This window comes from Lotus japonicus, chromosome 5 (genome assembly GCF_012489685.1).
Source record: "Lotus japonicus ecotype B-129 chromosome 5, LjGifu_v1.2".
Taxonomy (NCBI): domain Eukaryota; kingdom Viridiplantae; phylum Streptophyta; class Magnoliopsida; order Fabales; family Fabaceae; genus Lotus; species Lotus japonicus.
Window position 1 is genome coordinate 12,358,995 of NC_080045.1, and position 60,948 is coordinate 12,419,942.

Below are 60,948 nucleotides of genomic sequence, written 5' to 3' on the forward strand. Positions count from 1 at the left end.
ACTTCATTGCATATATCATCTTTAAATGATCTCTAATGCTAACTGTTTATAGGAGATTGAAAGATATACAAAGGTTAAAGCTTTTACAATAAGACAACCCTCTCTTACGTATCATATATCCCTTTACCAACATGTCTTGGTTTTATGATTTTCTTTTATAGATTCCTTAGGCAGAAAGAGTAATTGCCTAGTCAACTATTAATTTAGTGGAAGAGTAAAGAGTGTGAGATAATGGCTGGATAAGCCTACGAAATAAGGCATATTCCTATTAAATTTTCTCTGGTGAAGAGAAGGTTAAAGGCCGAACGTACTTCTTTATCTAGTAATAAATTAAAAGAAAGCACCGTAACAACTTACTACATTCGGCTATAAGAGAAGAACCATGCAATCAAATGGTTATTGTTGTTGGCACTCTTGATCGTTTGTAACTTGATGAGAGATTTTGATTTTAGAATTTATTTCTTGTACTTTTATCGATCTAAAAGCGGGTTGTCTAAATGACTCAAGCAAAGTTTGGGTTAAACAACTCATCATCCAATCACATTGAAGATAAGTGAGTTGGAATTTCTATATTTTATTTATTAGTTTATTTCCAACTCACTTATCTCCAATGTGATTGGATGATGGATTATTTAACCCAAACTTCATTATGGGTCATTTAGACAAACCCATGTCTGTAATATTGAAATCCATATACGGGCTTGATTACTGAATAAGCAATAATATACGGAAATTGATACCACAAAATCTTTCGGGCCATGCCAATTATAAACTCGCTATGTTCCTTTTGTATAGGAAGGAAGGCAAGATATTACACCTTTGGGGAAAGGAGCACTTTCTTTTAACATATGAAGACAAAGCTAAAGCATCCTGACAGAAAGAAGCAACCACACCGGACGGAGGAAATTTTTTAAATACGTCGTGGCAATCTCTCCTAAGACTCCTTGACGATCCAACCAATCCGTCGTGTTATTTTTATCTCTAGAAACATGCATAAGAGTAACACTCTAGTTCCTATTCCACATGGCTCGAATCCCAAGGACGGATAGTAGGAAAAGCAATAGTTTGAGTCGACTAAGACTAATGTTCAGTCCCAAAAAAACTTCAGTCGAATAATCATCCGAGCCATATTTGAGTTTCCATGTGGCCACATTTGTTTTTTTTAATGCTAATTAATGGTAATTAGTGGGCCTTTTGCATTTTCAAATGATGATTCACATCATTTAGTGGGAGGATATAGTAAGGCTCCTGCCTAAATTGAGAAAGGAAGAGAAAAGACAAAAATAATAAATGTAATACTAGATGTAATATGATAATAAATAAAAGATAGAGAGACAATGTTGTATCATTATTTGAATTGCTTCTACTGGTTCGTGTCTACGTTTAATAACATTTTTTAGTATCACACTAATAGAATACTCGTGCAGTACACGTGTGACTTTTGTTATATAAAATCTATAGTTTGTGTATTATTATATCTTTTCATCTTTTTAGCAAATAAATCTAAATGGATGTTTGAAATATATATTCAAAATTGATATTTTTATCAATTTTATATAGGCTTTTATATATTAGTTTTGGTTATTTTGGCGGTTGGCTTGTGATTGAGTACTCTTTTTCTTTCCTTAAAGTTTTTCCCACTGGATTTTTCGCGTAGGAAGGTTTTAATGAAGCTCACTCATAAATATGTTATGGGCGCCAAAATAATGCAAGGGATAATATGGGTGTTAGTTGTTTTCATGTGGTTGTTCTTGATTTGACTTATCCTCTATTTTCATGAGAGAGTTATTTTCGAGTTAATTAAAAATTATCAGTTCTTTAAAACGTCTTAAAACACTACTAATGGAGTGAAAATTGACAAAATAATCTCATGAGAATGAATCTTTTTTTTGAAAGGGAGAATGAATCTAATTGATCGTGAATGTAATATTTATAGAATATATTTGTGGAATATATCATTTCTTAAAAGAAAAATTTCCAGAATAAGCTCTAGCTTTTTGGAGGGAAATAGAATGATAATGGAGTGACACGTGGCATAATCAATATATATTAGAAAAGAACAACTTCTAGCATGACGTGTCGCTCTCATCTCCTCCATGCAATTTTCATCCCATCTCTCCACTGAACGGAACCACCCCCACAAAATCGTCTCATCTCTCCACGGAACCACTTTGCCATCGACTTGCAATCGCATCCCTCCGATTTGCTGCCTTGGACTGATTGGGAAGGTTGCAGACGGAGTGCAGATGGAGGTTTCAAATTATTTTCTTCCTTTGCTTGCATAATATGTTATGGTTTTTTTCAATTTTATTTTACTTTACCTTTAACTTTCATTCACTCATGTTTGACTTCAAGGTCAATTTCGTTCATCACTTGCCATGTTAATTTCAAATTCTTTTCTTCAGGTTTTTTTTATAGATATTCCACCAAAAGAGATTCTTTGGAAGCCATGGATGGTGAGTCCATTTTATATTCTATATGGAATTTTGCAATATTTTAATTTGTTTTTTATGTTTTCTGATTCTCCTTTGTATGTGATTCTATTTTATTCGTTTTTCTTAATTTGCATCTAAAATTTGTGTCCTATGTTATAGGAGGTGAAACATTGATCTGTGTATGTTTTGATTAACCTAATCATTGTCAGTGAAGTGGATTGAGGGAGTGAAAGAATTGAGGGGAGAGAAAGGAGAAGTTGTAGATTTTTTTTCTTGCAACTTTTTTATTTGGTAATTTTTTCTTTTTACCTGCTTCTTGCACCGAGGAAATTAATTATTATTGTTGGTGCTTGCCGTTACAACTACAGAACTACATATCATGGATGAGATTTTACTGCTTATCTTTGTTCGCTCAAGCTATACTATTGAGGTTATGCTTTTAAAACTGGTGCTATCCTTTCTAATATGCTAAACGCCTAAACCAATGATCTAACAATAAATTGATTTCCTACTGACTTAGTTCATCAATTCTACATCTATCTATCATCATTACATATATTAAAAGTCACTTTTCGAAGGCAATATTAGATTTTATAATTAATCATTGTTCTACTATGGTTCAATTAATCAAACTTTAGTGTTATTGGAAGTCTTGCTTGCATGAGTGTGTAATTATCACATTACGATTTAGTATCAGCATATGTTTTTGATTTGGTTATTGTACTTTCAACAGCAGTGCTAAATAAAACAAAGAGTTATTTTAGCCGTTCAACAAATATAATGAGTCTAAAATTTCTAGAGGAGTTTTCTTCCATTCATCTTCTTTAGTAGCATGTGATTAGTTTCCCCTTACAAATAGATCTGATTGGTTATGGAAACCACTGGAAGGCCATAGCCAAAAAGTGGCTTCAATTCATTCTTTGGCTTTCATATCTGTCTGCAAATTTGATTGCTATCTTTGCACTATCATAGCTAGATTGATGTTGCACATATTGCTATTATGTTTGGTGGTCTTTAGTCTATCCTACACTAACATGTCTATCAATCTTACTTCATGAGTTCTTGATTTTCTGTTACTTAGAATGCAGATACGGCTGGAAGCTGCTGATTTGGAAGCAAGTTTGATTTGAATTAGCATGAGTTCATATTAATTCATGTTAAAGTTGGACAACAATCAGGAATAGCACCTAGGATTGCTGCTGATTTGGAAGCAAATTTCATTTGATTTTTTAATTAGAAATAAATATTTTAATGATTTAAATTCAAAATGTGATACCTTCTTACTTTATGAAGTGCTTTTTTATGCCAAAGAACAGACTCTGGTTGCAGTGAAAACAAAATTTGCATATGATGTTAGGTACTGTGTGGAATTTGTGAGTGTGTTTGTGGATAATGTATAAGAAAAGCGGTGGTGATAATGAGGTAGAGAAATCTGAGAGAGATTTTGATGTAAATGGAGATTTTTCTTTCTTATGAGATTGGACTTTTAATCCTTATTCACACCATTCGAAATTTCCATTATTAATACTATTATTTTCGACACTTATGTCACTGACAAATAATAATTAGGTTCTGATGTAATGTATATTCTTTGTAATGGAGAATTAAGTAGTTGTTTTTAAGAGTCTTTTATATATAATTCAGATGCAAACAGTATGCACCTAGCTATCACTTGAGCACAAGAGCAAGTAAAGGGAGCATACTACGACTGCTTTACTATTCTTAATTTTTTTATCGCAGAAATGCTCCGGTAAGTACAACAAGCTCAAAAGCAGAATAGCATGATGAAACTACTAGATATTATTAATGAACCAAACCTTTCAGTTCCAAACTGTCAAGACCTTCGCTAGAAATTTGTTCTAAAGTACGCCCATTAGTACTACTATAAGAGCAAAGCAACATGCTTCTTATATTGGGAGATAGACAAAAGCAGAGGTTGCCTTAGTAAGCTTTCTCACCTGGATCAACAGAAAAAGCAACTGAAACTCGATCGATGAAAGTTGGAATGGCAAGGTTTACTCTTAAAGTCTTCGGCAAGAGGATGATACAAGAGATCGACCTTGAAGCAAGCAAGGTATGGTGGGTGTCATCATCTTCATCGATATTACCCACCAGATAGACTTGAGAAAAGACTTTCAGGCATCCTGAGAGTAAGGAGAAGCTAGATCTAAATGTATTAGAAAGAGCCTAAAAGCTTTTATATATAGGAAGAATATTTTACATGAAAATACTTCTACATTGAAATTCTGGTTCGTGCACAGGACAGATGTCGAACGCGATGTTGGGACAATCGGTTCGACAATTGCACAACAGTACATAAATTAAATCAATGAAAAAACACAGGGAATTGTTAACCCAGTTCGGTGCAACATCACCTACATCTGGAGGATACCAATCCAGGAGTCAATTCACTATCAAATAATAGCTCTCAGGTCACATGAAAGTCCCTCCTATACCTAAGTACTCCCCCTTAGTATAGAGCCTCTTCAATGTCTACCACTATTACATAAGTGAATCTAGCTTAGCCCTTCTCCTCTAAGCTATGAGGAAACTTCCCCTAACTCCTAATGATCACTGCCACAGTGACCGATCCCTTACAAGAGATTGAAAGATAGATCTCATGATCAAACAACAATTTGAAGAGATTACAACTCAACTAAACAAACCAACTCTAAGCCATATGATTATCAATGGAGGCAGTAGAGAGGTGTACAAAATAACAGAACAAGGACTCACAAAACAAAACCCTAAAAACCCAATCCTTGGGTGCCCAACGCACACTTTGCAACTAGGGTTAAGCCTCCTTAAATAGTCATTCTTCAGGTCTTGATCTTCAATGGGCTTGCACGAAAATAGAGTCCACAAAACAGATCTGGAACAAATCTTTTAAACCAGTAACAAATCTTATCAAATAAGATTTGAACAAAAGATAACAACTTTCACAATTTAAACCAAATCAAATCCTCTTCAAAAGATTTGATTCCACTATAATATATTCCAGATAGCATAGAGAAGCTTCTTCAATAACCCTAACTTGATTATCACGAAATCCATCCAAAGCTTCTAGAAAAATCAGCCAAACACACAGCAGATCCGCAGGGACAAATGTCACAGCACGATGTTACAACATCTGGTCCCACATCTTGGCACACACATACATTAGCTAAAATGCAGACAACATAAAAAAAGGAACAACATACATAAAAATAAATGTTAATAAGATTTCATCGGAATTTTTTTTTGTTACAAGAAAAACATAATATAATATAATTTGATGTTAATTTTTTACTACATAATAATATAGTCCACTTTAATTTTTTTGTACAAATTATTATAGGAGTTAAATTCTCCTACGGGAAGAAATATATTTTAACAAGAAAGTACCTTCTTTAAGTATTAATTAATGTATCAAATACAATAACAAATTTCGCGGTACATTCTTTTTTTTCTAAGATTAAAATGTGTTCTGAATGCTTTATTGGTGATTCTTCATATCTATAATTTGTGTTATTGTCTTTAGGCTCATGAAGAATGTGAAACGACTTCATATTGATATGGGTCAAACATAATTTATTTTATTGTGTAAAAAATGAACTCGCATAATCACGTACATAAAGAATATTTTCTCATTTTTTCATTGTAGATTAAATCAGCTATTGTTTATTAGCCATCATTAAACCACATCCCCTAATATGTTTTGCATAATTTGAGATTTTGTTAACCAATTTTTTTATTAGTTATTCAATTGTACGAAGTTCAATCTATGCAAAAAGGGTTTTAATTTAAGACTTTTTGTCCACTTTGCTCATCATTTCATACTCTTCTATTTCATCCGTTGTTTATTATATTTTTAATGATCAAGGTATTAATTGACCTATCAAATATAATAGATGTATTCCCCGTGCAACGCGCGGGTAAAAAACACTAGTCATTTCTTAAAAGAAAAATTTCCAGAATAAGCTCTAGCTTTTTGGAGGGAAATAGAATGATAATGGAGTGACACGTGGCATAGGTTTTCTAAAAGAAAACATTATTTTAATATAATAAATTATAGGCTACGGATTATTAAAATAAATTAATCAATCTATTAATAAAATAAAAAACCTTACGAATAGAAAAAGTCACAGCAAATATCATTCATATAGCAAAGTTTTTTTTTAACCAAAAACTATATCATCAGCAAGTTCATAATTGCTACAAAAAGAGAATCAAACTATCATAGTCAAGCTCATAATTTCTACACCAATCATCAGCCAAGAGCAGGTTAAGAAACAATGGTCAGTAATTAGAAAATACAATTCATAAAAGTTCTCACTGCAACTTGAGAAATTGTCAAGGAAACTACAGCATTTGAGAACATATAGAGACATTGAAGGAAGGGATCTTGTAATATATGTGAAACTGTTTCCCACAATCCCAAGCATGCTAGGTCAGCTATCATTTGGTTTGACATTATCATCCTAAGGTGAGCCAAGTTGTGCATGACCCGACACACCGAATATGTGTAAAGGGCCATAGACAACCATAGGAGTGAAGTGCATGAACGAAGGCTGATGTGCTCGAGCAGAGTTAAAAATAATCACCCCATTATCGCCAAGAATGGGTGTGTGCACAAAGTTCGGTATGATTTAAGAAGATATGACCCCCTAAGATCGTTGTCAAAACAATAGTAACATGACAGATTGCATCTTTATGGCATAAGGTCTCAATCAAACTGTACCACGCTCTTACGAAAGTACTTTTGTACAGTTTGATCCAACGACTAGAAGTTTTGTGAACAACATGATCCAACGGGTTGTAACGGCTATCTTGCACTCACAGAAGATTCAGAAGTATAAAGGGAAGAAGTGAAGACTTGAAGAAGTAGCGCTTATGCTCACATGAATTTGGCTTTATACTCAAATCACTTAAGCGTGAAAAGAAGCCTCAGAGCTCAATAATCAGATGTCGATTATGCACTTCAAATGATCATATCATTTATCATCATCTGTTTCAACAAGAAGAGTATATATTCTTTAGAGTAAAATTATTTCTACCTCTATCATGTAACTGAACATAAAGTATTCACTTAAGAGTCAAACCTTAATACTTTATGATTCATGAACTTAATTGATCTATTATCCTTCTTTCAAGAAGATATTTAAGAGTAGAAGAAAGCAATCTTGAGAAAAATTGTTTTTTTTTTGAGAAGTCATGTACAATACTTGTAATGGAGGAGACCTTTCTAATACTCAATTCCTGGAGAGGTCGTGGTAAAAGAATACTCAATTCCTGGAGATGCAGTGGAAAAATAATACTCGTTATGCCTGGATAGGCATGGACAAGAATACTCGTTATGTCTCGAGTGGCATGGACAAGAATACTCGTTATGCTTGGAGAGGCATGGACAATAAGACTCGGTATGCTTGGAGAGGCATGTACAATAATACTTGTTGGGTTGAATCATGTCTAATACTCAATGTTTGGAGAGGCAAGGCTGAAAGAATACTCGCTAATGCCTGGAGAGGTAGTGGAAAAATAATACTCGTTATGCCTGGAGAGACATGTATAAGAATACTCATTGGGAGAAGTCTTGTCGAATACTTGTAAGGGGAAGTCCTTGATACTTGAACTTAGTGAAATCTTGGTGCTGTCAAAGACTAGACATAGCCCTATCGTTTTGGGGGTGTACCAGGATAAAATTGTGTGTGTACATCGTCTACTTCCCTGCTCTTACACTTCCGCTGCACCAAACGATACCAACGAAGATGACAAATCTTTATATCATTTGGGAAATCAAGTTAAGTGGGGTACAATTCAAACCTCCCCTCTCTTGTGCTACTCTGATCAACTTCAAACATCCTCATTCTCGTGAATTATGGGGGGAAGATTGGAGGTTGGAGTTGGCAGAATTTTTGGAACCTTGATTTTACAGCTTGGGTTCAACTTCACGTGAACGGTGGGCATGTCGCCAAGGTCCTTCCAGGCAGTGTTATTAAACTCAGCTCGAACCGGCCGGTTTGATCGGTTGAACCGTGAACCGGACCTTAGGTCGGTTTGAGCCGAGCATCGGATCGGCCATGCAAGTGACTCGGCATGAACCTGTCAGATTCGACCGTTTCGGCCAAAAAACCTATGACTCGGCCCTTTAACGGTTGGACCGGTGAGTTAGTAAAAAAAACTCAAAATATTGCTTTTCATCTAGCAGCACTTTGAAGGTGTTCTATATTCGCCTCCATCCCCAAAATATTGCTTTTCATCCTCTTAAAAGAAGCACATATGAACTTGATGTAATTCTCATAAACGAGCGTTTACAAATCGGTATAGAATTCTTGATTTCGGTAACCATTTCAATGTGACTTTGGAGTAGTCCTTCTAGATCTGATTTATGTGCCTTTAAAATAAAAAACAGAGTAACATGAGTTATGATATACACACCTCTCCACTTCTTTTCCACCTTCATTTCCATTTATTTCTCTTTTCTCTATCAATCAAATCACCTATCACATCTTTACTTTCGCTCTCCTTTCTTCATATCTCTCTCTTCTTCCACCTCTCCACACCTTAAAGGTGTGAAGACATAATTATTCGAGTAACATTCTTCAGTGTGCATGCTTCAAGAAGCCACTCTATGTCTTCAACCTCTTCTTCTTGCACCTTGGCATCTTCATTCATATCCTCTGTTTTCTGTTCTCTGTGCGGCACTATGACTATTACCCCTCTCCAGATCTATTTTTTTTTGTTAATAATTTAGGGTTAAATTAGATGGACAAAATGTGGTCAGTGGTGTTGGGTTTAGTGGTGTTGGGCTTCAAATTAATATATTAATACAAAGTTTTTATTGAAGGAGTTAATTTATATATATTGTCACTAATTTATTTAAAAAAATATATGTCGACATTAATTTAGGTGCCCATTGTATCTATTAGCTGCTGTAGTGGTTCCTCTTATTAGTGGGTAAGCTTATTAGTGGGTAAAATTAACTCCTAAACAAATATATACTTCACATTTTTGTGGGTAAGCTCTTTTGATTACTTAATTATTATTTGTGAGTTGTGACATTATGTTGTGGTAAAACATTCCTTGTTGCTTTGTTTTGTGATGTATGCTATTTGTGACATTTTATTATGATATTATGAATTTTTAATTTTTTTGTGTAAACCGAGTCAAACGGTTCAATCAGTGACTGAGTGGTCCAACCAATGACCCATTGACCCAATGCCCCGACCGAGTCGATCACCGGGCCGAGTTTAATAAGTAATAACACTGCTTCCAGGTTTATGGGGTGTGTGGGAATGGTGGTGCAACATGGTTATGGATTCCCATCCATGGATAGTGGACAGTGCGTGGAGGAAATTTTGAGAAGAACATGATGATTTTATTAAATTTCTCCAGCTAGATTTATTGCATCATGGGCATAGCATGTTAAATGTTGGCTGACAGCTTGCCTCAGGTGGCTTCATGGAGCTTAACACTGATGGAAGTTATAAGGAAGAGGATGGAGTTATGGGCGATGGCGGTTTGCTTCGTTCTCACGATGGATCCAGGTCGTTTGGATTCAGGTTTCAGGCGCGAGGGATGGAAGCCTGTTCATGGCAGAGGCTACAACCTTACATGAAGGTCTGGGGTTTTGATTGTAACAGTTTATAGTTTCAGAGAGAGTTCACAATGTAATCCATGTTGTGCTCTTGAGGGAAATATGTGAAGTGTTGGACCATGGTTGGCGGGTGGATGTTGCATGGTGTGGTCACGAGTGTAATGTTGCAACTGACTGGTTAGCGGAGCATGGATCCTCTATGCGTGGTCCTAGTTTTAATTTGGTGGTTTCTTCCCCGGAGCAAGGTCATTTTGTTGAGGGATGCCCTCAGAGCAGTGTAGTGTGTTTTTGTTTATTTTCCGATGTTTAAAAAAAATGTCTATAAACTTTAAAAATCTGAGTTTTGGTCCCTTAAGTTTACTAAGGTTGCAGTTTTGAACTTTTGTCCATATTCCATCCAAATGCTTAAAAAATTAATTGAAAAAAATTAAAAACCACATCTTCATCTTCTTCCATCACTAAACCTAAAAAACCCCAAAAAACTAAAAAACTGGAAATGGAAATCATCTTCCTAGAAAATCTTTTTTTTTTTGAAACATCTTCCTAGAAAATCAAATTTTAAACCAATGATGAAATGACGTGAGAGGATAAAATTCAAAAGATGGATAAGATGAAGATGTTTACTGCTCTTCAACAACATCAGGCTGCTGCCCGCAAATGCACTCAACTGGGAGCCTCTTAGTTGAAGAGGCTCAAGTGTTCGATGAAATGCCGCACAGAAGTTTTCAAATCTGTTATGGTCCTGTTATTAATACATACACCCACATGAACCAGCCTACGAAAATTTAGCTTTGTTTATGAAAATGCTACCTTTTTCAGATTTGAGTTTTAATAAATTTCTGAATATTTTTTCTTTTTTTCAAATCTGGGTTTTGATAAGTATGTTCCACTACCAGTTTTTCATATCTGGGTTTTGATAAGTATGTTCCACTACCAGTTTTTCATATCTGGGTTTTGATAAATTTCATGAAGATAATGGAAGAAAAAGATGAAGATAATGAATGTTTCCAAGTTTTTATTTTATTTAAGCTTGATTATCATGGGGAACCGAAACTGGGAGGCCAAACCAGCCGCCACAGAACATAGGGTTTCTCCCAAACTTTAAACATCACCATACAATAAAGCTTAAATAAAATGAAAACTACACATTCACATTAATCTGGACAAAAATAACATTGAACTTTTTCTAAAACAAATAAACTTTGAAATTAATATGACATCCTTCAGGTTGGAAGAGCACTAGGGATCAGATTGATAAAAGGTGAGTGCCCAGCTGTCGTAACAGGCTTGGGGCGGACACCCATCTCGCATATTAAATTAAATTACGAGATTAGACCACTCATCATATCCCATTAACTGCCTGAAGGATCATGACTCTAACATTCACAAGCTTGTCAATTTATAGAGAACCTGTTTGCTCTCTCACTCACTATCACTCGATGTGGGACTCAAACCTGTACAATAATTCTGAACCAACCTCTGTTTACTCGATGTGGGACTTTTTAAGTTTCAATACACATCTTAAATGGGTTTCATGACTTTTTCAGGCTATGCCCAACCTGTTTGAATTGTTAGGCAATTATTCTAAGGACTAAGATTTTTCTCACACAACAAAATGGATCCATCATGACTACTCTCAGTTCTTGTTTACTGGTCTTGTGCCATGGTGGTAAACGCCCGTAGTAAACCATTCATTTTTGTTTCACATATATAAGAACTTATCATGGAGTCATGGAGATAAGTTAGCTGAACAACTTATCCTACATATTCTTTTTTGTGCATACTGTATGGACCTGACATTTTTGTACCTTAAGTACTTTTGAGCTCACATTTGAGTTTTATTCATAGGATTTTGTTATAAGACTGCCATAAAAAAAAAGGTTTTTTTGCTTGTAAAATGACCCTGACACTCAAGTTAGCTATAGCCATGCTAGGTGATCTTGAAATTCAAAACTATATGCTCATTTGACTCATTCAAAACTCTAAACACACCAACTGTCTGCTTATTTAATTTGCTTTTTAAGAATAGATCATGGCCGAAGTTAAGAATATTTTTGACAGAATCATACGTATTCAAGTGTGTTTGTTTCAGGCTTTTCAGAATTAGAATCATGCTCTGCAGCTCTCACACACTGATCACGTATTCGATTCGGTGTCATGTTGCTTAGTCATGAAACAAACACGTCAATGGAGAAATGGCAGTCAAGCCTCAACATTAGGGGTGTACAAGGGACGGGTTGTGACGGGTTTTTATTAACCCTAACCCGGCCCTAAATATTGACCGGGGCAATTCATAGACCCTAATCCTTCCCTAGACCCGAAGCAACCCGACAATATGCGGGTCTAATTTAGGACGGGTCTATGTAGGACGAGACCGGGTTGGCCCGAGAGACAATAAGTCTAAGACTATTTAATATCAATTGTAAAATTTAAAGATAATAACATACTAAAAGAGTTATAAGTTGGAACTATCTCTTAGAAGAAAAAAACTTGAAAGTATCCAATTCTTGCATAATCTATTGTACTTGAGAAGCTTACATTTTTTTATCTATATGCATGCGTCACTCACTTTGTTTGATCTCTCTTCACTTCTCTCACATGTGCATAATGCACATGCATGATTTTCTCTTCGTTAGAGCATGAAAGTGTCGATCTTGTGACCAATGTTTATTTAATTCATAAGGTAGATGTTAAGCATTTTCATCTCATCCACATGGTAAGATAAATTTGAGCACCATCTATCACATTTTGATCATTATAACAAATTAAAATTTTATAAAATATCTATGTGGGACGGGCCGGGTGACCCGAGTGTCAACCCGAACCCGACCCTACCCGAAGTCGGACAACTGAATGATCAACCCGAACCCGGTATCTTTTAATGATCGGGCCGGGTTGAACTCGACCTTAAAGACTTGGGCCGGGACGGGTTGGCGGGTAGGGCCGGATCTTGTACACCCCTACTCAACATGATGTGGTCATTATGTACCAAACATCGACCTGACTTTAGCAGGGAAAATAACTACACCTGGTGTGAAAATACCCACTCAACTTACCCGGAACCTGACCCGATACAATCATAAAAGACTTTAAATTAGAATAGTACTTAAATAATAAAATTGTTGAGAAGTCTTAATGATATAGCTAAACAAACCTTAAGATAATATTCAATAATGAGTTATTTTGGATAGAGTTAGATAATCCAAATTATAATATGCAATGTGACACCTATAAATAGGTCGTCTGTATATGTTCAGTCTTATAAATTTCACATTTTTTATGTTTAAATTTGGGCATGAAAACTTAGAAGTATGTTAAGAAATCTCACATTAATTAAAAATATGACTAAATAATATAAATCGGAATACAACTTTCACGTATGACCTACCTTTTCGATAGAGTTTCGAGCTAATCCAAATTATATTAATAGTTTAACCCATACATTTTACTGAAAAATTATTTAATTATTAAGTTTCTTATTTTATTTACATCAGAAAGATAAATTATACCCTCTAGTGACTGATCCATGGACTTCCCCACCCCAACGCATATGTCTCCTAACTCTTTTTTTTTTTTGGTCAAAGGAACATAATTCATTCAATTAAAATTGTCCAACGGCACTTACAACCGAGTCCATCATTCACTGAATGAATAAGGAAATAATTCGAGGACTAAGCCTTAAAAAAAAGAAAAGCAAAGCCCAAAAATCAAAAGAATCATCAACACCTAACTACCATTTTTGAAAATAGGTAACAAAAGTTGGCTTATGCCCTCAGGAGGAAATCTAGCAAGGATAAGGGCTTATTGCAAGGCCCCAAACTTGACAAGAAAGTTGCACATAAATTCTCCTTTGTATATGTGATGCACTTCAACTTGCCAATCTATACTCATTATCTCACTTATATGCTATAACATGATGACAACATAAAATATAGGTGTCCAATAGTCTATTCCTCAAAAGAGTTAGCCCATCTAAAGAGTTAGACTGACAAATCAGTTTTTGCAAATTCAAACCCCAAGTCAGACTTAGCTCATGAAAGATAGCAAGCAACTCCATATGCAAACTTAAAATGAATATTAACTTCCAAATTAATTTTCGATTTGAGACTCATTCTATTTCCTAGTAAGCTAGATGCAGTGGTATATACATCCGAATTGCTACCAGTCCAACTGTAACCACGCTCCACAAGAGGATGCAAAGAAACATTGACCTGCTATATCTATTGGCAAACATTAGTAGGTAGCTAGCGTTGTCCACGTATCCTCCATCTTCAAAGATCCTAACTCTCGAACATTACAAACTTTAGCTTTCGCATCATGAAAATGCACTTAATCCACACTCTTAAGAAGTGGTTCCTTGAGCAGCCATAGGTCGTACTAGAATGAAGAACGTACATTCCCCAACTTGAAACAAAATCCCTTCCTCAACCACAACTTTTCCTTTGGAAGTTGGAATAGAATTCTAGACGTGCGAGCATTTCATCTCCACCTCATCAGAAAATCATTTATGCCTACATTTGAAGCTCTAACCATTTGGACCCACAACTTTCTCGATTAGTTAAAATTTGCCCAATATTTTTGCCTAGCAACGCCACATTTACACTCTGTTTGGTAGAGAAGAGAGATAAAGAAGAGAGAAGTTGAGTAGAGAGAAATATGTGAGAAATATTGTGTTAGAAAGGCATTTTTTTAAAAACAAAAATATTTGTGGCACCTGGAAAGCAATTTGTCGCGGTTTTGCAACCCCACTATTTGGACAGAACGAAAAGCAAAAAAAAAAAGCCTGCAAGATCCACTTTCTCTTCGCAAATTGAGGAGATTGCCAAAAGTGCAATATTGGCTCCCTCAAACTCTTTCTTGTCTACAATAAATTATAACCAAACAAGATTCTTTCCTTTTCCCTTGCCTATCTCTCTCTTCAAACTCTCTCTATTCTATCTCATGCTTACCAAACACAATGTTAGATCCTTGCTCTTTCGAATCCCAAAACTACCCATATGCTTTGGTTTGGTTAGTGTCCGATCCCAGTTAACAGGATCGACTAACAAGATGGAGGTCTTTCCCCTTGTAGCATTTTCGAATAAATTTTATGATTAAAGCATCATGACATCATCACATACTCCTTGCCACTTCTAATTGTGGATGAAAATTTGTTATTTTTACAATTATCCCTTGAATCAAGTATTATTGAATGTATATTTGAAAAAAAATTGCAAACTAAATCAAAACGTTTTATCACTCATTACAAATCTGAATATTTGTTAACAGCACTATTTAGGTAACACCAAATTTGTCAACAGAATAGAGTAATCTAAGGATTTCAAATTGAAAAAAAATAAAAAAATCTAAGGATTTCTTTGTTCATATACACGATTAAGGTTCAAATTTAAGTTTTTTATCAATTAAAATGAAACAAAAACTTTCTTTCACCGACCATATATTTTGTTTAAAAAACAACTTACTTCATTGTTAAGCTTAGAAACCTAATCCAAAAGTAACAACACTTGTTATATATCTAATCAACCCTCAACCCTAAAAATCAGAAATTGACAACAACAGATTTAGGCCTTCTCAAAGCTTCAAACACCTCATAAACACCATAGATATTCCCAAAATTAATATAATAATAAGAATTAGACTAATTAATTAATTATCAATTAACTTAAATAATCCCCCAAATAAATATTTACACTATCACCACCCTGTGTGTGCCTTCCAAGTTGCAAGCTTTCGTGTGCAATCACCACATCCTCTGGTTTTCTTCATCAATCCTTGTTTTTTTTTTTTCTTCTTCTTTTTTTGATAAATTTTCAATCATCATCGTTTTCTCAATTCAATCTCTGTTTCTGTTTCAGAAGAATCAATTTGGTGAAGAAGAAAGAGGAAGAAGAAGAAAGAAAACAAAGAAGTAAAAGGGTTACCTTAAAATCACCAAAAGATCATATTTTTGTGTTTTTTTTGTTTATACGAAAACTGGGTCTTCGACTTTCTCGAAGACCGATTGTTAAGAACTACTACTAGGTACCGTGGTAACTGTTGCTGTTTTGTTTTTTTTTTTGTCTTCAACTTACCCTGATTGTGTTCTTCAGTGATCCTGTTCTTTTTGCTGCCATTGTGTGTTTGTTTCATGATCAATGATTGCTTTGTTTGTTCTTTTCTCTCCCTTTCTATTTTTGATGAATTTGTGGTGTTTGATTTGTTTAGTCTGAGAGGTAGTTGTTTACTATTAAATTGATTTGGTTTTCCATTTGTAATGCAATTTCCTTAGTGAAAACAAGGTGTTTTTTTTTGTATTTTGATGATGTTATGTGAATGCATCATCTGAATTCTGATGAATGATTAACTATGGTGATGTTGAAAATTAAGAAAAATTGCTACTTTTGCTGTTTCTATTTGAGGAAGTCTTTGAATAAGGGAGTTTGGTTTTTCTGGATTGGAGGTATGAACTTTCTATTTTACTCCCAGGAGAACAGAATCAACAAAGTGTCCTTTTTAAGCTTGGAATATAGTATAGACTCATTTGGCCTGTATGTGATTATGAATTTGTGATATAAATTGAAATTGGTAATCTTTTAAAATGCAGAAGGCTCTATTTCCACTGGGGGAATAGAAGCAATTAATGGAAAGTCGAGGCCAAAAGCGTCCAGAAATGGCTGATGAACTCCCTGCTGATAAGCGGGCCTGTAGTTCATTGGATTTTCGACCGAGTTCTTCAAACTCATCAGTTCAAACTCATATGAACTCTGCACAGTCAACAGGGGAGGCTCATCATGATAATGACATGGATACTTCCTCGTCTGCTTCGGCTTCAAGCCGATCAGAGGGAGAGCCAGAGAAGGATTCAGCTTATGGATCATGTGACTCAGATGAAATGGAGCAGCATTATAGCAGTCTTCATGAGTATCACAGGATGAGAGTATCCAGTGATCATGGAAAGTTTAAAAATATTATATCAAGCTTGAGTGGGCAGACAGAACCTTCTGGTCAGTTGGCTGTGCTTACTGAACTTTGTGAAGTTTTGTCATTTTGTACAGAAGGTTCACTATCCAGCATGACTTCAGACATGTTATCACCGCTACTTGTAAAACTGGCAAAGCACGAGAGTAACCCGGATATTATGTTGTTTTCTGTGAGGGCCATCACCTATATATGCGATCTGTACCCTCGATCAGCTGCTTTTCTTGTACGCCATGATGCTGTTCCTGTTTTATGTCAAAGATTATTGGCTATTGAGTATCTAGATGTAGCTGAACAGGTAATTGGTGCTTGTTCGTTTATTGTATGTTTGTTTTTCTATTGGTAGAAAGAAAGGTTTATGCGTTATTGATTTTGTATTTATGTAGTGTCTCCAAGCATTGGAGAAAATATCGCGAGAGCAACCACTTGCTTGCTTACAGGCAGGGGCAATCATGGCTGTTCTAAATTATATTGACTTCTTCTCAACAAGCATACAGGTAACCCTCTAACGCTATGACTCTATCTTCTTGAGTAATGAATGATCTTTTTCTGCCATCTATGAAAGTTAATATTTTATTTAAGTTATTGTAGAAGTGAAGAATTAATTTTTCATTTTATATTTTACCTCTTTTTCCCTTGCACCAGAGAGTGGCACTTTCGACTGTTGTGAACATATGCAAGAAGCTTCCTTCCGAAAGCCCTACACCTTTCATGGAGGCTGTGCCCATATTATGCAATCTGCTTCAGTATGAGGATCGCCAGGTATCAGTTGTTGGATCAGAAGACTACAGATTATACATACTGTAGGGGTTTCATCTTCCTTTTTGTTATATTTACTGACCTGACAACGTACTTTACCAGCTTGTCGAAAATGTTGCTTCGTGCTTAATCAAAATTGTGGAGCGAGTTTCTCAGTCCTCTGAAAGGATGGATGAGCTTTGTAAGCATGGACTGATTCAACAGGTCACACACCTTTTAAGTTTAAATGGCCGGACAACCCTATCTCAAGCAATCTATAATGTAATTAATTTTGTATCTGCCTTTCTCATATTGTTGATTTCTCCATTTTATGCATATCAAATTTAATGATAACATGAATCTGTTATATTGCTTAACAGGGATTGATAGGATTACTTGTCAAAATTTCATCAGGATCTGTTGTAGCCTTCACGACTTTATATGAGCTTAATATCAGCAGCATATTGAGAGAGATATTATCTACATTTGACCTCTCACATGGAGTATCAACATCACAGCTTGTTGGTGGTCATTGTAATCGGGTATGCAGCCTGGAATTGACTCTGTTTTGTCTTCTGCTGGTGTTGGGCAACACAGTTTAATTAGTTTCCTGTTTTCAAAGTGGAAAATATAGGTATAGTCATTTATGGACTAGGTAATTGGTTATATTTTAATTTTAATATTAATAACATACTGCCGCAATTAAATGTTCATATCTGAGAATCTAAAGTAGTACTATTTAGCTCCTAAAAGTATCATTTCTCTGCACATAATTAAGGGGAAAAAAATAGAACACAGATGCTAATGAGCTTGTTTTGTTATTGGCATTGGATATCTGAAGTTTCATCCTCCACTTGGCCTCCTATGCTCTCTTATGCAACTAGTTGCACCACCAATATTCCAAAAAATAAAAAAGCCTAGTAGAATGGTCTACAAAGTCATCTGAAACAAACTATGAAGCTGGGAAGTTTTTATGATCAACATGATGTGATTATTAAGGAAATTTAGTGAAAATGTATCTTGAAGGCTGCAACTAGAAACATTGAACTTTTTTTGTTGCCAAATACGCCGATTGATTTGTTTGCGCTGGTATAAAATTTAAATTAATAATTATTTTGAACATCTTCAATTCATGAACTACCAAGGCATATTTGAATACCGTCATTCCATCTCTCTGTGATCATCAGTGTTGTCACATGTCTGCCATTGCCCCGCCATGGCGGAATTCCAGCAAGCCGCGGCCGATATTCCACCATAATCTGCCATATTCTGCCATCCGCCATCAATATATGTCAAATATGGCCTATTCTTGGCTTTCAGCCATAACCTGCCATCCGCCATTAACAACACGTTCTGTGATACATTTTTGATATTAATATATTTGGTTGGTGAGATGATTCATCTTGTATGACTGTCCAGTTTCAATTGTGAACAGTTTTGGATGTATAACTCTCTGATGATGGGTGAAATAATTTCTGTAATATAGTAGAACGTTATGAATATCGTATTCATTATCATTTAAAAATGCTCATGATATGTGCTGTTTGTACTGATGCATTGAAGTTTTCTGAGGTATATTTTCAACTCTTGTCACATTTTATGTACTTTGCTCTTGGTATTTATTTAGTAGTGTCACTCATGAATACAATTAAAAGTTCTTCTTTTTCGATGAATTCTCATTAATGTGATTTGAGAGATTTATTATTAATGAGCTGTGTGAAGGGTTTATCTTATAATTTGCTGGCTTGCTAGGTATATGAAGTTCTCAAATTGCTAAATGAGCTTCTTCCTGGGTTGGATAAAGATCAAAATGATCAATTGGTGCTAGACAAAGAATCTTTTCTAGCTAATCACCCAGATCTGCTGCAAAAGCTTGGGATGGATGTGCTTCCCGTGTTAATCCAGGTTGGTTGATTTTCTTGTAACTAGATTAGCACACTTCCTTTTTTATGACATTTGTATATCTATTTCATCCTTTCGCAGGTGTTCAATTCTGGTGCAAGTTTATTTGTTTGTCATGGATGTCTATCTGTTATGTACAAGTTAGTTTGTTTGAGCAAAGCTGACATGCTTGTTGAATTGCTTAAGAGCGCCAGTATTTCAAGGTAAAGCAGGCCTCCTTATCCTTTGCATTATTAAATATATTTTATTAATTATTGATTTTGTTTTTGTTAATTTGACAGTTTCTTGGCTGGAGTGTTAACTCGAAAGGATCAACATATGCTAATGTTAGCATTGCAGATTGCTGAGATAATTCTTCAAAATTTTTCAGATGTTTTCTTGAAGTTATTTATAAAGGAAGGTGTCTATTTTGCCATTGATGCTATCTTATCACCAGAAAGTTCTTCACAATCAATTTACCCAGTATTTAGTGGCATTCAGTTGACATTGGACTCTGGTCATAGGTCTGCTTCTAGAGAGGCCCCCAAGTGCTTATGTTATGCATTTTCAACTGGCCAATCTCCTGCATCATCAGAAGCCAGAAATTGCAAACTAGACAAAGACTCTGTTCATAATCTTGCAGTGCAGATTAAAACCAAATACTTAGCACCGGAATTATATGATTCTGAAAAAGGATTGACTGATATTCTGCAGAATCTCAGAGAACTTTCTAATGATTTGTTGAGCATGTCTACTGACAACAGTGCTCTTACTGTGCATGAAGACAAGATCAATAGTATACTGTATCAAATTATGGACAAGCTTATTGGCAAGGAACAAGTTTCTACTTTTGAATTTGTTGAGAGCGGAGTTGTGAAATCGCTTGTCAATTATTTATCTCATGGTCAGTATATGAGTGAAAACAAGGGGGTAAATGGTATTTGTGGTTATAATGCTGTCATTGAAAAACGTTTTGAGGCTCTGGCTAGTGCATGCTTATGTACATCTCAGCCTCTCTCTGGCGATACACCCCTTTCTGTATTGATCAGGAACCTGCAGAGTGCACTGACTTCATTGGAAGCTTTCCCTATTATTCTGAGCAATGGAGCCAAACTGAGAAATTCATTTGCTTCTGTTCCTAATGGATGTACCATTCCTTATCCTTGCTTGAGAGTTCGTTTTGTCAGGGGGGAGAAAGAGACTGGTCTGAATGACTATACTGAGGATTTTCTTTCTGTTGATCCTTTTTCTTCTTTGCATTCCATTGAAAGATATCTGTGGCCAAAGGTCAGTGTGGAAAACACACAGCATACACGATCATCATCCAGTCAAGTATTGTTGCAACCAGAAAGTCCACCCCTCCAATCACCATCGAATGCAAGTTCCTTACCATATTGATTTACTGAAGTGATAGCCAATATTTGGTTTGTTGTGTGTGTGTGTGTGTGTGTGGGGATGAGTGTTTTTTCTTAATTTATGTTTTTCTGTTATTCATGTATACAAGTTTTGCAGGGAGAAGAGCCAAAGTTGTCACAGCCTACACCTGCCGACCAAGTAGTCAATGTGAATGCAGGGGAATCATCATCCTCTGGAACTCAGGTTGATATCTTTATTAATATTGTATAATGCAGAATATTCTTGGTTGTTATTTGAAACAAACTAAGTTCAAAATTATGCTATATAATGGTTCTTGGTACGTAAGCTTGATGTGTTTTCTAAATTATGTCATTTTATGATTTGTATCAACTGACATTATTTATTTTCTTTAAACTTGTGGGTAAGTTAATATTGAGATGAATTAAAATTGCTTTTAATACATGCTTTGTTGTATTCTCAAATTACCACTGGCTAGTTGTGCTGTTGTTTTACGTGTGTACTGTGTTTGTGTATCGTAACTGATTTGATCAATATCGATTTTATCATGATAACAAATACAGTATTTTGATTTTTGAGCACTTCTGCATATGTTTGAATTTTTGTTTTCATATCTAACAGGTGTATGCGAAACAAGAACTGCAAGTCAGTGCAGAACCAGACTCAAAACTAGAGAAACAGCATCCTGCCCCTTGTAGTAGCGAAGCTTCTCAAAAACTTGTCTTTTACCTTGAAGGACAACCTCTGGATCATAATTTGACTCTATATCAGGCAATTCTTTGCCAAATAATTAAACAAAATGATTGTGTTTCTGGTGCAAAATTGTGGAGTCAAGTGCATATATTAACCTATGGAAGGGCTGTGAAATCTGAGGACACAATGCCTCCAGAATGTTATCCTTCACCTCAAGATTTCTCTGATGACAAAGTTTTAGCTTATTATCAGCGTACTCCTTTTTTATCAGACATGTTCTCTTATGAACTTGTTTCTGATTTGGAGAAGTCAAGTCCAATTTATGCTATTTTGTTTCTTCTTAAAAGCTTGGAAGGCCTGAACCGATTTATATTTCACATTATGTCTCGTGAAAGAGTTTGTGCTTTTGCTGAAAGGAAAGTTGATAATCTGGATAACCTAAAAATAACAGTTCCTTCTGTTTCTCAAAATGAGTTTGTGAGTAGCAAGTTGACAGAGAAGCTGGAGCAGCAAATGAGGGACTGTTTGGCGGTCTCCATCGGTGGTATGCCTTTGTGGTGTAATCAATTAATGGCTTCATGTCCTTTCCTATTTAGTTTTGAGGCAAGATGCAAGTACTTCAAATTGGCAGCATTTGGTCAGCCACAAATTCAACCTCATATGTCTTACAACAACTCAGGAACAATTGGTGACAGGCGACAAAGCGCTGGTGGATTGCATCGAAAGAAATTCTTAGTTTATCGCAATAGGATTCTGGAATCTGCTACACAAATGATGGACCTACATGCTAGTCATAAAGTGGTTCTTGAAGTGGAATATGATGAAGAAGTGGGTACTGGTCTTGGACCAACTTTGGAATTTTATACCCTGGTTTGCCAAGAGTTCCAGAAATCTGGCCTGGGGATGTGGAGGGAGGATGCTTCTTCATTTACCCTAAAGACAAACTTGCAGGCTGAGCAAATAGAAATCCATTCTTTTTATGGACTCTTTCCTCGTCCATGTTCATCAATGCAAGATACATCTAGTGGCATACAGTACTCTGAAATAACAAAGAAATTTTTCCTTTTAGGCCAAGTTATTGCTAAAGCACTTCAAGATGGAAGGGTCTTAGATCTCCACTTCTCTAAAGCATTCTATAAGCTTATTCTTGGAAAGGTAAGCAATTCTGGTTGCAATTAGTTAACTTCACACGAGCCTGTGACCCAGCAACATATAATTAGATGTATAATGATGGTCGTTATAACTGACGGAGTCTCTCTATTTGCTTATTTCCATGTCTTTTTAGGAACTTTCTCTATATGATATTCCGTCACTTGATCCTGGGCTTGGTGGGGTGCTGCAAGAGTTCCAAGCACTTGTTAACCGGAAAAAATTCCTTGAATCCATCAGTGGAGGGAATTCCGAGTTGGAATGTGGACTAAGCTTTCGAGATACTAGAATTGAGGATCTTTGTCTTGATTTTACTCTTCCTGGATATCCTGATATTGTTCTTGCCTCAGGGTCTGATCACACAATGGTATGACATTGTTTGATATTTTGCAATTCAATTTTTATTTTAATCCTTTAGTTGGTGGAGGAATACAAACTTCATATATGTATCCTTTTTGGTAGGTAAATATGGGGAACCTTGAGGATTATGTTTCATTTATTATTGATGCAACTGTGCGCTCTGGAATTTCAAGACAAATGGAAGCTTTTAAATCTGGCTTTAACCAGGTCTGTCACTTTGTCTTGATAGCGGTTAATATACTTCTAGCTGTTTTGACTTTTTAAATGAGCCACTGCTTAAAACAAGAATATTTTTTGTTGTGTTATAGTTGCTAATGCTCCATTAGAGTTGAAGAGAATTGCACCTCAAGAGAAAAGAATAAACCTAAAAGAGGGGTTTACCTAACACATAATGAAACAAAATAATATTGGCTTGTAGCTAACCTCTGTAAACAAGAATGTGGGTTATTGTCTGTTGTATGGTTTGAAGAGCCACAGGACGGTGAGGTATGGATCCAATTTTTGAATTAGATGACTTCATACAAAATATTATTTTACGAGTCTCGATGAGTTTCAAAGCCAAAAGGATGGGAAAGAGAGAAAATGGAAGCTTTGTTGGGGGCACTAACTTTGTTTGTTTGAGAAGTTGTTAGTTTGATTTTTTTGTTCATCTTGAGATGTCACACAGTAGATTAATTAAGCTCTCGAAAGAGCTGAGTATTTCATTTTCGTCTTTTGGCCTAAATGCTACTCCCTAATATTTCTCTCTTCTACTTTAGTTTGACAAAAAGTATAGAGACCTTAGGGGAGAGGATGAGGGAGAAGGGGTCTTGGGTGGAGAATGAGCGAGAGAAGGATGATACCTATAAGATTCTTAAACCTAGTCCATTACCCTGCTTAAATGTGATGTTATACATAATCAGAACTAGTTTTTGTGTCTTGAAGCTCTTGATTATCTTCTAAATCATTTCTTTTATGTGTTCATTGCAACCTATCAAGATCAGTATACTGAATACTAAATTTTCTACACGATTTACTGTTTACAAGACTCCTCATGAATTTCTTATATATCTTCATCGTGATTCTCAATTTTTTAAAGGAAGAAACTTGTTTTCCTCTTTCAGGTTTTCCCTATCCATCATCTTCAGATTTTCAATGAAGAAGAACTTGAGCGTATACTTTGTGGAGAGCATGATTCTTGGGCTGTATGTATAAATTTCATGTTGTTAATCAATATGTATATGTGACTTTCTTTCCTTGTAGAGAGGGGAGGAAAAGCAATTAAATAAGTGCTTAATTGTTGCAATGCCTTGTTAGGAGATCAATGAGCTTGCAGATCACATCAAGTTCGATCATGGGTACACTGCTAGCAGTCCTCCCGTTGTTAATGTAAGCATTCATGTACTCGTAGATACCTTTTAATCTTATTTTCTGAATATTTTATTAACTGGATCTCATAATTTATGCACCACCGTGGACTCAGTTGTTGGAAATTATCCGAGAGTTTGACCATAAACAGCGACGAGCCTTTCTGCTGTTTGTGACTGGCACACCTCGACTTCCTCCAGGAGGATTGTCGTCTCTCAATCCGAAGTTGACTATTGTCCGAAAGGTCTACTTATTATATTAATAAACTCTCTATTTTTGCTTTTATACTTAATCACACAAATGTATACATATATATTTTGTTTGTAATATCTCCTTACATATGCTCTTGGTGATTTAACAGCACTGTAGCAACCGGGCAGACGCAGACTTACCAAGCGTGATGACGTGTGCAAATTACCTTAAACTACCTCCGTATTCAACAAAAGTACCTGCACTGTTTCACCCTTCTATCAGTTAAAATGCTTCAAACATATTTTAGAAAATGGTTTTCTTACTCTCGAATCTTAATATTCTTTGGCCATTCATTCAATTTCAGGAAAAGATGAAAGAGAAGCTCTTGTATGCTATTACGGAGGGTCAGGGATCTTTCCACCTTTCATAACTTCATTCTCTTGCCTGGATCTATATTTGGATTCTGAAGCTGTAATTATTAGGGTTAATTGATAGTAATGTAGATAAGGGTGTGAAGGAGTTGCTGGCAGAGTTCTCAATGAGTTACTGAAAGTGGTGGCCACAACAAGTTACTTGGGGATGAAGCTCCTGTCTTCACTGACTACAATTGTTGGGGGTGTGTACATAGCCTGCTGATAGTTAGTTGGTTAACTAGTTTCATCTGTACAGAACGGAGGGCAGTTTCTGGGGCCACACTTTGATTTTTGCTGTACAGATTTTATATACAGGAACCTTAATGATTAACAGTTGTTTACATGCAATGGTAATAGCTGCTATCTTTGCTCTTGTTGCTACATTTGCGGTATATTTTTATTATATTTGATTTTCTTGGACATTTCATGCCACCTTTTGAAGTTACATTTTTAGTTATGCACTGTGACTGACAGTAAAACACTTGAGATGACTTGAACTCAGATTAAGCCAGCAGTCTAATTTTGCCAAGTTTTTAATATTTTAGTTAAGTGGTGTCCCTCATCAGTAGGCCAGTGGTTCCCTGAAAATACAGAGCAACAATACAAGGGTGTCACCATTGTGACATCTAAAGTGGTGTCCCTCATCTTGTCATAGCCTTTCACATTTGCTTTTTGCTGATGATGTTGTTTGATTGATGATATTCTTGCAAAAATCTTGCGGAGTTTTAGGCCAAAAAGCTAGTTGACATAAATCCAGAGTTCTCTACTTTGGGGATCAGAAAAACTTATAATTTTGGCATGTATTTGGGAGTTCCTCTTCTACATTCTAGAGTTATCAAAGAAATTAAGTTTTCTTAAAAAGTTATAAGGCTTGAAAGTTAATACTCTTTCGGTCTTTCATTTTCTTATGAAAGACATCCTAGTTTATGAAATGGGTAAACCTTATTAGAAATTAAGCATTGCTGATAAGTTTTCATTAAAATCAGTTTTTCCCATGCTGTTCCACAACTTGAGTGTTGGTCCAAGTCTTCTTTATGAAGCGATTTGGAAATTTAAAGACTCTCTCTGGAAGCTAGCACATAACATGCTTGTTAAAAATGGGGGAAGAATAAAGAGAAACATGAGTTATGATGCCTATTGTCCCAAATGCCAAGTAGAGGAAGACATTGTTATGCATGCAATCAGGGACTACTCTAGTGTTCAAGAGGTGTGGAATGCTTTCATTGAGGAAGAGGATTGGAGCAAGTGTTTTTGTCTTGGAAACTTAGATTGGTTGGTTCACAATCTACAGTCCATAGAGGAGTGAGTATCATCTGAACATTAATATTTGGTATTACAGCTTGGCAAATTTGGAAGCATAAGTCTGAGTTAGTCTTCAATTGCAGATCATCCTTATCAAGTAACATTATTGTTATAATTATTAGTTTTGCATCTCAAGTTATCAACAACCTTGCCCTCCCAGACAGAAAACTCTTGTTTCAGAAACATGAGCATTTGATTTCTTAGAGGTTACCAAAACCATGAATTCTGAAAATGAACTGATACAGTTAGAGCATAACTTTGAGGTGCTTTGAAGGGGATGAGATTGGCTCATTGGATCAAACTACGTATGTTAATGATGGAAATGGACTCTAAGGTCTCCCACGACCTGATTGTAGTTAAATGCTTCGTAGTTCATCCTTGTAGTGATTTGATAAAAGAGATTAATTATCTTGTTTGCTTGGACTGAGAAACCTCTTTCCACCATATATATCGGGAAGCCAATAGAAGTGCTGACCACCTTGCTAATTTTGGTCACGATATTCCTTTTATGAACTTTGGTCTAAATCACATTCATGTCACCCTTTACAATTTTCTTAGGAATGATATTGTTGAAGTCTTCTTCCCCATGTTAAGGACTTAGCTTGTTTTATGCGCGTTTAACCCCATTTTTTATGAGGAAAAAAGAGTAACCTTGGATCTAGAGACATAAAAGATTAAAATGCTAAGTTTGGATGAAGTAAATAGGAAGAAGCCAAGTTACAATCTCATTTCAAACATACATGAAGGTTTATATATAAGATTACATAATATTGAACTTGTCATCAAAATATCTAAAAAAATTCAAATTTTTCTATATAATTGTAAACACATTGAATCCTTACCGTCGGTAAACCCTCAGTTGGTGGGCAACCCTCCTCGAGGAAATCCCCTGACGCTTCTACCCAGGAGTGAGTCTCAACTGACCTCCATAGTATGTCACTGACGTCCTGCGTGATAAACTAAACTGGAGGTGTTTTCTCAACGTTATACACAAATTATAGTAAGTTGTTTTGTTTGGACAAGAGAAAGAAAATGGACAATAAGGCATGAGAAACAAGTGGAAGGAACACCAAAAACGTAGCTAGTTGCAATTCCAACACCACCTCCTCTTATCCACACACAGAACAAACCTCTGTTTCTCAAATGGAGGAACAGCCATGAATGCTTCTCTGCTTCTTCCTCCATCATCACCAACCTCCACTTCTACCTCCTCACTCTCTTACCCATACCCACTTCACCATCCTCCACCTCCATCTCCGTTTAAGTTCTCCAAATCCAGCACCACCTTCATCCTCAACTACACAAACCCCACCTCACACACTGCACCCATCACTGCACCCGAGCCTCTGGACCACAAGCTGCTAACGCTCCTGCAGCAGAGGAAAACAGAGGAAGCTTGGATTGCTTACACCCAATGCACCCATCTTCCTAATCCCACGTGTTTAAGCCGTTTGGTCTCTCAACTTTCTTACCACAACACCCTGCCATCACTCACGCGCGCCCAGTCCATCCTCACGCGCCTCCGCAATGAGCGCCAGCTCCACCGTCTCGACGCCAACTCACTCGGCCTGCTTGCCGTCGCAGCTGCAAAAGCTGGTCACACTCTCTACGCCGCCTCCGTCGTCAAGTCCATGCTCCGGTCCGGCTACCTCCCGCATGTCAAGGCCTGGAGCGCCGTCGTCAGTAGACTCGCGTCCTCCGGAGACTCGGTTGAGGCACTGGGGCTCTTCCGGGCCGTCACGCGCCGCCTCCGGAAGATTACTGACCCTGATGTGGCGGCGGACTCGCGGCCTGACACCGGGGCATTCAACGCTGTGCTCAATGCCTGTGCAAATTCCGGGGATGGTAAGATGTTCTTGCAACTGTTTGATGAAATGCCTCAGTTTGGTGTTGTGCCTGATGCGTTGAGTTATAACATTGTCATGAAGCTGTGTTGTAGAAAGGATAGGAAAGACTTGCTTGTGTTTGTGTTGGAGAGGATTCTTGAGCAGAATGTACCTTTGTGTATGACTACTTTGCATTCCTTGGTTGCTGCTTATGTTGATTTTGGCGATTTAGATACGGCTGAGATAATAGTTCAGGCAATGAGGGAGAAGAGGAGAGATCTTTGTAGGATACTGAGGGAGTCCAATTCAGAGTATATAGGTGGAAAGAATGATTCTGTTTTTCAGAAGTTGCTTCCTAATTCGATGAATCAGAGTGGCAACGGCAATGGTGGTGGTGTCTATCAGCCTCCTTTGTTGCCAAAACCATATACTCCTAACACTAGAATTTACACCACTTTAATGAAAGGTTATATGAAGTCAGGGCGAGTTAGTGACACGGTGAGGATGCTCGAGGCGATGCGCCGGCAAGATGATAGTGCTAGTCACCCTGACCATGTTTCCTATACCACTGTGGTTTCGGCGCTTGTGAAGGCGGGTTTTATGGACCGGGCTCGTCAAGTTCTTGCTGAAATGACGAGAATTGGGGTGTCTGCGAACCGGATAACCTACAACATTCTCCTCAAGGGTTACTGTAAGCAGCTGCAGATAGACAAGGCAAGGGAATTGCTTAGGGAGATGGCTGAAGATGCAGAGATTCAGCCTGATGTGGTGTCCTATAATATACTTATTGATGGGTGTATATTGGTTGATGACAGTGCCGGGGCTCTTTCCTTTTTCAATGAGATGAGGGCAAGAGAAATAGCCCCAACCAAGATTAGTTACACAACTTTGATGAAAGCTTTTGCATTGTCAGGGCAACCAAAGCTAGCTCACAGGGTGTTTGATGAGATGGTAAATGATCCTCGCGTGAAGGTGGATTTAATCGCGTGGAACATGCTGGTTGAAGGATATTGCAGGTTGGGTTTGCTGGAAGAAGCAAAGAAACTGATTGAAAAACTGAAGGAGAATGGATTTCACCCTGATGTGGGAACTTATGGCAGTTTTGCCAATGGGATTGCATTAGCAAGAAAACCAGGAGAGGCACTTATACTTTGGAATGAAGTGAAGGAGAGGTGGGAGGCAGGAAGGGATAGGGAAAACTCTGACTCTTCTGTTCCTCCATTGAAACCTGATGAGGGGCTTTTGGATACTCTTGCTGATATCTGTGTGAGGGCTGCATTTTTCAGAAAGGCCTTGGAAATTGTGGCGTGCATGGAAGAGAATGGGATACCTCCAAATAAGACCAAGTTTACTAGAATCTATGTGGAAATGCATTCAAGAATGTTTACTAGTAAGCATGCTTCAAGGGCTAGGCAAGACAGGAGAGTGGAGAGGAAAAGGGCAGCTGAGGCTTTTAAGTTTTGGCTGGGTTTGCCTAATTCTTACTATGGAAGTGAGTGGCGATTAGAACCTATTGATGGATATGGATCTGGCTCTGATTCTGATTCTGTTTAGTTGGTTACCTCTGCTGCATCATGGCCTCTTCCAGAACAAACTGCACAACTGGAAAGTAGAAATCAATGTACCTTGGAAAAAAAGAGACTATTTTGCTCTAAAAATGTCTGTCATTACAACACAGAGATGTCTGTGTCATTACAACAGTTTTTCAAGCATGTAAACATATAGACAATCTTTTAAGAAAGAGTTTTGATACTATACTTATTTTTCTTTGTCATCACATTTTCACCCTTTTTTTTACTATATTTCTTTCTTTCTTTCCAACCACATCACATATAATATAATTCATATCTCTCTTTTATATTCCAATCACATGAGGGATGCATGTGTTCTTTTACAATGTATTTTTATTCATACTCGTGTATTCTCATCTGCCATTTGATTAATTTTACAACTGTTTACAAGTAAAATTATCTAAGGAGCATTATGGGATTTGATAGGTCTTCTGGGATTCTTAAGTCTTGTGTCATACGAGTCCTAAGGTGTTTAAATAATTAAGAACTTTTATCTTTTTCTGTATTTTTGTGATTCAGATACGTCATTAACTCTGGTTAACAACCGCTGTAAGTTAGTTGTAATTTAGGCTAGAAGCAGCAGATATAGTTCATGTATTAGGGAGGATACTAATTGCTCGAAAATCTCATACGCTTATTGTTGCGCTAAAAACACATAAACAAACTAGGGATAGTAACTTTATCACTCAAGTAATACATGATTGTAAGTCTCAATTATCAAACTCAATTGACCAGGTGACACTAAACCTAGAGGGTGATTCCATAGTACATACAATTAAAATTGTGAAATTGTGGTGGTGTGATCATGCTAGCAAGAAAATGTTAAGAAATAGAGAATCAGAATAAGAAAGGTCCGAGATTGCAGTGCAGTTGGACCATCCCCCCCCCCCCCTCTTCCCCGCGTTTATATGTGTTATCCTAATTATATTATGCGTTGACTATAATTCTCATGTGTTAGATAAATTGCTAGGTTCTACCTGTCCTACTTACTTAGGAACACTACTTACAAGCAAACTGTCATGAAGCGTGAGTTCCTAGATAAAGATTAAACCGGAGAAAATACCTAAGGATATTTCACTACCCAATCATAGGTGAGTCGAAAGCATATAAGAACTAATCTGATACCTCCGCTGGGAGCACACCAAAACTAATTCCATACACTCAATCCTCTTTACTTTTTCCATAGATTGATTCTCCCACTAGAGGTAAACCAGCCTACTATTTATACAGTTAGTTACGTTTTATGGAATTAAGCACGTAAAGAGAAAATACAACATGTAACTGAATTATAAAAAAGATATATATATATATATATATATGTATATATAATGAAGTTCGTATCATATCCTACATCGCAACTTCGACATAAGGGATTTAAAAACTCATATTACAAGATAAAAACACATAAAGACCCTAGTAGCTATCACCTTAAAGAACATAGAAGTAGTCTTCACTACTTCATCCTCCTCCTCACTTTCAAGAGTTGGAGTCAATACAACTCTTTCTTCAAATAATTTATAATTATTCATATTATCTAGCATATTTGGATAAATAAAATTGACCAAATCAAGTACCATCTTATGAATTATGTATTAACAAATCTGATGTATTTCAACAATCAATTCAATTTCACTATTCATATCAAATAGTGATGTGAAATTGTTGACTTTTGTAGTATGAATAGAGGATCCACAATTCAGTAATCTCATATTTGTAGTCAATGGAGACTTTGCAATCCATAAATATAACGAGTTGACTGATCCCACAATATCTGGTCGACTACCTTTTGCAATGATAGGTAGAATTTTCCTGAAGCCACCATCCAAGACAACAATTTTACCACCGAATGACTTTTCAAAAGAATTTCAAATGAGACTTCATTATATCATTTAAATCTTTGTCCAAAGTTTCAAAGCAACATTTGTTAATCATTAGAGCTTCATCCCATATTCCCATATAATTAAGCTTTCTTTTTGAAGTAATTTGATTTTTTAGATCCTTATTTCACATTGTAGGTTGAGCAACCATTGGTAGGTTGAGAGCATGGCAATGAATGAGCATTCATAAGATGAAGAAACGGTACGAGGAGGTGGTTGTGGAGAAACGATAAGTGGAGGAGGTTGTGGAGCTAGAATTACGGGGGGGAGGGGAGGGGACATATCTCTCACAAGATATTTCCTTAGAAAGTTCAATGTATACGTTGATGTGGAATGTGGAGTCTTCTAAGTACTTGACCATAATCCACTCCACACCTTGCAAACCGCAGAAGTCACGTATCTCAGGTCATCCATGGGTTAGGGTGTTTTTGTCCCTCTTTGTTGTTTCTTTCTCTTATTTTTCTATTATTTCACTGTAATGGTTACTTTGTATTGGGTGGCATCCCTTGTGCCTATATATTTGATTATTGGCTTATCCAAAAAAAATCCATGGGTTAGGGTTGGAGATGTTCCGTTCATCCAATATCAAACTCAGTGGGTGTTTCTATGGCGATCAATCAAAGGCCTCTCCAATTTTAGGTCAATATTGTATTTCTTTGAAAAAAAATGTCAATATGTCTAGTACACTGTAGTGTAAGAAGTGAATGAAACTCAGAAGAAGATTAGATAAAATGAAAGTAAACAAATACAAATGAACATGTAAGGAGATATCTTTCACCTACCAGGGATGACTTGCAATAGCAAGGGTGCACTTGTAATGGTGAAGGGGATATCAGAATTGTGAATCCATGTCTATGATCAAAAATGCAAGTGAGAAGTATAATATGGAAAAGGGTGAAGAATATGTCATACAATAACTATTTAAATCAAAAGATGAATATATAATTGCTTATCTATTTGGGATGATTCAATTTACCACTTGATTAATATGATAGATATGTAACCATCACAATAAAAACAAGGTGGGAGAGTAGTCGAGGATTGGTAACCCTACCATCACTATGCCTAAATATTTTGTAAATGGGCTAATTGTATTCATAATTTAAGAAGCATGCACAGTTTGAGAGTTGAACATATGGAAACATTTTCTATTTTTCATGGTATTTGTCTATGTTTTACTTTTTTTAATCAGTAAAGAAATCATATATCATACCAATTTAGAAAAATGCTTACTTGTAGTAAAAAAAATTGCAGTCGGAAGATAAATATTGCAATAAATGTTCACTAGGGCACTCATAATATTGAGGCTAGAATGGAATGATTACAATGTGAACATGAGTTAATTGATATTGATACCCAAGATATATGGTAACGTAAACAGATGCATGTCTGTCATGACAGTCGTAATTGTTATTCTTTATTTTCTGACTGTATGTATGTATTTCTTATTTTTATGGCATGTCGCAAATTATTTTTAAAAGCATCGATTGCAAACATTTTGTATTTCTTATTTATAAATGAGGTAATTGAAGAGTCACATACATAGCCGCTTACAGTATGATAATTTAAGCTCCACATAAAACAGAGTAATTATATAAACTAATAAAGCTTAATATTTATGAAGTAAATAGTAAAGTTAAAATATTAATTGAAAGAAGTGCTCAATACCCATATGAGAGATAAGATGTAATAAGATTCAGTTAAACTTATTATGAATGATTTATGCATCCTAGGTGAAAATAAATAAAAAAATCGATGAAGTTTAATCAATATGATTTACATAAAAGATTGTTTTGTCACCTTGCAATTTCTAGAAGGTTCAAATACTTTATCGGTTAATTTTTTTGAAATAATTATAAATAAATGAAGTTCATAGTCTAACATTTTCTTATGTGTTGATTAATGTCTCAAACATACCTTGAGCTTTAATTAATGTCTTAATCTCATTTGACTGACAACTAGAAAACGAACCAGCGGCTACTACATCATAATAGAAGAAGAAGAAAGGAAAGCCAATCTGCATCAACACATGAGAACAGATAAATGGTCCTTCAAGTGGAAAGGACAACAACATTCCAACAGTACCCATTGAAATCCAGCCACAAATAAAGCATGATTTGCACCCCAAAATACCCACAGCAGAGCTTCAATTCATGGGAAGGAAAGATCAGCCAAGCCTATGAACTAGTATCCAAACACCTTAGGCTGCTAAATTTTCCAAGAGAAACTCAGTCTCATACACAATTTTAGGTTCGGTGTCGACTCATAAAAGGAGTAATTGAAATCCTTTGTCACGCATTTAAGCTATTTCCAGGAGCAAAATTTGATCAAGTCCACCACCTTCTCTACACTGTCAGTTCCTGAATTGAAGTGCACATCATTCATCTGAACCCATATAGACCAAATCCCTGTAGCCCATACCGACCACCATCTAGAAATTGGTCTCGTAAACAAAGTGTTTCTGTGCTGTCTGAACAGTTGTTTGGCATCTTCATGTAAAACAAAAGTAATTCCGAGCCAATTGTAGCATCTCATCCACACTTGATTTATGCAACATCCCAACATGTGATTTATACTTTCTTCATTCTCCTCACACAGCTCACAAAGGCTATCTGATCTTGGTTGTATAATGCTCCTCCTTATGAGATAATCCTTCGTCTGTTTTCTATTTAGCATTACCCTCCAAGCAAAGGCAAGAACATATGAAGGGGCTGCTATAGACCACATATTCTTGAATAGATCAAGATCCTCCATAGTATCGTGCACTACTTGAGCCTCATATGTTGATTTAATAGAGAAGAGTCCATTTGAAGATGTCTCCCAAATCCATGCATCAATAGTCACTTGATTTAATTGGGCTTTAGCTAAAACCTGCATTAGTTATTCCACCAACTGATTTTTGAAAGTAAACATATTCCTTCTCCAATTTAGGTTTCAATTTCATCTCCCATCTCCTGAATCACCATTGTGAAGGGACCAACAACCTTAAATGATTTTACAATTAAAATCAAAACATCCAATAAATAAATAATTTCTCCAAAAACCCAAATGTAGAAAATAATCATAAAAAATCCAAATTCAACAATTTTCTCATCCACAACTATTCACATCTTCTTCTGCTTAATTGTTATAAGTAACTTCTTGTTCACACTGCAAGACTTCATTTCGTCACATTCAAGTGATGAAATCCTCTTAGAAGAAGTTCGGTCTTGAGTCACGACCATGATTTACTATCATTGTAGTAGTCAATTCAATGACTTTAGCAATAACAAAAAAATCATCAATAAAGTCTTACCAGGGGTTTTTCCGGTAAGGTTTTAATGAGGCTTGAGTTCTTGAATCTGTCTCTAAGGAGGTGGTGGGTGGTGGGCTATCCTACTAGTAGGAATATCTTTGTCGCTATTCTGTAATAGTTGCTACTCTATACTTTCTTTTCTTTTCTCTTTCCTATTTGTTTTGGGTTGAAGTACCCCTTTTACTTCTATTCAATATATTTCATATGACTTATCAAAAAAAAAATCATCAATAAAGTCTTGCACAAAAAAATCCAAGTTTAAAAATGACAAAACACCTTATTTATTTCAATAGTCAATAAATATTTACTACCTTAGCAAAATATATACATGACCCTTCAATCTACATCTCAAATGTGGGAGTCGCATTATTACGAAGTATATTTTATTCAAAACCTAAAAAGTGAAATTAGATTCTATTTAAAAATGATTAAAAACATAATTCCTTCATGTTTAGAAATCCTTTATATGATTTCAATAAATGTTTCAAAATTAAGCATTCAAATATTATCTTAAATTATACTTAAGCTTTCCAATTGCATTCCAATTATAATTTATATTATAGACAATAGGTAGCAACCATTAAATAAAAGGTTTTTTTACCACTTACTCTAACTAAATATTTTACCACAGAATAAGTTGCATGGCCTAAAATGGAAATAAAACATATAGACTTGCATATGGTGCGCGACTCCTATGTTTGCAAACAGACAACAACACACAGCAGGGAGAAAAGCAAGTGAGGGTGAGAGTGAGTGTCTTTTGAATTGATAAAAACAAAACAGAAATAGAAATAGAAATACACACTAGACAAGAGAGTGAGAGAGAGTTGGAGAAGAAGAAGAAGAAGAACAATGAGGTGGAGAGCTCGGTTAACTCATCTGAATGGAGCTATGTTTAGTACTATTGTAAGTTTTTATTGATCTCTTCTCTGCTTTAATTTTCTCTGTTTGATGAGCACTTAATATAAAAAATCCACAACCTTTTTATCTTCTCTTCAGTCTTCTCTGCTTGAATATCAAAAAAACACAACCTTTTTGTTATGTACTGTACTGTTGGGGTTTGAATAATGCATGAAGTTATAAAAATTACAACTTTTTGATCTTCTCGTCAGTCTTCTCTGCTTGAATATAAAAAAAAAGCAACATTTTTGTTATGTACTGTTATGGGTTGAATGAATGAAGTTATAAAAATTACAACCTTTTTTACCCTTCAACCTTTTTGAACCAAAGTCATCCTATATATGTCAATGATTAAATATATTAGCAATAATATAAACTTAATCAAACTGAAATCATAACTCAATAAATAACCATGTGAGGGATTTACAATCTGATTAGGAAAGTTTGCTTTGAATTGATTAATGATGTGAGAGTTTGTAAAATTTATTTTGACACGATAGGAGAGCTCAAACTTGGAGTTGGCAACATTCATTACTTCTACCTTGAAGAGATATGTCTTATCCAACATGTTAGAAATCTCATATAGGATTCCAATTTCACTATTGTATAAGAAAATAATACAACAACATATTAGAATGATGTTAACAAATATCATGAAGTTACTGCAACAAAAGTAAACACACCTTATCAAATATTTCAACCACCTCATCACATGTTTTATCAAGCAAGAGACTAGCTTCTTGATAAAACTAACAAAAAAAGCATTGTCATTGTCATCTATGACCCTAACTTGTATGAAGAAACTATGAAATGAGAAGAAAAAGTCTATCAAAGGATTTATAAAAATAAATTTATTTCATACTCAATTTGTAATTCAATACCTAAGTAAACATAAATAACATGAGGATTGAAGTTCTCACTAAAATAAATCTTGTCATTAGGGAAAAAATTATTATTACACTTACAAGATGTGTACTACTAATCACCACTTTCATTTGGCAAATTGTCCTTAAGACAAAAAAAAAAACCAAAGTTGTAACAAAAGAAATTCTTATTATATGTCTGATTTAAAAAAAAAGTATAATTTAAAAAAGATCATAAGTAATACTTCCTTAATGTCTTTCATTTTCTCAATTATCTTCCAAGCGGCACAACTCAAGAAATCATCCTCAATTGAAGTTTTGGAGGAATCGGGTAGGTCGCTTAAGACTTAGGAGCCAGATTCATTCATCTCAAAAAAAAAATTATTAGAAATTAGTAGTACGATCGAAGATAACTAAAATGAGAACACACTAAAAAAATAAATCAACTATAAATTTTTTTGCTTGAGATCATTAGCTTCATTGACTATTGGATTAAAGATAAGCTTGGTAGCACCAATAACATTTTGGAAACATATCTCCCTGCAAACATGCGGTAGATACAACTTGAATATAAGAGTAATGAATTTAAGAAAATTGTTGAAAACAAAGTAACAAATCTGAAAGTGTGGACTCTAACCCTGAAATGTTTTTACTTTAGCAAGTTGTATTACAAAAACAAGAATTATTCATGTCAGCAGACCCAAGGAAACAATTGAGATAATTGACATAACTTTCACACAATTCGCATTCAATCTTCACACTACCATGATAAAATAAATAAAATTATTGCAATTTTTTACACAACCAAACAACTGCTAAAATATTTTTACAATTTTTGTCAACTACTACCCATCAACATTGATCTTGGTGACATTCATCTTGGACTTTTTTCTATCCTTCTCGTACTCCTGCTCTGTCCGAACACAAGTAAGAATCTCAATTACATTTGTCACACCATTAACCAAACAATGTGAAATAAACACTTCACACATTCATGAACCTTAAAGACATAGTAAAAACATACAAATTAAGAAACTGATATCATGATCCTTGTACGTTAAATATGATAGTGGTGTAAATGTGTACGGATTTAGGGTAATTGGAGAATCCATCATCACTTGTATTATATTGAAAGTTAAGTTTAAAGTAATGCTTGATTTCATTGTACTCACCATTGTTCAAACCCACCCCAAAATATGAGAAACAGTATAAATGACCTTCAGTGGTAAGATACTCAAATTTGTAGATTAAGGTCTCACAATCAATGAGAAGCATGAATCTCGAAACTATTGAAAGTATAAAAAAACCAATGAAACTTTGCATGCATTGAAATATCAAATATAAAAGAATAAACAATTCACCTTTGCATCAATAAAAACCATCTAAAGTGAGAAAGACAACTTTAGACCACTGAAATTTTAACTCGACCAAAATCAGATTACCTTAACCACAATCCTCAATGACTCCTTGGAAGGGGAGATGTTGGAAACATCATCAACATTAGGGGTTATTTTGTGAAACATGTCAAAGTGATATTTTTTAGAATGTCAATTATCATAAAAGAAAAGAGAACAAGGGGCACAAGGGGTGCCACAATCCAGCGTTGGATATTGTATTAATGATATGAGGCATTGGACAGTGGAAGTTGTTATTTATAGATAATACATGCACATGGGAAGTGATTGATACATATTGAGATAAATGTCAAATTACGCTTATACCTAGACTACATTCACATATTTAAATACTTAGGTTTTGATTCTATCACACTTCTTTTTTCCCCTTCTATTTCATTTTTTTTTTTTGATAAACCAACTCATTGCATTAAAGGGCACAAGGGGTGCCACCCATACAATACAACAAAAGGGAAAAGTGAAGACCAGAGAAAAGAATAGGAAAAACAAGCAAGAAAAAACAAAACAAATCCAGCTACAAATAAAAAAAAAGAGCTAACAACACAAAAATCAGCAAGTTAAAAATGCAGCACAGACACAATTGTCAACTGCAACACCAACACGCATCTACATCCTCTTTTCCCAACGCAACCCCCATCCCCACTCCTCCAAACACCACTGCACCATGTGCACCAGCCTCCACAAAGCCCCACCACACCGCCACCAACAACAAACCCATAAGTAATACCCATGCACACAAACCCACCTCTCACACAACCACAGTTCCCCCTCTATCCCACACCCTGCAAGCACAAAATCGAATTACACTTCCACTCTTATGCTAAGAACCGAAAACCCTGCACCTTACTTGATAATCACTGCCACGCTCTAAATTGAGCCAACTCCAACACGTCAGCCTCTTGAACACTATTCTTTCTAAACATGACTAAATTACGCAGTAACGAAACACACCACGCAATAGCAAACCACGTAACACGAAGCACCTCGTACTACTTAGCATTCAAGGTGGGATGAGCATGCTGAAGGAGATGATCATTGCATCGCCTCAGCAACACTACAGGAAAGTCAAGCCAACAGTAGCATAAATTCTAAACCTCCACCACCACCAGACACAGCACAAACAAGTGGTTCACCGTCTCACCTACCTGCATGCATAAAGGATAGCGAAGATCACCATTAGCCATAATCACCCTTCATCTTGCCAAATTGACTCTCGTGGGTAAACGATCACGCACTAGCTTCCACATGAACGCGTACACATTTGACAACGCTGAATGTACCCAAAGGAATCGATAAGTCGGATCCACATCCGCCACCAACGGCGCTAACAATACTACGTACGCTGATCGAACCAGATAACCCCCTTCAGGATTTGCCATCCACAGTCTCAAATCTGATTCGCCTTACACCATCGGAACCACCCCAACAACATTACGCAGCTCCTCCACCAACACCAACTCACGCTCACTCAACCCCCTCCTCCACCTAAAATCCCAAGACTTTGCCTCGTTCACCCATATGAAGAATACAAGCATTGTTCTGTACAAACAAGTGAAACATCTTTCGGAACCGACAACTTAAAAGCTCACCCCCACACCACACATCCCTCCAAAATCGAATACTAGCACAATCCCCAACCATAACCCCCACTTGTGCATCAGACCAACACTGCTCCACCCCATCCTCATAACACACCTTATATAGATCCTTCCACCATATGGAATATGTAGATGATGAATTCATGACCCCATCAACCACCCTATCACCATACCACGCCCATATAACCTTGCTACAAATATCTCCCCTCTCCTCATGAATTTCCATAGCCATTTCCCCAAAAGCGCCTTATTAAAAAGAACCCAATCCTTCACCCCCTAACCCCCCCCCCCCCCCCATCTCCTTAGGTCGACACACCTGATCCCACCCTACCCATGCCACCTTGGACACAAACTCAGTGCCACCCCACATGAACCGCCGCATAATCCGCTTCGCCTCTTCCACCACACAACCCGAAATCCATAAAAAAGACATGAAAAAAGAGTAGCAGAGCGGAGATAACATTATCCAGAAGGCAAATCCTCCCACCAAATGACACAGTTTTCTGCTTCTAGGACGACAACCCTGTCCTCACTTTAGACAACACTAACTGTAACAGACCTGCACGCCTAGAATTACCCCCAATCGGAACTCAAATAACCCTTCTATTTCATTTATATACTCATTTTATCTTTTAGTCTCTTTATTCTTTTAATATCACATTAAATACTATTTTTCTCTTATTTCTTACTTTATCTCTTAAGTGTAACAGAAAATAAAGTGTGAAGATTTTTTCAGATAAGCATAAAGTGTGAAGATATACTTAATTATTGCAAACATTTCAAGCCCTAGCAACATTATATTCTCTTGTTGCATAATCTGTTCATTAAATACATATTTTTCCCAAACATTACATACACGATTTGAGAATCAAAAGGCACGCACGTGATTTTTCATTTTATAACTCGTGCAACCACGATCCTTTTTTTTAGAGTTCAAGCTGCCAAGCAAGAGCTTTTTGGTTACAGGGCAACAGTGTTTTTCTTTTAATGAAATCATTTTACACTTTTCTATTTATTTCAAATATTAAATGCTTTATAAAAATTATCCAACTGTATCAAATTATTTTTTTTTATAAAAAGTATAGTTTTAAACCCCAATAATTGATATCCTCAGAAATGATTTTTAAATAGGGAAAATATTGAAGCTCATGTTAAAAAAAAATTGATGATTTTATTTTTTTGTTGAATATGCATAATATTGATGCTTTATTTACTAAAAAATAAAAAATTCTACCTAAAAATTAAACGATTTTGATAGGTTCACATTCAATCTCATTTTAACCTACTATCGATTTTTCTCTTATTTTCTTATCATATATTTTATTTTACTTTTTTCTATTCATCTTTTTCATGAAACGTATTTCTCTATAATCTATATTTCTATAATGTATATTTTTTTTTCTTTTCTATTTCTATCCAAGTATCTATCTGAAATCTCAATACATGAATGTTGGTGTATTTGGGGTGAATATGTATTTATTTTGTAAATATGGAAAGTAAAATTTCCAAATCAGCAACCACGCGTCCGTATCTCTGATTGGAAGCAAGACCAAGACCATAGGACCAAACGTTTTTTTCATTCTGGTACAAACAAAACTAACCAAGGTTTCTCTCTCAACAACGTTGCTTGCTTCCACCCTTCTCTCTCTCTCTCTCTCATGAAATGTTCATTGGACCGTTCCTATCTCAATTGAACGCTTCCTTGTGCTCAGTTACTACATTCACCTCACTCCCTCTTTGCAACAAGTAACAAGTTTCTACAGAACCACAACAGGTTTGAGTTTTGAACTCTGAACTCTCTTTGTTTAATTATTCATGTTGTTCTGTTTATCAATGTTTTACAATTTACATTGTACAGAAGCTTAATTTGAATGCAAATGTCTGTTCTGTTTTGTGTTATTAGGTTTTTTTTGAGTGATAATGGATGTGAATTCAGATGAAAAACTTGACTTGAATGCTGATGTTGATTTGATTGGTCGGGAAAATGAGGCTTTTGGGGTTGAGCTGCCTGGGTTTGGTGTTTCTGGATCAGAAACCCTAGGTGGTGGTGGTGGGGGTGAGGTTCTGGTCCATGATCAGAAGGTTGGAGGTGATGGTGGAGGGGGAAATGGTTTGTTGGGTCAGAAGGTGGGGGGTGATGTGATGATGGGTGGAAGTGGGGGTGAGGGTTTTGGTGAAGAAAATGAATTTGTGGGTGGTAGAGGGAACAATGGTTTGGAGGCTGGAGTGGGTGTTGTTGTTGATGGGAAAGAAGGTGAATTTTCATGTGGGTTGGTGAAGGATGAAGATGGGGTGAAAATTGACAAAATTCAATGTTCTGGTGGACCCCCATTTGTTTATGAAGGTGTGGAATCTGGTAAAGGTTTGTTTTTTAAATTTAATGGTGGTGTTCAGAATGGGGTGGAAAGTGTTGCTGAATGTGAGGAGGTAAAAAATGTTGCTTTGGTGAATTCAAGTAGTGCTGTTGTGGAGGAGGATGACAGCGAGATGGAGGAGGCTAGTTTGGTTCGAAAAGATCGCGTCGAAGATTCTCAGCCCTCAGAAGTTGCAACCTACAAATTACAGGATTCTGTTCCGTTCATGGATGTCGATGCCAAGGAGTCTGTGTGTGTGAAAGACTTGTCTACAACAAGTCCCCTTGAGCTGGAAACTTCACATGAGTTGAAACAGCCAACCTTGCAGGTGGATTTGATTCAGAATCGAACCGCAGAATTCGGCGTTGCTGGTGGAGCAGGTCTTTCTGAGAATGTAAGACATGAGTATCATGGCTTCAATCTTGTTGTAGACTTCAATGCTTATGCAAACATGCAGGAGGTTGGCATGTATGGGGAAACTGTGTTTTCAGAACCGAACTATCGTGTATCTGATTTAGTTTGGGGAAAGGTGAAGGGTCATCCCTGGTGGCCTGGTCAGATCTTTGATCACTCGGCTGCGTCTGAGAAGGCAAAGAGGCATTTTAAGGAGGACTGTTACCTGATAGCATATTTTGGAGATCAGACATTTTCTTGGAATGATGTGTCAACTATAAAGCCATTTCAGATGCATTTCTCACAATTGGTGAAGCAGGACAGTTTGGAAAATTTCCATTTCCACCACGCGGTTGACTGTGCTTTAGATGAGGTCTCGAGACGGGTTGAGTTTGGCCTATCCTGTCCTTGCATGTCCGAAGTGTTTTCTAAGCTTGAAACGCAGGCAATTTCTAATGCTGGAGTCCGTAAACAACTCAGCAGGAGAAGTGGTGAGGACAGGTTTATAAATTCAACCTCTTTTGATCCACTGAAACTTGTTAACTTTGTTAAATCATTAGCACAGTCGCCACTTATTGAATTTGATAGACTGGATTCTACAATAGCAAGTGCGCAATTGTTGGCTTTCTATCGCTCCAAAGGCTATTCTCAGCTGCCTGGGTTTACAGTGCTTGATGGATTGTATGAGAAAAAGGAATGTGATGATCAAGTTGATGAGGAACAACTGAGAACTGATCTTGGCTTTTCACAGACATCCAAGTATGTCTCTCAGCATAGAAAGCAGCGAGGCAGAAAGCGTAAACTTCTGTCAGATTTGATGTCTGAGAAGAACTCCAGAACTCAAAACGGTGGATTTTCATCAGAAAGCAAAGGGGGTAATAAGTCAATTTCGCAGTATTCTGGCAGGAAAAGGAAGGCAGCTTACAATACTTCCGATGATTATTTCCTTAATTCCCGAAAAAAGAAGCTCGTCCGAGTACAGAACGATTCTATACATGAGATGTGGTCTCAACTATGCTTGGCTTCCAAGAACCCTTTAGGAGAAAGTTGCTCAAGTGACATGGTATATTTCTTTTCAGAATTTAGAAAGTTCAAGTTCATTGGCCCTGATCAATCTGTTTCTCTGGAGCAGGGAATGTCTTTGGAACAAATGCATGACGATGGTGAGACTGAGATCGGAGTAACCACTATAGAAGTGTCGTCTTCGATGACAACTATAAGGGAGCCTTGCAATGATTCTTATTGGACTGATAGAATAGTTCAAAGAGAGGAACTTTCACCCAAGACTCCAACTGAAGCTAATCCTCCCTCTCTCGAATCACAACCAGCTGCTGAAATTAACCAACATTTGGATTCTATGCAGCAAGATACTGATACAAATGTTGGATCAGAACCTTCCAAGGTTGCGGAACATTTAGAAGGTAGTTCCAATGAGGGCATTTCCCCCACTGCTCTGACTCTGAAATTTACAAGTTTGGATTCTGTTCCTTCCATAGCAGATCTCAACAAGATTTTTGAACGCTTCGGGCCCTTGATTGAATCGAAGACTGAACTGTTAGAGAAGACTAACCGTGCTAGAGTGGTTTTCAGAAGACGTTCTGATGCAGAAACTGCCTTTAGTAGTGCTGGAAAATACAGCATATTTGGACCTTCACTTGTTAGTTACCGCCTCAAGATTTTACCTCAGAAGCCCAAAAAAACAGGAAAGCGAGGCAGGAAAAGCAAAAAGGAAACTAGTTCTGCAGTTTAATACCAAGGTATTGATCCTTGGACTTTGAATAGTTGGTGTGTGAATACACCAATTATAGCTAAATAGGAGTATTATGCTAAGCATAGTGCGGCTAGTATGCCAATAGATAGAACTTCGTAGCAGACTAATTTATATGTTTAGAGATTTTGGGGTAGTATCAATTCTTTTTAATCATTATGGTGCAGATATTTTGGGACTAATTTTATAAAGTGCTGATAGGTTCAGCTGGTATATTACTGTTTGTCAATTCTTACTTGCCAAAGGTTGAAATGTTCTGATTATTACTTTTTTTGAATCACGTCTCAAGTTCAACTATGAGTTTAATGGTTGTGCACTGTCGATGTAAAACATTTTTACACAGACGTCCAATAACTGAATGTCACCTATTCCAAAACATATATATTTTTTAAATTAAAAGCTTATTTTCTGATTTGGTGACTTATCATTGGACGTCTGTGTAAAAAACTTTACACTGATTGTGCATTACCATTCAATCCTTAAACTATTAAGAATCTTGCAGAGTATGGTATTCTTAAAAAAAAGGGACATGTATAACAGAGGTTTTTTTTAGTTGTGATAAAATTAATAAAATAATTGTGAATTAAAGTATATCACCTGGACCATATCTGCTTTGGGCTAATTTCTTGGTCTCTATCACTGCCCCTCGGAAACACAGTTTTGTCCTCATGACTGAAACAGTGAATAGAGCTTCGGATTTGGTCCGACTTTAGCTCAGTTGGTAGAACCGAGGACTGTAGATCCTTAGGTCGTCGGTTTGAATCCGTTTGTATGATACAATCATGTAACAAGAATATAGATAAGAGTAAACTGTATTTATGATATGAAACTGAAACTCTTTGGTGCTTCAGAAATAACAAACAAAGGGTACTTTTTTTAGCAAAGATAAATTATAAATTACTCTTGACTGCAATCTTCTCTTTCTCATAACCAATCATTATAGAATATAGTGAGTATAAGAATAGGCGTAAACACACAAAAAGTACATTACCTCCAAGTACAGAGGTTGAATAACAAACAGCCCAATCATAATTTCTTAGGTGAATAACACCACCAAAGCCAATCTGGTTAAAATATTTGTCGAAGCAATTATCCGAGTTATTCTTTACAAAACCTAGTTGAGGAGGGTTCTAGTGGAGACTATGAATAACACCTGAAATTTTTGTGGGTCCATGATCACATCAAAATCAAATATGGAGAAAATATTTGATGAGACACATTCAACAATCTATTTGTTATCATAAAAAATGTAATTACTACGCAAACGCCATAGCCACCAAATAATAAACACCAACCTTCAATTATCCACTTGCTGAATAATAGACACAACCCGTGTTCGAGCACAATTATGCGTGAAAGCACAATGTGCACTATTTTAACGGTAAAATATACGCATCTCCCTCTAGGTTTGGCAAAAAGACACTTCACTAAAGTGAGAAAATTAACCGCGTCCGAGGAGTTGATCTAAAAAATAATCTTTCAGAATCATAAATCCCTAGAAAACAAAAGGTTATGCTTAGTAACTAAAAGATCTAATTAAAGAACATTACCTCCAACTGCAGAGCTTGAATAACCAGCAACCCAAACATAATTGCTCATGTGAATAACACCACCAAAGCCAATTTGGTTAGAATAAGTGTTAAAGCAATTATCCGAGTAATTCTTTACAAAATCTGGTTGAGGAGAGATCTAGTGGAGCCCACGAACATCACCTGAAACTGTTAGCCGATCCATGATCTCATCATAATCAGATATGGAGAATCTATCTGATGAGACACATTCAAGTATTCAACAATCCATTTGGTATCATAAAAATGAAATTACTGCGCAAACGCCATAGCCACCAAATAATAATAGCTAACTTTTGATTATCCACTTACAGAAAATAAAACGCGATCCATGTGCGAGCACAACTATGCGTGAAAGCTATAACAAAGGGGAGTGCACAATTATGTAATTCGATTTTATTTTAGCAATTATCGAGCAATGTGCATCGTTTTTAGGGTTTGACAAAATGACATTTCACCTCTTTCTTATACAATATCTACACTTCACGCTCATTTCAGAGACAAAATTTAGGATGGAAAAACATATGTCGCTAATAATTAGTTATAATTTCAACTGTTAATAAAAAATTTTAAAAAATATATTAAATATATTATACTTAAAAAGTGGAGAAACCCTAGAAAAGTGGTGGGGCCCACCACTTTTGCTCCCCTCTATCTCTCTCTTCCTACTTACCAAACAAGAGAAATGTCTCATCTCTCCTCGATCTCTTTCCCCTATCTCTCTCTTCACCATTTCTTCCCTAACAAACAAAGTGTTAAAGAATGAATTCGAGTTCGTGTGTTTGACCTAGCCCTAAGTCCCAACTTACTATTTACCCTTTTATAAGTTACAATCACAAACATCTTATATTCTTGGATAAAATATAAGGCTTGAGAGTAAGTATCGGGTCAACCAGAGTTTTCATTTTTTAAATGGTAAAAATAAATAGAATTATATGTATATATATTTTTAATATTGCCAACCTAATAGCTCAATATGTCTCATTTAGATTCTAACCTGTTTTAAAGGACGTTGCTATTAAACACGACACCATCCTCACACGACTTGCACTACACGTGTAAAAAAAAATGTCAAAGCTCGGATAAAAGAAAGGACAAAAGGGAATGCAAAAAAGATAAAATCACAAGGAGTCGTGCGTAGTGCAGAAATTTTGTCATGCTAAATAGGATTTTGGTTTTTTTTTTTTTTGTCAAATGTTCATCGGATCGGATTAAGGCGTAAGCCAAGCCAAACGGCACTTACAAGCAAAGGGTATCAAACCCTAGGAGGAGCACATACAGCATAGCACACAAATACACATTACAGAACAAGCTAACATGCTCTAATACACTTGAATTAGTAACATCTAAATAAACACACCAAAGACTAAGTAAACCACAACAAACACACTCAAATCGCTAGAGTGGTTGGGTCAAAATGGGTTAAAGGCCCAGACATTTCTCCCTCACCCGCCCCACCTCATTTATAAGTGGGTTGATGGATTGACCTGACAAGTCGAACTCGTTTTGTCACACCTACCCACCTCAGACTCTCTATTTTTTATTTTTCTTGAAAAATTGACATGGTAGTATTATTTTCCCCCTAATTCAATTATTCAAACAAATCAACCTCCATAACCATAGCCACTTGTCCCAAAGTTGAAACTGTAACCGCAGTTTCTTCATCATCACAACTGAAACTGAAACTGAAACTGAAACTGAAAATCAAAACCCCCCGGCCCCAATCATCATGGCTGATGATACTTTTCTTCTCAGCAACACTGACCTTCGACGTCTCAGCCTCATCGACTTCTCTTCCGCCGACGATTCTCTCATCGCCACCAGTCCCCAACATTCAGGTCCTTCCTTCGAAGATGCCGCCATCAAACTCCGAGAATGGGAGCAGGAACCTCAACCAAATGAGACTCAATCGCCGGAGAAAACTAGCAAGTGCAATTTGCGGGCCAGTTTGGCTTGGGATAAAGCATTTTTCACTAGTGCTGGTTCGTTAATTGTTATTGTTAATCACCATCAATTCCATCAATGTTGCTGTTACTTTGGCGCAATTTTCACAAACAATTTTATATTGTTAGTTTTTGATTTTGTGTGTGTTTTGTGTATGAATGATTAAATGGGGTGTTCAGGTGTTTTGGATCCTGAGGAGTTGAGTAGTATGATTGAGAAGAAGGGTGAGAAGCTTGCGTTGGCGTTACCGGGGATTCAAGAGGATGTGCAGGGGTCATGTGAGTCTTTCTCTACCTTTGAAAGTGATAGCTTGACCCTGGAGAGTTTAGAGGCTGATTTGTTTGGGGATGTTAGAGCTTCTATTCAGAAATCCAGTAGCAGGGTGTCTAATGAGGCTAGTGTGAACAGCAAAGCCAGAGTTCCATCACCAAGGTTTCGAACTGATCGCTGTGAGTCTTTGTTTTTTATCTGCACCATGGACTTGGTAGTTGTTGTTGTTGGTATTGGCCAATTGTTGCTAGCATCCTTGCAGTCTGTTAGTTTCTGTTGGTGTGTCCAATTTGTGAACTGTGAAGAAAGCATGGATTTACACTTTACATAGATAGCTAAACTAGTTCAGGTTCAGTAGATTTTTTTTCTTCTAGGAGAATCTTGTGTGCTTCATACTTTAGCAGCCTCAATCTCTACTTGCCATAACCAATTACCAACAGCAGCACAATTATCACAAGTATCAAAATCTTTTGCTGCTGTCCTATTGATTATTACTGTTAAGCAAACTCCTTTCTCCCGGACAAATATATATATAGAGAATTGAGAGATATACACCATGATAAAAATATGAGCAATGAAGGGAATATGATGTGGTGAATGTGTAAAGTTATGGCCATTTTCCTTCATAGCAAATATTTTATCCGTAGCTCATCTTTTTGTTATTTACTAACTTCCCTGGAAAAGAAATATCCTCCCAACTTGCGCGTGATGACATAAGTCAAGGATTGCTTCTCCTGCTGTGTTCATGTAAATGTGATCTGACAGTGAGATTTCACTCTTAGTTTTATTGGAAATTGGTACGAGACTTGTAGTTGTTAGGACATGGAATGACTGATTATCAAATACTTTCATCTTGTGTTTGCACTTTCTGAAAAGTTAGGAGCTAGGAGGTTGAATTTTATTTAATTTACTCTGCTTATGTTGTGGGGCACTGATTTACCTTTGATTGGTCAAATTAAACTATTTCTTGATTTTCATTTCAGTTTCAAAAAGGGATGGCATGGCTTCTTGTAATAAGGTAAATTGGATTGGTGAATGGACCAGAAATATTTAGCATATATTTTTTAATAGTTTCTTTTTTATCCGAAGAATAGTTCAAGAAAATGATTGCAATAACTATTGATTTTGGATGAAGATCCCATCTTCTAAGAGTCCAAGTGCTGTCATGCAAGGAGCAGGGAAGCTGACAAAGAAGAGTCCTATTTTTTCACAACTTCCCGGGGTACGTAACTAAAGAAAACCATCAAAGAGACTTGTGCTGTGGTTCTCTACTTATGCTAGCTGATACATTTGCAGAGAACTAAAGCAGCCATAGATCATGAAACTGAATTTTAGTGGCTTATGTGTCTGATAGTATTTTTTCTTTTTCAAAGACGCCTGTTGCTAGTAGGGAAGAGCCGTCTATCTTAAAGCAATCAAAGCTACTAGGAAAGTCTACTCCAAGTTCAACAATTTCATCCAAGAGAGCTTCCCCTAGCAATCTGCATGTCAAAAGTGAAAATGACAAAGCAAAAGGATTAATCGGTGGTTAGAACTTGTTTCAGTATATCTTTTTTCCTCTCATTTGGTTATAGTGATTGCCTTTTTCTCAATTGTTTTTCACTTTTAACTATAGTCAGTCTTTTCAGGTAAGGTCAATTCCATGACTAGCACACCTGTTTTTAAGGGCTCTCAAGTCATTGTACCTAAACCCACCATATCATCCAAATCCCCTTCAGGTCTGTCAGGTGCAACGAAAACAAAACCTAGAATTTCTACATCTTCCGGTAGCAACCTATCTGGTAGTATTGGTAAATCACTGTCAAATTCGTTATCTGGTAACATTGGAAAATCACCATCAAATTCCTTGAAAAGAAAAGTTGATGCTGGAACCAAAAAGCTCTCTCCTTCCTCAGTTGCCAGAACACCATTAAGAAATGCTTCAAGAGATAAAATTGGGTCTAGCAATTCTAGTCTTTCAGGCTTGATGTCTGTTACTAAACTCTCTTCTAGTATTTCTCCTGCTAGCTCTATTAGCAACTGGTCTTCAGAGTCCTCGTCATCAACTTCTATGGTTAAATATAGGTCTAATAGGTTAAGGACTAGTTTCGATAGTAGCTCTAGCAGAAAAGACTTATCAGATATCGATGCTCAACAATGTTCAAATTCTCAAAATCCTGAGAGTGCTTCAAGTGTAGAAAGGAAAAAGACTCAGCCTATCTTTCAGAGTGTAAGGACTGCTGCTTCAGGAATGGTTACTTCTCCATCTCCTCCTCAGAAACCTTCTCGCATTCGACTACCATCACCAAAGATCGGCTTCTTTGATGGCGTAGGTTTTGTATTGTTTTGTTGATATTTTATATTTTTATGAACTCATCTTTTCAGTACAATTTTCTTGGGGACATTCATGAAATGTGCTTCTGTTAATTGTTTTTTTCCCATTAATACTTTCTTCATCTTTCCATTACCTCCCATTTGTTATATCGGTATTATTATGTTATGCAGGCACGCACTCCTCGTCGGAGAATGCAACCACCCACTGCTGTATCACATAGCTTGCCCGGACATGGAACAGGAAGTTTCAGTCCATCTCCAAGTGAAGGCCAAAACAAAACAAAGCTCCGAAAGCTGCAACCATCAGTCACATCAATTGATAACAAAAAATTCAATGACCAGCATACATCGAATCCAGTTCCTCTTCATGAATCATTAGATGTTGCAATTAAGTCACCTACGGCATTGAAACATGACAAAAGCTCTTGTGTAGCAACCATGGAAGTTCAAAATGAAACGCATCTTAAAGCTGGTGTAGTTAACTTGGACTCCAATGATACCATGGCTGGAGGGAACCTTATACATGACCTGAATCTTGGTTCTACACAGGAAAATTCTCACTGTGATGATCAAGTTGATTGTTTGAGCAGACAAGTTGGACTTCTGGATATAAATTAGGAAGCACAAAGCATATTCTGGTATGCCAGTTTGCAGAAGGAGATACTATGATGTGAATGATTCCTTGGGCAATGTGGTGGCTTGGCAAATGCTTTCACAACAATTGTCTGAGAGCATCATTACAGGAAAACTGGGTGATCAAAAGAAGTTAAACTATACATTCTTTGATTTTTTTTATATTGAAACTGAAATTGTAGAAGGTGAATTTTGATGTACTCGATCCTACTCTGGCTATTGAATAAAAAGATTTCATCATTATGAAGCACTTATTTTAGTTTGGTGGATATTCTGGGTTTCTTTCCATGGATTCATTGCCGTTTATTCTGTTGATATTCTGAACGAAGCGTGATTTAATATTTTGCTCATGAAAATCAATGGAAGTGGATTTTCTACTTTTTAGCTATGGTGAATTAATGCTTTGTTTGGATGTGAGAAGTAGGGAAGTAAAAAGTAGGTGGAAAAAGTAGAAGAGAAGAAAAATAAGTAAGAAAATGAGTAGATATTTTTAGTTGTTTAGATTGAGAGAAAAATGAAAGAAGTATAATAGAAAGAAAAGTTTGTTTAGTTGGATAGCAAAATGGAAAGAAATAAAATGAATGTTATGAAAACGTTTTTACCCTTTAACTCGGATAACTATGTCTGGTCAGGCATAGTCGGCGGTTATCGTGTGGTGGTTGAATATCAGAGATTGACCATCTACCTCGAATAACTATGCTATTAGGCATACTTAACGATAATCATGGGGTGGTATGATGACCATTAACTGACCATGCACCCGAATAAATAAGTTTGGTCGGGGCATACTCGATAGTCGTCATGCAGTGGTCGAATGACCAATAACTGACCATGCACCTTGGATAACTATGTCGGGTCAAGCATTCTCGACAGTCGTCATGTGGTGGTCCAATGACTAGTGACTGACCATGCACCAAGACAATTATGTCTTGTTAAGCATACTCAGCATTCGACCACCAAAACATGAGTCTTTCAGACCTGGCATTCATCGCAGGTGATGGTTGGGACTTGAGAGGTAAGTTGAAGTCGGCCTTCAGCAAATAACCTATGGAACTTAATCTTGACCGCTCATAAGTAGATCAAATGACTCATAATAACTTCTCTCACTCCTACATATAAGTTTCATTCTCATATCATTTCTTTATTTCTCTCTTAGATATAGGTGTAATTAAAGTGTCAACGTATACTTATTGTTGTAGTCACTGTAAAAAAATAACATCATCCTTAAACACACTCAATGGGCTACTAGTGTACACTTACATTAAATGAAAAATAATGTCGACTTAACCGACACATACAAAGGACTTTTAGCGTTGGTCTAGCCAATCTATTCATAATTTTTCAAAAAAAAAATTATAACTCTAGCATACTGTGTCAAGTAGCATCACAGCTAAAAATTATTGTTGCCCACATATAAACGTGATGATGGATTATGTTTCACGCATAGATAACGTGTTGTTTTTGTCTTAATATTGGAGCTTCAGTGTGGGTGTGAAGGTTCTTGATTCAAAGGACATGGGAAATGTGAGTAGGTAAATGATTTCAATGAGCTTGCAATTGAACTTTTTCTAGTTTGAAACTGAATCTGTGGCTGAAATCAGGAGGCTTTCTCTTCTTGCGGATCTTGAAGTTTAAGGTAACTTGTTTCTTTGAGAAAAACTTTTGACCCGGAATATTTCTTTCTTTTTTACTTTCTAATCTTATTGTTACCTTTATTCACTAGCTATCTTGTTCCTCTTGTGGATAGTCATTGCATGAATCTAAATTAATGTGTATATTAAAGTATCTCATATAAACATATAGTTAAATATCCATTCACCTCAACATATACAAATGTTATACTTTACAAATCAATATATACATATATTATGATAAAATTGAACACATCAAAGGGTAACCGTATAAAAATAAATAATTTTGTTTCCATATTCAAGCAATGATTTCAGGGGTGTTATTGTTTAGTACTGTGCTTTCATTACTTAAAATCAAAGAAGGGATTTTCCACCAATACCATCTTTTTTTTTAGTAAAATGTAAATGTAAATTGGAAGTTGGTAATAAAGTTTTGCACTCACTTTTTAGAATAGATTCTGAAAACGCCTGAAGCAAATTAACATTAAGTGTATTCGTAACTATCATAATTCAAAACTAGTGAAGAAGAATGAGAGTATGGACAAAATACTTTGAATTAAGAATTAAAAAAATTCACCTTTATATATATGCAAGAATGAAAAAAACGCTACCTACTATACCATTCTCGTTTCAAAAATACTATACAATTCTCGTGAAGAATAAGTGGACAAATTTTCTTTACCATATTTTACGTGATCCAAAGCTCCTTCCTTTCTCAACAATCCTCATTTTCACAAATATATATAGCTATCTCTTTTCATACACCAAAGCACAAGAAAATCCTAGAAAACTCATTGAGAGAATACCAATTACAAGATGAAGAGAGTGATTGCAGTCTTTCTAACCTTGCTAGCTACATTGTTCCTCACAATGGAGCCAGTGCAAGCCTTCAATTGCCAAGAAGCGAAAGTATCATGGCTTCCGTGTGTTGGATACCTCATTGGTGGTGGAGGCCCTTCAACTTCTTGTTGCAATGCTATTAAAAGTCTCAAATCATCATTAGGTACGAAAGACGATCGACTTGCTGCTTGTGAATGCTTTAAAGATGCAATAAGCCTATTCCCGAGCATAAATGAAGACTTGCTTGCCTCACTTCCCAAACGATGTGCTGTTGAGATAAGCATTCCCATAAGCAAGAACATGAAATGTAACAAGTAAGTTGTTAACTTTCCTTCCTTTCTAAGGATATGTTAAAGAAATATTTCATCAGTTCTTATTTATTAGCTATTTTTAAGAGTTTTTTAATCCCTAAATATAAATCACTTCATAATATCTGTAAAATATTTAATTTATTTTTTCAAATCTACCACTTCATATTTAATATGAAAAAGATGATAGGATTTTGAAAAGTTGTTAACTCCAAGAGATTTTCATGAGATAATTAAAGTAGAGAGAAAAATTAACTTAATTTTCAAGTTTTTAAATAATGGGGATTTGGGAAGCTTAATAAACTTTTTATATATTTTTTTCTAGTAATTAATTTTATTAATCTTGATAATTAAGTGAAAGTAACTGATAAATATATAAAATATTCAATGAAAAATAAGTATTATTAATAAAATATGAAAAAAATTTAATATTTAATTTGTTGAGTTGCAATAAATGTCAGCTAATTTCTGTACCAAAAAAAAATGTCAGTTAATTTTACAAAGGTGAAAATTTCCATAGGAAAAGAAAACATCTACTATATGTGAATTAAAAAATTATAATAACTTCTTTTTTCTCAACAAAAAAATATAATTTATATTATTGAAATTAACAGTAAGGTTATTTTTTTGGTGAACAAATTAACAGTAATGGTTGATATTTAAAAATGGAATTAACTTAACCTTGATACACTCACTCTTAAGGCACCGCTAACAAAATATCTCATTAATTACTTCATCAAATCGTTAATACCGTTATTGTCTAATTATATTGATACCTTGTTCTTATTTGCAGCATTCAATACAATGGAGGAATCAATGTAATCAAAGGGATATAGACTTTGGTTGCTCTTGTCAGGGCAAAAGTAATGTAGCCTATTATATGTGGGCATGTTTATGAAATAAAAGTTTGTTTTATAGACAACTTATTTCTATGTTTACTTATCCATGCATCTTTATTATAAAATTAATCAACAAAATTTTGTGTCGTTTTAATTAACGTATAAAATGGTAATTTTAGTTTTGTTGCAAGTCAAGGTGATATCCCAACACGGCTAAAATATACATTAAAGAATTAATATGTAAACTTTTACTACGCAGCAGACATGATAGTATACGCTTTATACAATTCATTATGAATTTATTTATTGTTTTGTGCTATGTGTATTGTATAAGCTTATACATTAATCCACTCTTATACAGTGATGAATTATTTAATCCACCTTATAGATGATGGATAATGCATGGTAAGAGAGTGATGTATAAGTTATATGAAAATATTTATTCCACTGCCACAACCACCACCGTCCACCATCGCCACCGCCCTCCACCACTGTCATTTCTAACATCGCTATCGCCACTACCACCACCCACCGTAGCAACCACTATCATCACCATCACCTTCCAACACCACCACCACCACCGTCCCAGCCACCCTCAAACTGTCATCATCATCGCCGTCACCACTACATACTACTAAGAGTCACTACTGCCACAACCACATCCCTCCACCGCTGCCACCACCGCCACTGTCGTTGTCACTGCCATATCACCATCACATTCCAACACCACCACCGTCGTTGCCACCACCTGAACCACTACACCATTGTTGCCACCACCACCCTACAACACTGCCATTACCACAATACTCTCTACCAACACCATCCACCACCACTACCACCACCACCGCATCCATCATTATCGTCATTGCCACCATCACAACCTATCACCATGACCGACCACCACTACCGCCACAACCACCTCCCTCCATTGCCGCCACCACTCAACATCGTCACTGCCACCTCTACAACGACCACCACCCTCCATCACCGCCACTGCTATTGTCGCAGCCATCTCAACCGCACCCGCTATCTTTATCTCCCATTAACACCATCCTCATTGTTATCATATCTATCATTATTCAATATTTCAGGAAGCATAGGTTTATATTAATTTAAACGAAATGATAAGTTATACAGTTTATGACCATACATTATATAGTATTAAATTTTTATCAGGCCTAATACTATCAGGCTTAATACTATCAAGTCTTATCTATTATGTCTTATAATATACAAGATACTAAATGAACCTTTATACACATTAATGTTTGTTCACTATTAAAGATGCTAATGAATGAGAACAAAAGTAGGGGAAAATGAAAATCAAATGAGTGAGCGCTGCTTAGTTTCATCATGTAATCCATGAATAAAAAACATGTACGACTATTGGACTATCGGGCAGACCAAGGAACTCAAGCACGCTCGATCGATGGAAATTCCAAGGCAAGTTGTCTGCTTAGATCCCCTATTCATAGCAAGGCTTCATCGCCAAAGCTTTTTTACTCCTAACCTTGGGGGGTTGTGGACCGTTAGGGTGTTCAGTCGACCAAGATATTAATATCGTGTTGGAGTCTTATTATGTCGACCAGGTACCTGCTAACATGAGTCAGCTACCTTTGGATAAAGGTGTCCATACGCATCCCCCCTCCACAAGACTAAGTCCTCATGTATTCTCTCTGCCCTTATGGATAAAAGATGTATCATATGAGAATGAAGTTTTTATGTGAGAAGGAGAGGAGTCATTATGAGCCAATAGATCTAATCACGAACGGTCACAGAAGCTTCTCTTGACAAACCCAAGTTCTTATTTATGCACATATGTTTTAGGTACAAAGAAGCTAGAGGAAGCACAGAAGCTTCTCACTGAAAGTTTTGCAGGTTAGCAATTGGTTAGTTGAAGGTGTTTTTGAGTTCTTAAAAGACAAAGCAATCACCAATGAGCTTTTCTTATTGAAGATAAAGAAACCTTGAGGATATTGCCGGAATTGCATGCCAAATAGGAAGGCGCCTTCTCAGAACAGCCTGTGCCAAGCTACAGATTGTGTTCCACAAGCTTCTGGTAGCAAACTCGATGCCTTTAATTATGGTTTTACTAACATCACACATTGGTCTCCATGCCAACACCACCCTCACTAGTTTTGCTATTGCTAGGTTCGTTAACAAGAAATTTGCAAAATACAGGTTAAATTCTAATAACAGGTCAGACAAGATTCAATCTATATAAGTTGAAGTTCGAGGTACGAATGCTCGTCGAAGTATGAAGACTTTGATTTGAGATACATTGAGATTCCAACAGCTAAAATTGAGAATGTACAAGACAGAGTTTTGAATTTTTTTTATAAGCCAAGATAGTTTTGATTAGTAAGCCATTTAGAGGCTACAGCTGATTGTAAGGCAACCGTTGGAGGTTGACAAAATCAGTTACATTGATTAGCACATGAGGACCATCTATAATTATTATGAATTTATTTAGGGACTTATTTTCATTTTATCGAATTCTTTCAAGGACTTATCTAAATTTTAATGAATTCTATAACAGATGCTTACATTTTTCATATAAGGGCTTTCGAGCTTGATAACAAACTTAAGATTGAAAAATTGCATAGAAAAGGAATAAATTGAACGTTAAAAGAATGTGATGCTTAGTGGAATGCAATGTGGCATTAACACGTGGGAAAACACATTAAAATTTGTTAAGTTGACTTTTCAGTGTATTTACTTCGTTTATGGGGTAATAATTTGACTAAAAATATATTTCACTGACTAATCTATGGGTTTAATCTATTAAAACTATACGTGACTTCTAACTGATAATCTTGAAACCAATTCAAAGTTTCAAACTTCATTTCAATTGCAAAACTAAGCAATAATTACTTCGACCTTCAACACAAAACGAGTAGTTATCCAGAAATTGGGAATATGTAATCCTAATTCACTTAATATACTTACATACCTGACTAGACAAAATTATAAATCATAATCGTTTTTTTCCGAAGTCATCAGTTTTAAAAAATAAGAATGCAAAAAATACGTAAGGATCATCTAATTGTTAGGCAAAATTTCTTCAATAAAAACACTCTAGACTCCATTATCTCGGATATGCTGAAGGAACAGAAGTCTAAATTAATGGTACATAATAATCTAATTTCAGTGGTAAGCTCGCGATATGCCGCCCTTAAATTAAAAGAAAACCTTGCTTCTACCTGAACTTCTATACCAAAAATAGGTTTGATAACTGTAACTATTATTATAAGCCTTGTAGAACTTTCAAGGGACAGATTATGCCCAAAAGTTGACATAAGAGAGGCAGAGAAAGGGCAGAAGCATAAGGGAGGCAGGGTAAGATCTTACTAAAATATAAAATGATTAAGTTCAGTGATAAAGCTAGAAAAGATACAAAATTGTCCATCAAATGCATTCACCTCAAAACAAAATTCATAATACTCCAGAAACACTAATGCAAACAAAGAAGCATTCTACAAATTTAAGACCTTGGCTTTTCCTTCTTCTCCTTGAAAAGGGCAAGAAGAGACACACCAGAGACCTTCACAACCTTGAACCTGACACCAGGAATATCACCAACAGCATGACCTTTTCGTCCAAATCCAGCAATCAAGACTTCATCCTACAAACATGGGCCACACCCCACATTACACAATTGATAAATATCTTATTTCTAATTCAATATAAAACAGAACTGAGACAACTCAAGATGTTACAGCTTAGAAAGAATAACCATACAAACATAAAAAATGGACAAGCACTTACGTTCTCTTCAATATAGTTCAAGCAACCATCATTGGGGACAAATGCTGCAATCTTCTTCCCATTCTTGATGAGCTGAACCCTGGCACACTTACGAATAGCAGAGTTGGGCTGCTTAGCCTCAATACCACTGCATATAGAACAACATTAATCTCTCAACATCATATGCCATTCACTAATCAAAGAAACATTCAACTAGTAAGAGAAAGAAAAGATCAAATTAAACTATTCTCACATCTTTTCAAGGACAATTCCCTTGGCATGAGATGAGCCAGCAAAAGGCTTCTTCCATTCATTTCCAAGATGGGACTTCTTGTATGACTTGTCAGCCCACCTTTGCCTTCTGCGGTGGGACATCAGCTTGCGAGCAGCTCCCATTCCACGTGTCTTCCTGTAAACAAGTAAGAAGAATTAAATTTCCCACAACTTAAGCTCTTCCTGGTTCCTCTAACAGCAAAATATCATATTAGGTCAACAAAAAGACAGTCATGTCATCAAGTTCCATGTTCATCAAATATTTTTCTAACAATATTCAAGTACAGCTAACCCCCTCACACAAAACTGAACAAAGAACAAAAAAAGAGCTAGGTTGATAGATATTAACTTAGAACCCATTTGGATGCAAACAAAAAAGCACTTAGTAGAGCTTATTTAGTGCTTTTTTAGTAGATAAGCTAGTTTCAAAACGAGGCCTAAGAACAACAGATGCTAGTTCAATGCCCATTTCATTTTTTCTAACACTGATAAAACAAGCCTAACCCCCTCTCCTGAAGAGCAAAATAAACATCAAGGGAACTCAGTCCCATTGATACTAAATTACCAACAAATGAAAATTTGCAGACACCCAACATCTTGAACATGTTATATTGGTCTATGAATCAAAACAACTATAATCAATCAGAACAAGAACTGAGATAAGAAGCAAAATATGAAACACAGAGCAAATAGGAATCTATATCCTACGCAGGTAACAGTAGAAGCATCTCATACTCGAAACCATGAGAAAAATTGATTCCACACAGATCCACAGGAAGTAAACACGAATTCACGAAACATTCAGCAAGTTCATGATTCTATATTTCAATTTCGAAAACATGAAATGTAACGAAGGGTTGAACAAGATGGTTACCCCATGGCTGCGTTCTTCTGTGTAGAGCTCGGAGGAGGTGATGGAGGATGAGGCACACAAGCAGCGTAAAACCCTAATCGCTGAAACCAAAGAAACTTGGGGCCTTATATATATATATATATTGCAGAAATAATAAAACCTTTGTTTTTTGGTCCAAAACTACTGGGTTTGTTCAAATAACAGATCCACTTATGGGCCTCTGTTTTTAATTTTCGGCCCATAAGGTTTGCTTTCCTTGTCTTTTTTTGTGATTACCCCTCTCAATGATTTAATCGCATGATTAAATATAATTTGGTTAGGTTTGTTTGTCTCTATTATTTCTCCCTTGCTGGCGGAGGCCGTGAGCATGAGGTGGACTATGCAATTGGCTATTGATTTAGGATTTCGCCGGATCTTACTGGAAACTGATTGTCTACAACTTTTCAAGGCTTGGAAAGCGAAGGAGGCCGGCAGATCATATCTTAGTTCTATTATTTCAGATTGTCTGTTTATTAGTTTCTGCTTTTGATTATGTTAATCTTAGTTTTGTTAGACGCACGGGTAACACTGTTGCGGACTTTTTGGTTAGGAACGCTGCAACCTATGCTGATTTTATATGGGTTGAAGAGGTTCCTGATGCCGCTCTTCCTTTCATTATTTCTGATGTAACTCTTCTGGAGCCAATTGGCATTTAATAGAATTGCAGTTTACTTTCAAAAAAAAAAAAAACTTTTTTGACAAATAAGATACACGGAAATTAATGGCCTTCATAAAGTTTTTAGTTTCTCAAGGTATCCCCAAACTTGGGAGCCATAAGACTAAACAACAAATGTTTCTCTATACGCACTGCTCAAGAATCGAACCTTGAAACTCAACTATTTATTAGTTGTGCTTGTTGGTAGCCTTCAGAAAGTTAAAATTTAAGTAGTGTTTGGCCAGCTTTTTTTTTTTACTTTTAAGTGACTTTTAAGCTAAAACTGGATCAAACACAATTTTAAAAAAGTTCTAAAATTTTAAGTAACTTATTTTTTATAACATAAAATAGAAATAAGTAGAGTAAAGTACACGCACCCCCCTCAAGGTTTGTTAGAATTACACTCCACCTCATTCTTATCTAAAATCTACACTCCACCCCATTTTATATAGAGGCAAATTTAGTGACGAAAAATATTTTTCATTAATAATTAGTTACTATTTAAATTGTTAATCAATAATTTCAAAAAATATTTTTAATATATTCCAATAAATTTAAAATGGAAAACATCACAGTCCTCCCCATTCTCTCAATCGCGTTCTTCCTCCTTAAATTCACAATGCAAATTTTGCAATAGCACACCTGACCGGTTTACAAACCATATCTCGAACATAATGAAACATGCTTGTGTTTTCATATTTGATATTAATTCAATTTTAATCAAAATAATCTATTTATACCTCCAATTTTCAAAATTG

At 36.1% G+C, this 60,948-nt stretch overlaps 6 protein-coding genes and 1 non-coding gene across 8 annotated transcripts; 5 read left to right on the forward strand and 2 right to left on the reverse strand.

The window, feature by feature from the left end:
• Positions 1 to 11,253: 11,253 nt before the first annotated feature.
• Positions 11,254 to 11,362, reverse strand: LOC130721674 (small nucleolar RNA Z279/snoR105/snoR108). Its single transcript, XR_009013594.1, has one exon. It is a non-coding gene; the product is annotated as a small nucleolar RNA Z279/snoR105/snoR108 (small nucleolar RNA).
• A 4,299-nt stretch (positions 11,363 to 15,661) lies between these two features.
• LOC130717679 (E3 ubiquitin-protein ligase UPL4) lies at positions 15,662 to 25,547 on the forward strand. 2 transcript variants are annotated; one of them, XM_057568016.1, is made up of 19 exons: positions 15,662 to 15,766; positions 15,867 to 16,032; positions 16,595 to 17,266; positions 17,355 to 17,465; positions 17,614 to 17,730; positions 17,830 to 17,988; positions 18,087 to 18,248; positions 19,459 to 19,611; positions 19,690 to 19,811; positions 19,890 to 20,968; positions 21,104 to 21,186; positions 21,583 to 22,809; positions 22,940 to 23,170; positions 23,266 to 23,370; positions 24,267 to 24,347; positions 24,460 to 24,531; positions 24,626 to 24,754; positions 24,872 to 24,955; positions 25,067 to 25,547. In XM_057568016.1, exons 3-19 carry the CDS (start codon positions 16,631 to 16,633, stop codon positions 25,130 to 25,132), a joined length of 4,617 nt encoding a protein of 1,538 aa, XP_057423999.1. In that variant the 5' UTR covers positions 15,662 to 15,766; positions 15,867 to 16,032; positions 16,595 to 16,630; the 3' UTR covers positions 25,133 to 25,547. The 2 variants fall into 2 exon arrangements, with proteins under 2 accessions (XP_057423999.1, XP_057424000.1); XM_057568017.1 differs by having other exon boundaries at positions 15,705 to 15,766; positions 15,867 to 15,919.
• A 1,885-nt stretch (positions 25,548 to 27,432) lies between these two features.
• Positions 27,433 to 30,020, forward strand: LOC130717681 (pentatricopeptide repeat-containing protein At3g09650, chloroplastic). The gene has a single exon (XM_057568018.1). The coding sequence runs from the start codon at positions 27,575 to 27,577 to the stop codon at positions 29,795 to 29,797; it is 2,223 nt and encodes a 740-aa protein (XP_057424001.1). The 5' UTR covers positions 27,433 to 27,574; the 3' UTR covers positions 29,798 to 30,020.
• An 11,887-nt stretch (positions 30,021 to 41,907) lies between these two features.
• On the forward strand, positions 41,908 to 44,490 carry LOC130719081 (PWWP domain-containing protein 5). The gene is made up of 2 exons (XM_057569724.1): positions 41,908 to 43,572; positions 43,642 to 44,490. The coding sequence occupies exons 1-2, from the start codon at positions 41,908 to 41,910 to the stop codon at positions 44,257 to 44,259; spliced, it is 2,283 nt and encodes a 760-aa protein (XP_057425707.1). The 3' UTR covers positions 44,260 to 44,490.
• Positions 44,491 to 47,453: 2,963 nt separating this feature from the next.
• On the forward strand, positions 47,454 to 51,266 carry LOC130721372 (uncharacterized). Its single transcript, XM_057572162.1, has 7 exons — positions 47,454 to 47,827; positions 47,969 to 48,238; positions 49,043 to 49,077; positions 49,195 to 49,281; positions 49,433 to 49,586; positions 49,688 to 50,367; positions 50,544 to 51,266. Exons 1-7 carry the CDS (start codon positions 47,575 to 47,577, stop codon positions 50,988 to 50,990), a joined length of 1,926 nt encoding a protein of 641 aa, XP_057428145.1. The 5' UTR covers positions 47,454 to 47,574; the 3' UTR covers positions 50,991 to 51,266.
• Positions 51,267 to 53,426: 2,160 nt separating this feature from the next.
• Positions 53,427 to 54,723, forward strand: LOC130716646 (non-specific lipid-transfer protein 1-like). Its single transcript, XM_057566631.1, has 2 exons — positions 53,427 to 53,790; positions 54,578 to 54,723. The coding sequence occupies exons 1-2, from the start codon at positions 53,453 to 53,455 to the stop codon at positions 54,618 to 54,620; spliced, it is 381 nt and encodes a 126-aa protein (XP_057422614.1). The 5' UTR covers positions 53,427 to 53,452; the 3' UTR covers positions 54,621 to 54,723.
• Positions 54,724 to 57,956: 3,233 nt separating this feature from the next.
• Positions 57,957 to 59,656, reverse strand: LOC130720563 (40S ribosomal protein S23-like). Its single transcript, XM_057571216.1, has 4 exons — positions 59,518 to 59,656; positions 58,624 to 58,779; positions 58,392 to 58,518; positions 57,957 to 58,248 (listed from the first exon to the last, which is right to left on the reverse strand). Exons 1-4 carry the CDS (start codon positions 59,520 to 59,522, stop codon positions 58,108 to 58,110), a joined length of 429 nt encoding a protein of 142 aa, XP_057427199.1. The 5' UTR covers positions 59,523 to 59,656; the 3' UTR covers positions 57,957 to 58,107.
• Positions 59,657 to 60,948: the final 1,292 nt, after the last annotated feature.

Excerpts from the sequence above, each read along its gene's own strand:
- LOC130717679 (XM_057568016.1), top strand. The coding sequence starts at position 16,631 with ATGGAAAGTCGAGGCCAAAAGCGTCCAGAAATGGCTGATGAACTCCCT. Across the intron at positions 17,267-17,354 it reads ATCTAGATGTAGCTGAACAG|TGTCTCCAAGCATTGGAGAA; the intron begins GTAATTGGTGCT and ends GTATTTATGTAG. Across the intron at positions 17,466-17,613 it reads TCTTCTCAACAAGCATACAG|AGAGTGGCACTTTCGACTGT; the intron begins GTAACCCTCTAA and ends CCCTTGCACCAG.
- LOC130717681 (XM_057568018.1), top strand. The coding sequence starts at position 27,575 with ATGAATGCTTCTCTGCTTCTTCCTCCATCATCACCAACCTCCACTTCT.
- LOC130719081 (XM_057569724.1), top strand. The coding sequence starts at position 41,908 with ATGGGTGGAAGTGGGGGTGAGGGTTTTGGTGAAGAAAATGAATTTGTG. Across the intron at positions 43,573-43,641 it reads AAAGTTGCTCAAGTGACATG|GGAATGTCTTTGGAACAAAT; the intron begins GTATATTTCTTT and ends TCTCTGGAGCAG.
- LOC130721372 (XM_057572162.1), top strand. The coding sequence starts at position 47,575 with ATGGCTGATGATACTTTTCTTCTCAGCAACACTGACCTTCGACGTCTC. Across the intron at positions 48,239-49,042 it reads AAGGTTTCGAACTGATCGCT|TTTCAAAAAGGGATGGCATG; the intron begins GTGAGTCTTTGT and ends TTTTCATTTCAG. Across the intron at positions 49,282-49,432 it reads TTTTTTCACAACTTCCCGGG|ACGCCTGTTGCTAGTAGGGA; the intron begins GTACGTAACTAA and ends TCTTTTTCAAAG.
- LOC130716646 (XM_057566631.1), top strand. The coding sequence starts at position 53,453 with ATGAAGAGAGTGATTGCAGTCTTTCTAACCTTGCTAGCTACATTGTTC. Across the intron at positions 53,791-54,577 it reads AAGAACATGAAATGTAACAA|CATTCAATACAATGGAGGAA; the intron begins GTAAGTTGTTAA and ends TCTTATTTGCAG.
- LOC130720563 (XM_057571216.1), bottom strand. Across the intron at positions 58,519-58,623 it reads GGAATTGTCCTTGAAAAGAT|TGGTATTGAGGCTAAGCAGC; the intron begins GTGAGAATAGTT and ends TTCTATATGCAG. Across the intron at positions 58,249-58,391 it reads TGAACTATATTGAAGAGAAC|GATGAAGTCTTGATTGCTGG; the intron begins GTAAGTGCTTGT and ends CCATGTTTGTAG.